Source organism: Lactuca virosa, chromosome 4 (genome assembly GCF_052849685.1).
Source record: "Lactuca virosa cultivar CGN04683 chromosome 4, Lactuca_virosa_CGN04683_v6, whole genome shotgun sequence".
NCBI classification, from domain to species: Eukaryota; Viridiplantae; Streptophyta; class Magnoliopsida; order Asterales; family Asteraceae; genus Lactuca; species Lactuca virosa.
In genome coordinates this window covers 102273209-102345297 of record NC_136429.1, presented here as the reverse complement: position 1 = coordinate 102345297, position 72089 = coordinate 102273209, and the positions used below count along the sequence as shown (strand labels likewise).

At 38.3% G+C, this 72089-nt stretch overlaps 1 protein-coding gene and 1 long non-coding RNA gene across 2 annotated transcripts; both read left to right on the top strand.

The window, feature by feature from the left end:
• Nucleotides 1-35395: 35395 nt before the first annotated feature.
• Nucleotides 35396-38658, top strand: RLP4 (receptor like protein 4). Its single transcript, XM_079043743.1, has 9 exons — nt 35396-35642; nt 36075-37133; nt 37224-37371; nt 37471-37542; nt 37622-37693; nt 37812-37883; nt 37975-38052; nt 38136-38317; nt 38395-38658. Exons 1-9 carry the CDS (start codon nt 35576-35578, stop codon nt 38526-38528), a joined length of 1884 nt encoding a protein of 627 aa, XP_078899869.1. The 5' UTR covers nt 35396-35575; the 3' UTR covers nt 38529-38658.
• A 29300-nt stretch (nt 38659-67958) lies between these two features.
• On the top strand, nt 67959-68700 carry LOC145109956 (uncharacterized). Its single transcript, XR_013709357.1, has 2 exons — nt 67959-68344; nt 68435-68700. It is a non-coding gene; the product is annotated as an uncharacterized LOC145109956 (long non-coding RNA).
• The last annotated feature ends 3389 nt before the right edge of the window (nt 68701-72089 follow it).

Below are 72089 nucleotides of genomic sequence, written 5' to 3'. Positions count from 1 at the left end.
CAGCGAAGGGGAAGGAGCCGGCGCGGTAGCGGCACATCACACGCACACTGGATTCCGCACTATGATATTCTTGGGAATGTACTCTGATTTTATTACTTTTGGTGATTTGGTTTTGAGACACGATATCATGGTTATTATGAATTGATGTAACAATGGTAATGTTTTGGTTAATTATTACTTAATTAAAATGAAATTTTTGGCCTAGAAAATTGGGATGTTACAAGTTAGTATCAGAGCCTTAGTTTGAGGGATTCGGATACACTCTCGGGTGCGTCTGAACTCAAACTGAGGACTTGGTATAAAAATTTTCAAAAGAAAAAAAAATCATTTTTATAAAGGAAGTTTGAAAAGACAAAAGAGCTTTGAAAAAGAACAAGATGTGTGATGTGAGCGACCGGCTGAGCTCAAGTAAGTTTTCCCCAAAATACTCATACATGTTATGTTATGATATGATATGATTATAAGAATTGCATGCTAGATTAGGGCTAAGGATCTAGGAAGAATGCCTTTTATGCCTTCTGTATATGTATGAGAACTGCATGCTAGATTAAGGCTAAGGATCTAGGAAGATGCCTGATATGCCTGCTATATGTGCTTATTGAACTGCAAGATAATACTGATTAGTCAGTTATATGATAGCTTGGATAGAGTATGATAGATTGGGACACTTAACGCCCGAATGCTGCTTGCTTTGTGCTAATAGGAATTCTAGTTATCTTTAGCTAACTAATAAACAAATACATTACATCACATATCGCAAGGATTAAATAATTTCAGAAGGTTAGGTTTAGGCCTATTTCGCAGCTCTTGTCTGAGTCCAACCGTTGTAGGGCAGGACCTCTCATTCGAAGAATTATCTGGTTTTAGTGATATGTGATGGTATTCGCAAGTTGGTTAGGTGAAGGTAACAGGAACTTCTTATGCAGCTGATGGCGGAAGGTGGGTTGGAGAGTCGCCCTAGGGTAAGCCTAGGATGGGATTAGAAAAGAGAGCAGTAGTAGTAGAAGGGACTTGGTGAAGTCGAAGCAATCCTTGAGGAAAGTACGGATAGATGTGGAAGGTAGTATGGGCCCGTACTACTGAAAGCAGAGGATCCGTACTCGAGTCAAGGAGGGCTAAGATGTAATCAGGGAACTATAGAGTGTATGAGAGTTCCCGAGATTTATGTATGATTCTGACGATTATGTGTTCTGTTTCAGAATGGTGATGATCACACGTCATGGAGGGGGAGGTTCATGGTCAGGATCCGGTTCCGGATCAGGTTTGGGTGCAGGTTCCGAGCTAGTGGATGAGGGACTTCGCGAGTTTATCGCGTCCGAGATCACTAGAGGTATCCTTGAGTCGACCCCTATCATCTTCGGGTCGATTAAGGAGGGGATCATAGAGCTGATGGAGGATCGCCTCAGGGCGTTCAGGAGTGACATGGCACACAACCAGTCAGGGTCACACACACTGTCCTTCAAGGACTTTAGGGGCAGTGGTGCGCCGGATTTCCATGGGGCTAAGGACCCCATTGCAGGCAGGAGATGGATTGCATACATTGAGTCTGCACAGTTGATGAGCTTCTGCCCTGAGGGGTCGAAGGTGCGATATGCCGCAGGTTGTTTGAGAGACCGGGCTAGGGATTGGTGTGAGTCAGTTGGTGACTCGTCAGGCGCCTCGGCTATTGAGGCTATGACTTGGTCGGACTTTGTGACCAGGTTCAGGGATGAGTTTGCACCGGCTGTAAAGCTTCAGCAGTTGGCAAGGAATTCTTGGATATGAGGCAGACAACAGAGACAGTGGCGGAGATTACCGCCAAGTTCCGGGAGAGGGCTTTACTGGTGCCCCAGTATGCAGGAGATGAGGAGATGCGGAGGACCAGCTATCATGACATGTTGAGAGCTGATATCCTGGAGCATGTCAGCTTCTCGGCTTTCCTGACCCTGGATTCCATGATTTCCAGGGCGAGGGAGAGGGAGATTGATTTGGAGCACATCCGGAAGAGGAAGGCAGAGGAGGGACAGATGACTGGGGCTTCGGGGAAGAAGCCCAAGGGAGCAGACACTAGGCCGAAGGGCCAATTCGGGACAGGGTCGTTGCAGGAAATGCGGCAGGGCACATGAGGGAGCTTATAGATTGGGAGCGTCTGGTTGCTACAAGTGCGGAAAGATGGGGCACTTTAGCAGGGATTGTACCGCCCCTGCGCCCACTTTCCAGACATCAGAGTTGCTGTGTTTTCACTGCAACCAGCGAGGCCATAAAAAGGCCAATTGCCCTCAGTTGACAGCAGCCGCGCCAGTGAAGGCGCCAGCTCCAGAGACCCTGCGGATTACGGATGGCCGGCAGGGCAAGACAGAGGCTCCAGTGGTGAGGATCCGAGCCTTCCAGTTGACTACCAAGGAGACACGTGCCGCACCCGATGTGGTGACGGGTATGATTTCTTCTCCCTAGTTTTTTTTTATGTGTTGCTTATGATATTGATATGTCATGTCCTATGTTCGTTTAGGATCGTTCCATGTGAACGGTATCCTAGTCCAGGTGTTGTTCGACTCAGGTGCCACTTGATCATTTGTTTCTCTTGCACTTAGCTAGAGGTTTCCCGAGTCTTCGGGCATGTTGGATTGCCCTCTAGAGGTTGAGATTTCCGATGATCGATCGGTGCGAGCGTCAGTGGTTTTTAGAGATTGTGTTCTGAGACTATTCGAGGAGCGCTGCCTGGTAGACTTGGTTACCATTCCGTTGCGTGGGAACAAGGTAATTATAGGCATGGATTGGTTGAGCCCCAATGGGGCAGTGATCGACTGCGCATAGTAGTTGGTTCGGATCAGGACCCCGAGTGGGGGAGAACTGGTGATTTAGGGCGAGAGGCCACAGCACGGACCAGCCTTATGTTCGGCAGCGAGGGCTAGGCGCTACCTACAGCAGGGTTGCACTGGGTATGTCGCCTATGTTATAAATACCCGAGAGGCGGGTAGGGCGATGGTGAGCGACGTTCCGGTGGTGGGAGATTACGCGGATGTATTCCCAGAGGAGCTGCCTGGGATACCTCCGGAGTGACAGGTGGAGTTCAGGATCGACCTAGTCCCTGGTGAGGCTCCGATAGCCAAGGAACCGTATCGGTTGGCTCCTCCCGAGATGCAGGAGTTGTCTACGCAGCTGCAGGAGCTGCTGGACAAGGGATTTATCAGGCCGAGTAGTTCGCCTTGGGGAGCTCCGATCCTGTTTGTCAAGAAGAATGATGGGTCGCATCGTATGTGCATAGATTACCGGGAGCTGAACAAGGTAACGGTGAAGAACCGTTATCCACTCCCGAGGATAGATGACTTGTTCGACCAGCTTCAGGGAGCATCTTAGTTTTCCAAGATAGACTTGCGGTCAGGCTACCATCAGATGAGGGTCAGGGATGAGGATATATAGAAGACTGCTTTCCGGACTCGCTATGGCCACTACGAGTTCGTGGTGATGCCCTTCGGGCTCACCAAGGCTCCTGTCGCGTTCATGGACCTCATGAACCGCGTGTGCAGACCGATGCTGGATCGGTCTGTGATAGTTTTCAATGATGATATCTTGGTCTACTCCAAGACGCAGGAGCAACATGAGGAGCATCTGCGAGAGGTTTTGGATACCTTGAGGAGGGAGAGCTTGTACGCCAAGTTCTCCAAGTGTGAGTTCTTGTTGCGCAAGGTGCAGTTTCTTGGACACCTTGTCAACCAGAACGGTATTCTGGTCGACCCGGCCAAAGTGGAGGCCGTGATGAGATGGGAGGTTCCGAAGTCTCCATCTGAGATTCGGAATTTCCTGGGGTTAGCAGGCTATTACCGGAGGTTCATTAAGGACTTCTCCAATATAGTCGTACCCTTGACCCGGTTGACGAAGAAGGTCGTGGTCTTTCGTTGGGGGCCTGAGCAGCAGGCATCATTCGAGACGCTGAGACAGAGATTATACAAGGCTCCAATCCTCGCCCTGCCAGAGGGCGTGGAGGATTTTGTAGTATATTGCGATGCGTCCATTTCAGGTTTGGGCGCAGTGTTGATGCAGAGAGGGCATGTCATCGCCTACGCCTCAAGGCAGCTAAAGCCTCACGAGGCGAACTACCCGACGCATGATTTGGAGTTGGGGGCGGTCGTCTTCGCCCTCAAGATTTGGCGACACTACCTCTATGGGGTCCATTGTACTAACTGCACGGACCACAAGAGTTTGAGGTACCTCATGGATTAGCCGAATCTGAACATGAGGCAGCGTCGGTGGTTAGACGTGGTGAAGGATTACGATTGTGAGATCCTTTACCACCCGGGGAAGGCCAATGTCGTGGCCGATGCGCTTAGCCGCAAGGCAGTGCTGATCAGGTACATCTGCATGAGGATGACCGTGGTGACTCCGCTTTTGGAGCAGATCCGAGAGGCCCAGCTGGAGGCCATGAAGGAGGAACATCGGAAGAGCGAGCGTATTATGGGTCAGGTTTCCTCCTTCGACTACGACATCCGAGGGTTATTAACTATACATCGTAGGGTATGGGTTCCCTATCATGGGGGTGTGCGCCAGGTTCTGATGGAGGAAGCACACAAATCCCGATTTTCGATTCATTCCAGGGCGACGAAGATGTACAGGGATCTTCGGCCTGATTACTGGTGGCCCTGCATGAAGCAGGACATCGCCTGGTAGGTAGAGCGGTGCTTGACCTGCAGGAAGGTCAAGGTCGAGCACCAAAGGCCACATAGCAAGATGCAGCCGTTAGACATTCCCATGTTGAAATGGGAAGATATTACTATGGATTTCATCACCAAGCTCCCCAGTACTGCACGGGGAGTGGATTCGATTTGGATCATCGTGGATCGGTTGACCAAGAGTGCCCACTTCATACCTATCCAGGAGAGCAACTCGGCCGAGAAGTTGGCCGATATTTACATCCGAGAGGTAGTAGCTCGGCACGGAGTACCGGTTTCGGTGATTTCAGACCGAAACGTGCGGTTTACTTCCAGGTTCTGGAAGAAGTTTCACGACGAGTTGGGTACTCGTCTTCACTTCAGCACAACATTCCACCCGCAGACGGATGGTCAGAGTGAGCGGACTATCCAGACTTTGGAGGATATGCTGCGGGCATACGTTCTAGACTTCGGGGGTAGCTGGGATACCTACCTTCCATTACCTGAGTTCTCCTACAACAATAGCTATCACGCGAGTATCGATCATCCTCCCTTCGAGATGTTGTACGGGAGGAAGTGCAGGACCCCAATATGATGGGGCCAAGTCAGACAGAGGGTCATGGGGAGCACTGAGGTAGTGCTGAAGACGACAGAGAGGATTCAACAGGTTAGGAGTAGGCTTCAGACTGCTCAGCCGACAAGCGCCAATCAGACCTGGAGTTCCAGGTCGGGGATATGGTCCTCCTGAAGGTGTCGCCTTGGAAAGGCGTCATCCGATTCAGGAAGTGGGGCAAGTTGGGCCCCAGGTACATTGGACCTTTCGAGGTTGTAGCCCGGGTTGGAAAGGTGGCGTATAGGTTGGACCTGCCAGCCGAACTCAGTCAGATTCACAGTACATTTCACGTCTCCCAGTTACGAAAGTGCCTGGTGGACAACTCAGCAGTGGTACCCTTGGAGGATATTCAGGTGGATGACATCCTGAATTACATCGAGCGGCCAGTAACGATCCTCGATAGCAAGTCGAAGGATCTGAGGAACAAGAGGGTGGAGCTGGTGAAGGTGCAATGGAAGCACCGCAAGGGATCGGAATGGACTTGGGAGCCGGAGGAAGAGATGAGGGAGCACTACCCCGAGCTTTTTCCAGATTCAACAGCAGACTTCGAGGACAAAGTCTAAAATAAGTGGGGGAGATTTGTAGCACCCGATTCTAGGTACGTATTTAATTTCAAGAAATATTGCAATTTACTCTGGGATTCGGCGAGTTGGTGGCCCAACTCGTCGAGTGGACTCGACTTATGATCGCGGGTTTAAGTGCCCTACTCGACGAGTCGGAAGATCGACTCGACGAGTAGGAGCTGTCTGGACAAAACCCTAATATTTAGGGTTTGCACCCTATTTAAACACTTTATCCCGTCCCAACCCAGCCTCCATCACCCTCCCAACTCAGAGAAACCCTAGAATGAAACCCTATACCATTTTTGAGTGAATTGAGCTCTTTTGGTGCCTTTTTGTGTGTGTTTGAAGTTGGAGGAGAAGAAGAGAGCTTAGGAGATCAAGAGGAAGCTAGTAGATCCCAAGGTTTTGCTTCATTCTCAGTCCATTCAAGGTAAAAAGCTTGAACCTTGACCATCTATTTCCTAGATCTTGTTTTGGGGCTATTTCTCTACCTTTTCTAAGCTTTTGAGAGGCTATGCTCAGATTTGCTTATATATGCGGGTTTGTGCTTCAGATCTGGAACCATTGAGGGTTCCCACGGCATAAAGGTGCCAACTTTATGGCCATGGGAGATCCATGCATCATATAAACCCCATTTTATAGCATTTTGAGCCAAAAACCCCCCATACATGGACATCAAGTTCGTAGCTTTACGTATAAAAGGGACCCTAGGAGGTCAGATCTATGATTGGGATGCATTAAGTCCCACTGAAATCGACTGTATAGTTTTGGACAAAGAGGGACTCGGCGAGTCACATGGGTGACTCGGCGAGTCGGGAGGCTTTTTCCCCCAAAACGTCTTCTGGAAATGGTTTTGGCTGAGTGGAAGGAACACTCAGCCTGCTAGGGATTTGTTTTGGACCTAGAAATCATAGGACTCGACAAGTGTATGAACAGACTCGGCAAGTCCAAGGCAATCTCCCAACTTATGAAGACAGACCCGGCGAGTTCAAGAGGAACTCGGCGAGTCATAGACTGAACATCTTCTTATTAATGAAGATGAACTGGGCGAGTTCAAGAACGAACTCAGTTGGTCGTTTGAAGATTGTCCGATGTGTTGTTGAAGGCGAACTCGTCGAGCTCTTGCTAGACTCGACGGGTAGGGGCGGGTTTATGACATTTTGTGGTTATGGGGACTCGACGAGTTGGCGGGCCAACTCGGCGAGTCGAGTCAACCAAATGTTGACTTTGACTAAGTTGACTTTGACTATGGATTTGACTTGGACATTGATTGGATTTGGGTTGACCCTTGTAAGGGTTGCGAGTATGAGTATGAGTTGATAACTTGGAAGAGTTGTCGTGTAGGGATTGAGGAGTCGGGGAGAGTTGATTTCCACATCGAGATCAGTGTAGACACTACGCGACATCGATGTGAGTTACCTTCCAGTTGCGGTGGGTCTATAGCCATAATGCCGGCCCACCAGTAGGAGTTGTATGATAGATGGTTGTCTTTGTGATATTCATCTAGGTTTGCTACTACCTGATATGTTTATGTGCTAGCATGATATGTTATATGTGATAGTGGTAGTAGGGGGAGAATAGTCCCCAGGTTCGGTCGTTAGGACCGAAGAGTAGGTCGGGCACCCCAAAATTGCCTGACAGTATGTTTATGCTATGATATTATGTGGTAGTAGTAGGAGGTGAAATATTCCTCGTATGTCGGTCATATGGACCGACGGGTACGTCAAGCACCCCAAAATGGTTTGACCTGGGTAAGTCAAGCACCCTAGAACGGCTTGACCTGGGTAGTCAGGCACCCCATAATTGCCTGGAAGTATATGTGTGTTATATTATTACATGGTAGCAGTAGGGGTGAAATAGTCCCCGGTAGTCGGGTGAAATAGACAGACGGGTAAGTCAAGCACCCCAGAATGGCTTGACCTGGGTATGTCAAGCACCCCAGAATGGCTTGACCTGGGTAGTGAGGCACCCCAGAATTGCCTGGCAGTATGTTATGGTATGGTATGTGGTATGATGGGGGAACTCACTAAGCTTTGTGCTTACAGTTTACAGTTTGGTTTTAGGCACCTCTTCCGCGAAGGGGAAGGAGCCGGCGCGGTAGCGGCACATCACACGCACACTGGATTCCGCACTATGATATTCTTGGGAATGTACTCTGATTTTATTACTTTTGGTGATTTGGTTTTGAGACACGATATCATGGTTATTATGAATTGATGTAACAATGGTAATGTTTTGGTTAATTATTACTTAATTAAAATGAAATTTTTGGCCTAGAAAATTAGGATGCTACAATAAGCGGTCACGTGCCCCCTCTGGATCAAAACTGCACCCATACCCAGTATCAATTCGTCGCGGTACACCACAAAATCCACAACTCCTTCAGGGAAGATAAGTAACCGCGCCTCACAAAGCTTCTGTCGTAGGGTCGCGAATGCCACCTGTTTTGCTCAGACCCCCAACAAAAAGTGAAGTCCTTCATTGTCAACCTAGTGATAGGAACCGCAATCTTGGAGAAGTCGCGAATGAATCTCTGGTAATAACCTGGCAGCCCAAGGAAACTCTGAATCTCAGATGGAGTCTTCAGAACTTCCCACCACATAACCGCCTTAATCTTGGCCGTGTTGACCAAAATATTGTCCTGGTTGACGAGGTGCCCCAGAAACTGGACCTCGCATAACCAGAACTCACATTTAGAGAACTTGGCGTACAACATCTTCACCCTAAGAACTCCAAGAATATCACGTATGTGCTCCTCATTCTGCTCCTTGGTCTTAAAATAGACCAATATATCATCGATAAAAACACTCACTGATCGATCCAAGATAGGCCTATACACCCGGTTCATGAGATCCATGAACGTTTCCGGTGTGATGGTGAGCTCGAAAGGCATCACCACGAATTCATAGTTCCCATAGCGAGTTCGGAAGGCTGTCTTCGAAATGTCCTCCTCACGAACCCTCATCTGATGGTAACCAGACCTTAAGTCGGTCTTGCAAAACCAAGATGCTCCCTGCAACTGATCAAAAGTATCATCAATCCACGACAATAGATAACGGTTTTTCACCGTCAATATGTTCAACATTCGGTAATCAATGCACATCCTGAGTGAGCCATCATTCTTCCTGAAAAAAAAAGAATCGGTGCTCCCCACGGTGAACTATTCGTTGAATGAACTCTTTTCCCAATAGTTCCTAGAGCTGAGAGGACAACTCCTGCATCTTGGGTGGCGCAAGGCGATATGGCACCGTGGCAATCGGGGCAACACCAGGGATCAGATCGATCCAGAACTCCACCCGCCTCTCGGGAGGAACACTAGGAAAATCCTCAGGGAAAACATCAGGGAATTCCCTCACAATCGAAACATTAGAAAACTGATTGCTTTTCCTCAACCCACAAATCAACCACATACACTAGATACCCCATACACCTATGATGAAGACATTGTCTCGCCCTGGCGGTGGAATAGAAAGCAGAACCAACCATGGTGCCTTCAGCGTAAATAGTCAACACTCCCCTACATTGGTCACGAACCGTTACTAACTGCTTTTCGTAGTCAATCAATGCTCCGAATCGGCTCAACCAATCTATAACTGCAGTCACACAGACATCTCCCGTCACAATAGGGATAAGATCAACTGGGAATCCGACACCGAAAATCTCTAATACACGATCTCGGTATATCTCAGAAGCCGAAATTGTGCGATCATCAGCTATAGCGACCCTCAAGGGTCGATCCAGGGTCTCACGAGCAATACTGAAATCTCTACAAAAAAGGATGTCGACACAAAAGACCGACTCGCACCCGATTTAAACAACACCAAAGCATGTACATAATTCACAAGGAAAAGTACCTAACAGAATCACAACATAAGCATATACGAAAAATAATTCAATAGAAATGGAAATAAACACATAGCAACAATGGCATATGCTGCTTCTCCGGCCTCCTCTGTTGTCAATTGAAAAGCTCGACCACGGACCTTCGAGGCCTCAACCTTCCCCTGACACCCATCAGTGATGTACATGGTCATAGGAGCAAGAGTCTGAACTGGCCTCGATGCAAGTAGTGGACACTCGACCTTCATATGGTCCGCCTAGCTGCAGCTGAAACAGACTCGTAAACCCTTCGGGAACTCTTTCACAAAGTGCCCCTCCTTACCATACAAGTAGCATACCATCCCCGCCTGACAGGGACCCTCATGACCCTTACCGCACTTGCTGCAAGTACGGCTCCTCTGACCTCCTGATCTCGAATCAACGGTTTTTACCTGCTTAGCCGCCGGCTACGACTGGTCTGGTCTCATATCCCTCCTCTGCGTATCCACATCGGCCTCTCTTACTTGCAGCTCCAATTCAATTTCCTTCCTCTTAGCATTGGACTGCAGCTCATCCATTGTCTAGTACTGAGAGTTCGTCACGAACTCTCTGATATCCTTCTTGAGCATACTCAAGTATTGGGTCATCTGTGTCTGCTCAGTGGATGCATACTCAGAGCAGAACGGGGCTCTCTCGTGGAACATCCTGATGATCTTAGTCATCGTCTCTGTCGTCTGTCGGAGCGACAGGTACACCTGACCAGCGGCTCCCTCTTCAGCAAGGGAACGTGCCCATCACGAAACATCTCAACAAATCGATCACATGTCACTGCGACCCACTCCGCGGGTGAATAACCAATAGTCACAAACTTCCACCAGTCCTTCACCCCGAAGCGAAGAAGGTTGTAGGTTTATCGCAAAGCAAACCTTTAGATCATTCGAACAAGAGCAAATGTAAAAGACAAGATTTGATAAAAGATAAAGCATGTAAGAATGTTTTCTTAAATAGTATTTGAAATAGTTTTTGAATTATAAATTTTTTTATTGAAATTAAAAGTTTTATCTAGTCTTCGGGACAAAACTTTTTTCCTTCAACCAAAAGTCTTCTAGCCCAACTAAATTAGATGTTGTTAATCCTTCCTTTGGGTCGATGGTTCAAATCTCGTCTCCAACATAAATTGAATTAAGAGTAGTTTGAGAGTATAATAGATTTGTTCTTCTAAAAAGATTCTCTTTCACTTTAATTTTTTATAACACAAAACCAAAAATAAAAACTCCCAAAAAAATGTCCAAAACTTTTTTGATGTACTATTATATATTTTTATAAAAATATGAGTATAGTAAACTTGGCTACCTTTCTTCTTTAGTTGACCGTAATCACACTTGGAAAGTTGTCGATGATGGCGCAACAACTTACGCAAATAGCAAAGATCAGTGTGTCATTGTCAACTATCGACTATTTTAAGAGCAAATTATGTTAACTCTTTGACTTTTATTGTCATTTAGCCAACTCAAATCATAATCACGTCAAAACTTTCCTAATTTTGATAAGAGTATACATTTGCGATGAAAAGTGAAAACACGGCATTTTGTTTGGTTTTGTAATTTAACGGCCAGTATTATTCAATGTTTTAAAACCCGGGTTGACCCGGCCGGTTCAACCGGTTGGACCGTGACCCGGGGTAGAAGGCGGGTCAATTGAGAACGGTTTTTTGTAAAAATATGGACCGGATCGAACCGGCCGGGTTTCCCCTGAACCGCGGTTCAACCGCTTATGTTGAACCGGTTAAAACTGGGTTGACCCGTTTTAATAGGGTTTGGATAGTTGGATACAAGTAGCGAACACCAAAACAACGAGTCATTTCCGGTTTCTTCAATGTTTTTCAATATTTAAACTTTGTAGACATCAAATTATTGGTTTTATATGTTTATGCATTATGCAGGAAAGTAAAATACATAAAATAGAAAAAGACCATACACCGGGTTGACCCGTGAACCGGTCATCACACCGGGTCAACTAAAAACTCAGGTTTTAAAACATTGGTATTATTTCTTTTTGTTCTGCTTTATCACTTTTACTACTTATTACAGTTTTTTTTCTTACATTTTTTAGTTAAAAAGAAAATAATATTTTGATTATTATTATTATTATTATTATTATTATTATTATTATTATTATTATTATCTCAATGCCGATCTTAATGTCTTATGATCGTATTTTCATACATATAAAAAATGATCCAAATCATAAAAACGAAGAAATTATCATAACCAAGATCACAAGATTTTATGTTGATCTCATTCTATATCGTTGGTCTTTGTTCTATCGAGAAATATTTAGTTTTGTAAACCTTAAAAAATTTATTGTTTCCGCTAAAAAATCTTATTCGGATCTTAAAAATAGACCGTTCAAATTAAAATAAATGCCAAAATGCAGAAAAAAAAAACAACCATTTATATATCAGCATTCAGAAAAACTATTACATTTTGTTTATATACAAAAAAAATTTCTTATATTTTTAGTTATCTTTCACATTAACCTAGATATTTGATTTTTTAAAGAAATTATCGGTTGTTTTGTGACATGAAAATTATCTTTTTCGTTTTAAGGTTATCATGGAAACAAAAGTAAATGGTGTTATCTTTTATCTAAGGTAAAACGTAAGAAATAAATCATTTAATCAACGACTATTACTCAAGCAAAAATAAGTGACATCGTTTATTTTTTCCATGTCAACCTAAAAACGAACAAGTTAAATGTCATGTCATAAAACAACCGGTAAAATCTTTAAAAAAATGAATATTTAGGTAAATCTGAAAAGTAACTAGAAATATAAAGAATTTTTTTGAACGTTGGTAGATAAATGGTTGTATTTTTTTTTATTGCATTAAAAATAAAACCCAAGAAAATTGTCTTGTTTAACTTACGTGTTGTTTGTTTTTTTATAAAAAACTCTTCAAACCACTTATTGCTGCGCGGCGCAGCACACGCGCAACACTTTCCCTCTCGCAGCAGTTTGTTTTTTGGAAGACTTCAGATTACAAAACCTTTGCGCGTGTGCTGCGTGGCGCAGCACTTGATTTGTCTCTTCTAACCTCTTCTGCTTTCATTTTTTCCAAATGTTTTTTTAAGAATTTTTGTATAACTTATTTTTTTTAACTTATTTTTTTTTAAACTTTGATTTTCTTAAATTTTTATTTACGGATGTGATACAATTTATTTTTATAGTTTCCACGATTTTTTTTTAACTTGATTTTTTTTTTTTTTACCGTTTCTATTAATAATATTTTCAATTTCAGTTGAATCTTTTTTAACATGTGTAATTTTTTACGAACTTTGTAGACATCGTTTGCAATACTTTCTTAATTTTTTTATTATTTTCTTTTTTAATGTTTTTTAAAATTAGTTTTTTTTTCTAGAATAAAACTATTAGCTTCTTTTACATTTTTTTAAGTTTTTTTTTTTTAAAAAAAAATTGTATTTTTGTTTTTTTACATGTTCCTTTTATTATTATTTCAATGTTTTAATACTAGAATTATTAAATTTCGGTGTTGAGAACTGTTTTCAGTTTATAAAATTAGTTTATTTAAATTTCAGTTTACTGCAGCAGTCTGCAGATGTTAAAAAACAAACATTCTTTTTATTATAGGCTGCAGCCGTTTGTTCCACCTATTCTGCTACAGAAGATTGCAGAGGTGGTCCGCAGACTTCATGAATTTTCGTTTCGAAAAAACAAACAGCACCTTAAACTCTTAAAGTCAAACATTGTAAATTATAACAAGCCTCGTAGTTGGAAGGGCTATATCTCAATTGGTCAAATTCGAAGCACATATCTCCTTTCGATGAATGCCCAGAAAAATTGAAATAATGAATAATATTATTCAGATTTTGAGACGAAAGAACTCCTTTTCTATCATTATATAAAAATCTCTAATATTTCGAAAAAATTGAACTTACTATGAGTAGTCAGGGATAGAATAATTGAGGGAAATTTCTGAAGAATATTGTGAAAAATGAGTGGCAAAAAACGACATAAATTTGCTAATTATCATTATAAGAGATTCAATTTTTTGGTCATTAAGGAGCACAAAAAGTATAAAAATAAGCTTCGAAATATGTTACAGATGATTAATCCATTTTTTTTTATACAGTTGTGACTTTCTCCTTGTTAGTGCTGTCTATAATGATATATCAATCAAAACCTTTCAATTGGACTTATTCTTTCAATTGGTATTTTTTTTATCTCCTATTTTGCAAAAAAGGAAACTCAGGTAAGTGCTTTTTTATAAACATATGTATAAAAAGAACATATTTCATTTAGCTCCTTCATGCTTACCATAACTAGTTATTTCGGTTTTCTACTGACGGCTTTAACTATAACCTCAGCTCTATTTATTGGTCTGAGCAAGATACGACTGATTTGAAATTCATTGCACAATTCATAAAAGGAAATCTTTCCACGAACTTCTGTGTATTTATAGTTACTTACCGTGTCCATTGCCAATTCTTGGTCATTGAGATTCATGGTAATTCAGATTAATATTTAGGTATAGATATTACCTCTTTTTTCTCCTTTCAAACAAATTGAAATGATTGAAGTTTTCCTATTTGGAATCGTGTTAGGTCTAATTCCTATTACTTTGGCTGGATTATTTGTAACTGCATATTTACAATACAGGCGTGGCGATCAGTTGGACCTTTGATTAGATTAATTAACATCTCTTTTTTTGATTGACCTCCTCCTTTCTTTAATATCCAGGAGGTCAAATTCAGATTGCCGTTCCAGTTAGTGCTTCAACCGAATTCGATCGAAGAAGATTCGGAAGTGTAAAAAAAAAATTGCCTAATAATTACTAGCAAAAATAATTTGTTTTGTCGGAAATGATTGTCACCAACAAAACTCACCCTAACATTGTGAGAACTCGTCAGCCAAGGACGACATGAAGACTTTTTTTTTTTTTTTTTTTTTTTATAAATCTTTGTTGGGAGGAGGACTTATAGCTTTTATTTTAAACAAAAATTTTAAATTCAAAATTATTTCATGTAGTTTTTTAGTATTGCCTTTACATTTTAATTAATTTTATACATTTAAAAGTTAAAAACTATTTTTACCGAACACTTCTATATAAATAAAAGTTTACAACTATCATCTACTAGCTACCAAGTTTTGCCAAAACATGTCCATAGTTTAACATTTTTTAAAAGCAAATATTTCTTCAAAAATCCGTGATGGATGCTCAATCGATAATAAGAAAACATAAGTATATGCATAAATGTACTAAATCCATAAGCATATGCTCAATACAATTGTAAGCATATAAATCTTTTATATATATATATATATATATATATATATATATATATATATATATATATATATATATATATATATATCCTTATTGTCTTTAATCTTAAGTTACTTTGCTTATTGTTATCCTAGACACATATCAAAATAGTATGTTAGGCTAAAAGCTTTGTAAGATACACAATATTAGACCCATAATAATATATAATCATCACCGAAAACAAAACATTTCAAGCAAATTTTTAACAATAAGTCACCCTCTCAAACCGACACTCCACATGATCGCTTAACAGCTCAACAAAATTCACCGAAGCATTCCCTAGGTTTTCTACCTCCCACTACCATCAGCTGCTGGAGAACTCTCCATAACGCCAGTCACCTACTTCATGAATACAATCATATGAAATAAAGCTCAGATAATCCTTCGAGTAAAAGACTCATCACTACAATGGTTAGACTCAAACGAGAGCTGCACAATAGGGTCAAATTCATTACTCTGAGATTATCCAACCCCTGTCACATGTGACTTGACATATTCACTTAGTAGCTAACTCTCATCACTTAATAGTTCCATAAAGCACAAAGCAAGCAACATTCAAGCAGTGAAGTCGATTGGGACTAAGACACAATAAAATTAGACGAATCCTCATACGAAATCCTCAATCTCTATCTCCCAGAATCTCGGATGCACCTTCGTCATGCCCTCACGCTGGCCCACCATGAACTACACCCACTCATGAAACTTCCACCAACCCTTTAGCACTCATGTATGTTAATCATACATAACACTGGATCCTATAGACAGTCGAATACTCGATTCTACCCTAAGCCCTTCATCAAATAAGAACAAGAAATAAGGCTAAACCAAATATTCTTAGGCTATAGAATCTTAGTTATGTACAACTATGATGCATACACTAAGCAACTACAATAATGATGTCAATTTCATATAAGGAAGACCCTAGGCTATCAAGCATCATATAATCAGGAAATTCTATCATGCAATTCCTGAAGATCACTAGCCTATCACTAGCATGCTGTTCTAACATGTCATAACATAATCTCAAATAACTATGTGGTAATTTGGGGTCAACCTACTGGCTTTGGCTGACCGTACACATCGCATCCTCCTTTATTATTTTGAAAACCATTTCAAAATTGTTTTAAAACCCTTTTTCCTTAGTTTGAGACTGGATTCACACGAGTGTTCCTCTAATTCACTCAAACCAAGGCTCTGATACCAACTTGTAACATCCCAAAAAATTTCAACAAATTTTGGTTTTTCAAAACAACCCATTTACTAAAGAGGTGTTTACAAAAACCATTGTTTTCAAAACATTATTTAAAATAAGAATCGTTTACAGCATAGTTTTCAAAACATTTCCATTATCAGAGTTTTCCCAGAAGTCATAAGTTCCAAAAGCACGAGGATGTGTATGGTCACGCCTTCACCTTGCCCACGGTCCACTAAAGTACCTGAAACCATAAACCAAAACTATAAGCACGAAGCTTAGTAAGTTCCCCCAAAGTACCAACACCCAAACAAATAGCACATATATAATAACAACATGTGATGGGTCCACAGCTAAAAGACTGGATTACCCATGAGCCCACAGTATGAGTCTGGCTTGCCTATCGGGCCCACAGTATGAGTCTGGCTTGCCTATCGAGCCCACATCTCATATCTGGATTGCACTTCAGCCTACAACATAAGTCTGGCTTGTCCCCGGGGCCCACAGCTTATGTCTGGCTTGCTCCCTAGCCCAATCAATCACTATACTTGCATACAAATGTTTAGCCCTCAGTATGAGTCTGACATACCAACCGGTCCTCAGCTCGTATCTGGAATGCTACAGAGCCCTCAGTATGAGTATGGCATGCCCTACCTGACCCTCAGTTCATATATGGAATGCTAATGAGCCATCGGTATCATTCTGGTATGCCCTCCCCGACCCTCGGATCATATATGGATTGCTCTAGGGTTTGTTGGCTACCGTACGGAGCAGTACAACCTCAACCCACCCTAATACACTGACATATACAGATAATAACATATACTGATAATCATACAAACAATGTCACAGGTAATCCTACAGATCTACCGAACCATCATATCAAACTAGGATGAATATCTATTCCATACTCAGCATATCAACGAATATCAGGTCATCAAACCAATGGGCCGCCCTTGGTGCCTTCGACCCGAAAGTACAGTGAAGAAAACTCACCTCTCGATCTGATCCACAACTGATGAGGTCCCGACTCCGAATCTCAGCCCCAACCAATACATATCCATCCTAGTGACCAATATCCATCATAATCCCGAAATACCAAATACCCAAAATACCCTTAAGGTCAAACTTGGTCAAAGTCTTGTTGGGTTATGAGCATTCTAACACTCCTAAGTGTACATGCAACCCTAAATACCTTGGATCTATGTTTTCTCTATTATACATACAATTATGAACATCCAAGGTATTATCCTAATCTAGCATACAAAATAATAAATATAACAAGATAGAATACATACCTCTTTGATGTAGAATGTCTTCATGAAGCTTGAGTGACTAGTGCCCCAAGTGTGACACCTCAAATGGTTCACACAACACCAAATACACTTGGAATAACTTGAGAGAAACTTGAACACTCCTTGAAATCGTCTAGCCCTCACACTCACACATTAGTGCACGATTTCTTGAGCCATGGGATTCTTTTATATGGTGGCTATTAGGGTTACACCATGTAACTCATAACTTTACCCATTCCTTATGCTCCATGGATTTTAACCTCCATGGAGTATCCATGGGTCACCCCATGGACTTAGTCCAACATAAGGAATCTTGGATTACAAGCCCACATATATAAGAATGAATGATTTACACAATCAACCCATATATTTAATTAGTCTCCTTTTGATCACTTAATTAATTCCAAATTAATTCTTGATCAATACTAATTAAATAACCTTATTAATATATTAGAACTTATAATATATTAACCAACCTTAAGTGTTATTTCTCTCATTATAGTATATCCAAATGCATGATGCCATGCAACCCAAATGGACCATGCCGGGTCGGGTCAAGTCTTACCAATTATAGTTATGGACTTAGACATTAATCCAACAAGTCTGTCACACCCCAAAACCGGAACGGCGGAAACGTTCTGGGGCGGAGGATATCATGTACAGTATCATAACAATGCATAATAGTAAACAAGCAACAACATCCATTGCATTAATATAATAGTTAATTACATGTGTGTTCTATTGCAAGTTCAATTGACACCAAAAATGTACAATCAAAATGAAGACGAGTCTTGAATCCACTTCGTCCTTCAAAAGCTGCATGGGTATACCTGTCTTACCGGTTCCCTGAGAATACAAGTTATTTTGAAAGAGAGTATCAGCATAAAATGCTGGTGAGTTCATAGGTATTTAGTGTCATTGTTTGAATGAAAATGTTTGTGACAATGTAGTATAAGTATTCACAGCTATTTGTAAATATTTGAACTCCCTAGAAAATCCTATATTTTATACTGAAATGTAGTCTTCTATCAAGACCCAACTATTTGTAAGTTTGTTCTTTTTGTAAATGTGAGAGTTTTTCCCAGTGAAACTATCATTATAAAAATATAGTTTAAGTCATCATTTATGAGAGATGATTACAAATAAATGTAATAGGGGAAAATAATGTTTTACCTCAGCAGTGTCACTGCTGGCTATAAAGTGTTAAAAATGCAGACTCCAAGTAGTATTAAATGTACAATACACCTCGGGGAGTCTGTGTTCCTTTAATTTCTTAGTCAGTTAACTAAAGGTTTAAATGTGAACTCGTATGTAACCATGCTGATCGACGACTGAATAACTGATGACCCTCCAGTGTCATATGTAGTGAGGTAACATTTTGTCACTCCTTGGCCTTGTCGGTTGGGACTGTAGCTAGCAGTCGGGGTGTGGGAGTGTCTGTCCCGTATAGATCTATACACACAATGTCCGCTCTCCCTCCAGGAGACTCTGGTTACAAGGTGATACAACAATGTAGTGTCATATCGAGAAGTAGTATGTCACATTCTGATTATCGTATTCAAATGTTTGTATAGTATGTCATAGTGTAGAAATGTTTTCTCTGCACTAGTGTATAGTATGTTCTCTTATATAGTGTATATTATGTATTGTTTCTCATTATAGTATGTGTGTAGTGACTCGTAACTGTACTGACTCTTGTATGTGTCGTTGTGATAGTAATAGTGGGTAGTGATCTCTTAACTATACCTATTATAGTTAACTAGTATTGTTGTAGGTATGCCTTTGCTACCCAAAGGTACTGAACTGAAGTGAAAGCTTTTATATCCTAACACATATACACAATATATAATTAAGGTTTCAACGACAGGTGGACAAATAACAAGATACCCTAAGTCCACAACCAAACAAGGAACAGGAAATAAAGTGAGCTATCAGTCCTAAGTCCTTCAAACCTTACTTATATAAATATATCTGTATGGATATGAGTTTGACAATAATGTAAGCTTAAAAGAGTTTGATAAAGATTTAGCATTTAAAAGAGTTTAAATAAAGTTTTGAAGTGTTTGAAATCCATAAGTTTGATAACAATTTGAAAGTAATAGAAAATCTTCCTGTTTGTTCTGGTTATTAATCAGATATGATTAATGCAATAACTAGGATGCTTTAACTTGTATCCCCCCCCCCCCATAAAAACATTTAAAATCATTTCAAAGGTTGATTAAGGGGTATGAACTCACCTGTAGTGAGTGGTTTGGATGGAAGATCGATATAGGATTGTTGGGTGTCAAATGGAGTCTCGAGCACAAACGAATCCTATTTAACATATAATTACACATATATGAATACATTAATGCATATAACCACTAATGGTGATAGGGGCATGCTTTAAGGATATAAAAACACTTAGAATTAAGTGTTTCCAACTCATATGGTTGCACATAAGGGGGTGTATGGCCCTATATTGGAGTGTAAGGCCACCAACTCATGGGTTTTGTGTGTGTGCGGCCAGAGTATAAGGCCAAGCCTGTGTGCGGCCGTACACTCACTATGAAGTGTGTCAAAAACGTGTTTCCAAGCCTTAGGAATGTTCTAGTGAAGGTGTTTTGACCATTTCTTAGTCGGAATGGGAGTTTGTTGCTATTTCGGACCCTTAAAAGTATGTGTGCGGTTGCACATGGTGTGTGCGGCCAGGCCTGTGTGCGGCCGTACACACCCATACAAATGTGTCCAAATCGATTTTCCAAGGCTTTGTGATGATCCTAAGAAGGTGTTTTGGCCGATGCTATGCTTAGATGAGTGTTTAAGTCCATTTTAGGACCAAAAGATGTGTGTTCGGTCACACATGATGTGTGTGCGGCTGTACACACATGAAGATCATCTAGAATGATGATTTCATGGATCAAACTCGAGGAAAAGGCTTTCTAATGTGTTGTAGTAATGATCTAAGGATGTTTACTTACTTGTATTGTCGATTGGAGAAGAAAACTTGAAGGACTCTTGAGAGAAAATGTTCCAGCTTTGAAGGAGTGGGAAAGGGTGTAAGGTTGACTTAGGGTCCTTTATATAGGCTGGAGTATGAGGCTAGGAGGGTGTGCGGTTGGTTGTGTGCGGCTGGCTAGCCGCACACTCGGGTGTGTGGCCGCACACACCTTGCTTGGTGTGTTTGGCCCGTTTTTGCGATGCTACACACATTCTAACCCTTCCTAAGACTCATATCTTGATTATACTAAGCCTAGTGCACTTATATAGACCCAAAATTTCCTTACAAAATAGCAACCACGAGGCTAACTTTGATAAAAATGAAGAATGTATAAGTTAGAAATTTCGGGTTGTCACAAAGTCAAAAGTCAAAGTCAACAATCCATGTTGATCCCAACACGTCGTGTTGACTTGCAAACACGTCGTGTTCCTCCCGCATCCAACCATTCGAGAAAACCCCAGCCAACATGTTGTTTTGTCTTGCAAACACGCCGTGTTTTCTAGAGTTCTAGTAGCTTAATCCATTAAGCTGCTTCCTTCGATTCCCATAGCTCCAAAGCTCAGATCTGGACCAAAATGATACTAAGAAGGATAAAGTTTCCAACTTTATCCTCTGGGACTACTCCAAAGGGTCCAAAACCCATCTACAAGGCTAGAAGATGTAAGGACTTAACCAATAAGCTCTTAATCCATAAATTTGAAGCCCAATACTTTCCAGAAGAGGTTCTAGGACTAAAACCATCCCACATATATAAGAATGAATGATTTACACAATCAACCCATATATTTAATTAGTCTCCTTTTGATCACTTAATTAATTCCAAATTAATTCTTGATCAATACTAATTAAATAACCTTATTAATATATTAGAACTTATAATATATTAACCAACCTTAAGTGTTATTTCTCTCATTATAGTCTATCCAAATGCATGATGCCATGCAACCCAAATGGACCATGCCGGGTCGGGTCAAGTCTTACCAATTATAGTTATGGACTTAGACATTAATCCAACAGTCTCCCACTTGGATAAGTCTAAAACTATTATTGCGTATGACTTCACGAACCGATCAGCAATCGTAGCTCTCAAAAGCTTCTGTCGAACTCTGACCTTGTCGATGAACTCTGACCTTTGTCAATGACTTGTCCATTAGATAAGGGATCATATATTCCTCCGTTCTAGATATCATATGGACTGAGACATGGATTATCAATCATTCTCTCTGTCCATTTGTTGTTTCCCGATTTCTGATTCATGATGATTGACTGATTGAACAAATCAAATCAGTCCTGGCTTGGCCAAGCACTCACATGTATCATCTTTAAATCATCGAGGGGCCCACAGATATCGCTTTTATCCCGAAGGTAAAAGGAATGGATAAACTTCGACTCATATGGCTTGTTCTACTACTTGTTGAATCATACACAAAGGCACGTTTTATAACATCGAGCTACCAATGCGTTTTCGTGCAATCAATGTATAACCAACTCATAGTAACAACTCATATCTCTAGGTTTGAAGAATATAAGATATTATCGTCTCATGATCACTCGTGATAAAATCCATGAAGTGATTCAAATGAGCGCGGGTTGAATCCAATACTCAGAACTTATGAGCACTCATGAGTGTTGTAGCACCACTTTTGTCCACCAACTTGGACCTCTACAAACCAACCCATGACAGTCTTGATTCATATCTACTTCCAACATATGACCGACTATGGATGGTTTGAATAACTTAATAATTCAGGAAGAGCGACTTAGTTATTCTGGAAGTCAAAACATGCAAAGTGAAACACAAGAATAAATGAATCAAATATGGTATCAAACCCTATGAATATAAATAAACACTTTTATTTATCACCATACTGATTACTCATTATTCATTGTTTCGGTTTTATCAACTTTATACTTGAATTTAAAACAATAGTTGTCCCATGCTCCAAGCATGTACACTATGTTTTCTAAACACTAGTCATGCCATACACCAAGTATGCATACTATGTTTGTCTATGATCTTTACTTTGTAAAATAGATCAATTGAACATCACTCCAATGATCCTCTTTTCACAGTCCCAAATCCTTACTGCAAATGCAAGAATTCCAAATTCATGCCATTTACTGAAATCTGTTAGATTCTAAACTTATATGCATTGATCCTCTTAATGATTATGCACGAAGTCAGAAAGACTTGACAACAATCATTACAGAGCATTCCAAAGGAGATCAGCTCCTTGGAAACATCCTTCTTTCATTAAGTTTCCTAATCTTACACAGATTGAATAATTTCTAACTTTGAAACATTTCCATATTCCATTTTGACTATCACTTCTGAACAAGAGTTGCCTCCTTACAGATTATGTCAATATGGTCCTTCCAGAATTAACATTATACTTCCAACTGTCCTTGAGCAACAAATCTTTGGTAAACCTTAGATTGCCCTCGACAATTGCTTAATCATTTTAGTCATATCTAATTCTAGACCTTTTCCCTTCATAATGCCCCAGGCATTTGGAAAATTTTAGAAAGGATGAATATAGCACATGTAATCGATCCTATATCCGAAGCATATGGGACACAATTCATGATGTCTCACATAAAGACTAAACCAGTCTTTTGCTATAATATTTCCATTTCAATTTGCCAAGTTCTCAAAATTCAGATTATGAAAAGGGATGCCGTAATCATAATCGAATTTTAGAACGCAAATAATGGACCCATATATAGAATTTCCTTATGTTGAGCCATTCCAACATGAAATTCATATATATATCCTTGATTAAATATGATTAAAATCTCAATCTAAGCTTTTAGAATTGAAAATCTCAATCTAAGCTTTTAGAATTGAAATGAAGTATAATTTTCTCTCCCTTAATTATAGCAAAACAACTTTTTCAACCCCTGCAACCTCACGGATTGAAACTTTTGTTTTCTATAATTAACATTGCTAACTTGCAACCTTTGTCATAATTATCATGCTCCCACTAACATGATGATTATTAGCATAACACTTATGCTCCCACTAGCTTTGACATGTACTCAGAAATCAGCTGACTTTCTTACCAAAGTTCAGATTTCTGATACTAGATTGTTTTGATAAAACTTTATCAAAATCATACACCTCTCTTAGATAGCTCACATGTGTGTCTAAACAATTTTAGAACTATGAAAAGGGATGCCGTAATCATAGTCTCAATTGTTTAGACCTTTGCCACTTCTCACAAGTCCATGTTAGTGTGCCGGTAAACCACACACGCTCCACTAACGACTTTGAGAATGCAAATATCACAATTGCTATCTAGCTAAAATCTACTTAGTGAAAGTGTTTCCTCACCATCATTTTCATGAATCGGAGAGAAACCTTATGACACTTAGATTTAATAGTGTATGTGTTCTTATCCATGTGATTTTGTCAAAACCATAATCACAAGACAAGGTTAGTGACAAATCCAAACTCATATTGATTAAACTTGTGCAATCTTAAATTCTTGCCATTTGGCAGCTCAGGTGCCTGCCATTGCTTCCAAGTAGTTGTGCAACCAATTGAGAACTCTCAGAACTCCTATGCAAAGCCAACTTGAATAGGCACAAAAATTTCAACACGATAGGTTATAAACCTCAAGTCGTGTGCTAGTGAAGGACTTTAGGTTTTATTCTTGATTAAGTCTTGAAACTTTCAAGAGCTTTAAGACTCCCACTGTCCTCATGACATATAAGACTCCCTTGTCAAATATTCAAGAGATATTGCGGATTCTTTATCAAGACTAACACTTTACACAATTGGCCTAAGTTGGTCTCTGTTTTATCCAAAACATCACAACTTACCAATTTCAAATGTACAAGAGTAGATAACCTTTTACTCTTACATTTGACTAGTGTTAACAAACCCTCTTTAAGATATGTCACTCAAGTTACAATCTTGGAGTATGACTCTAAGAATTGTTTTGGAACGAAGTATGACTCATCTTTTTGATTTAACCATTTCAACAATTCATGACTCCTCTTCTTAGTAATTAGAATGCACTAAGATGACTTTAGAGGACCAATTGTGATATGGTATCTTAATCATTAAGATGATCATAAACATGATACTAAAGTACTCTCCCATCTTTTCAGATTTGAGAAACTTTTATCTTTCTGCCATACTTTGATTCTTCTTATTCGTTCTGTCTCACATTGAAACTTCTCCAATGCTACAGACTTATACTTAAACTTATAAGTATAACCATATTTACTGAACTTAAGTAAATCATGAAGAATAGTCTTCTTGATCTTTTGTGGTGGACTTGACCAGTGCACAAGAATGTGTACTCGATCCCTTAGTCCTTTCCTTATTCACATAAGGAATTAGTCTTAATTTTCCAAGCTGAAAGTTCTCATTCATCATACTATACAACTTGCATGATTCCAAGTTTCGGTCCAATTGAACCTTGGGTGATGAGAATCTTTCCTTATTTGGTAATATTAGACACTACCACAACCGAAAGAATCAAATCCATTTTTCCAATATTGCTATCAATGGAATCTTATAAGCAACAACTTTTCACAAATGCCATTGTAAGGATACTTAAAATAAATAAAATCAAAACCTTTTTCTTTTATTTTAAAACTTTGCGGAAAAAACTTATCCTTACAATCCATATGAAAACCTTGTTGTTATCTATTCCTAAGCAATATAAATATCATAACTCTTAAGTAATAGCCCAAAATTCTGATCACCGAACCATGCGATTGAAATCCATCTTCGCGATCAGAATCAACATGTACTTAATAGAGTTAGACAATGGACTTTACCTGAAGTAGAGCCAAACTTATTGACTTTAACATCCTTAGGTAAATTTGGCAGCTTCGTAACCAATGCCCCTTCCTTTGGCAATAGTTACCTATGGACCCTTGATAATGGGACTATCTCAGACTTCGCCTCTCTCTTTACCATTGGGTCAACCGAGTTGACTATGGCCGATCCCTTTCCATTGGGAAGAGAGAGCTTTACTGGATATCCAATGTCATCATTGTCAATGTCCATAGCGTTTTAGGAAGTTGATCTTAGCAAATAGATAAGATCATTAAGGGTCTTGTCTTAGTCTGTTTCATAGGATTCCCAAAAGAACTCACTATGTGACTTAGAAAGTAGTTGAGCCACCAACTTTCTCAAGACTTTGACACCCAACTCTCCCGGCTTGTCAATATGTGACTACATCTCCAAGATGTGATCACACCTAGACCTTGCCTTGCCAATAGGGCTTGAGTGACCTTAAACTTTTTAGGAACTTGTGGGTTAGGGAGAATAATTGGAGGAGGTGAAAGAAGTATGATATCCATGGGACATCATCTTCATTTAGGAAAGCTTGTTTCAAGAGATTTGGGAAGATCATAAATGTCTAGACCAGACATCTTTTTGGGAGATATTCAAGATAGTTGATTTAAAGTCCTTAATATGACACCCAATATGAAATATTAAGGCTAGGACCCAACAAACTATTTTATAACTTAGAAGAGGGATGCCGTAATCCAAGCTATAAAATATTTGAAGGTAGGTGAATGACGATTCACCAATTTCCACCATGAAAAACGAAATAATTTATTAGGTTTTAATTGGATTTGAAAGTCCTAGATCTTTGACATTCATTAAACTGTTCAAAGGCATGTTTCAATCTCGAGTGTGCCCTTCAGGTTTTGTGACTGGGATGCCGAGGATCAAAAAACAAGGTGTGAATAACCATGCAAATATACTTGGTACCCTTAATATTTACCCCTTAATCAGTGTGCCGGTTAACCACACACGCTCCACCGATACTATGATAAATATTAAGTTACCCTTTGCCTACCTTGTTAAGTCCAGGTTAGTGTGCCGGTTAACCACACACGCTCCACTAACGACTTAAACAAAGTGCAAAGTGTAATTTCATGGGTTAGCACCAAATTCATATTTTCTAAGTAACTAAGATTGGGTATTAATAAGAGTTTAGTTACTTAGTATTTATCATTAATACTTTTAATGAAAGGAGAATTATAGTCCTTGTCCTACCCGTTCGGCTAACGACCCTCCACCAGTCAAGGAAGCGGTGGGTGAGAGTGGACATCCATTAAACTGTCATTTTATAGGCAGTAACCTTATACCCCCCTTATAGACCGGCTTCGTGAATGAGGCCTACTAACGGTAAGACTGACTTTAATCTTATACATATATATAAATATTATTAACTTATAATATTATAAAGTATAAGGGTTGAATTTTAACTTTTAAAATTCTAAGGGCTAACTTGGAATTAAAGTATTCATAAGTGAAAACTTTTCAAATTCCAAAACTTGAGGGCAAGTTTTGAAACTATTCAAAACTAATTAATTCCATAACTTATGAGTTTAAAGTAGTTTTAATTAAAAAAAAAACTCTTCAAGTTCCATAACTTGAGGACAAGTTATGGAAGACTTTAAACTAATTAATAAAAAAAATAACTTTTTTTTTATTGTAACTTATGGAACTAATTAAGGTTACACTTTTTTTTTAATTTAATGAAGAGACTCTTGAACCTCCATAACTTGAGGACAAGTTATGGAGTCATAAAACCATTTAATTAGAACTAGACTCTTCATTTTGTAACCTTTACCAACTTTTATGAGTTTTATGATTCTTAAATGTGACTTTTCATATAACTTGAGGACAAGTTACAAAAACACACTTTGGAATCAACTCTTAGATTAAAATGGATTGAAAACAACTATTTCACACAACTTTTCTATTAATCTAAGAACCTCATAAGAACAAGATAATTCAAATCATCAATCTTCAAGAAATTAGCATGAACATACAAACTAATACAAATCTTGAAATTATGACAATTATCTTAGAAATTGGATTAGCATGAACATTACCACATAAAAAACAAGTTTATAAGTCCAAAAACATCTTAGGGTAATGTTCCTAGTCCAATTCCAGCCAAAACAATCGAATATATGCATCCAACTCGATTTTTTAGCTACTTTTGCAAGTATAACAAGAAAACAAGCCTAGGCTCTGATACCACTGTTGGGTTATGAGCATTCTAACACTCCTAAGTGTACATGCAACCCTAAATACCTTGGATCTATGTTTTCTCTATTATACATACAATTATGAACATCCAAGGTATTATCCTAATCTAGCATACAAAATAATAAATATAACAAGATAGAATACATACCTCTTTGATGTAGAATGTCTTCATGAAGCTTGAGTGCCTAGTGCCCCAAGTGTGACACCTCAAATGGTTCACACAACACCAAATACACTTGGAATAACTTGAGAGAAACTTGAACACTCCTTGAAATCGTCTAGCCCTCACACTCACACATTAGTGCACGATTTCTTGAGCCATGGGATTCTTTTATATGGTGGCTATTAGGGTTACACCATGTAACTCATAACTTTACCCATTCCTTATGCTCCATGGATTTTAACCTCCATGGAGTATCCATGGGTCACCCCATGGACTTAGTCCAACATAAGGAATCTTGGATTACAAGCCCACATATATAAGAATGAATGATTTACACAATCAACCCATATATTTAATTAGTCTCCTTTTGATCACTTAATTAATTCTAAATTAATTCTTGATCAATACTAATTAAATAACCTTATTAATATATTAGAACTTATAATATATTAACCAACCTTAAGTGTTATTTCTCTCATTATAGTCTATCCAAATGCATGATGCCATGCAACCCAAATGGACCATGCCGGGTCGGGTCAAGTCTTACCAATTATAGTTATGGACTTAGACATTAATCCAACAAGTCTGTCACACCCCAAAACCGGAACGGCGGAAACGTTCTGGGGCGGAGGATATCATGTACAGTATCATAACAATGCATAATAGTAAACAAGCAACAACATCCATTGCATTAATATAATAGTTAATTACATGTGTGTTCTATTGTAAGTTCAATTGACACCAAAAATGTACAATCAAAATGAAGACGAGTCTTGAATCCACTTCGTCCTTCAAAAGCTGCATGGGTATACCTGTCTTACCGGTTCCCTGAGAATACAAGTTATTTTGAAAGAGAGTATCAGCATAAAATGCTGGTGAGTTCATAGGTATTTAGTGTCATTGTTTGAATGAAAATGTTTGTGACAATGTAGTATAAGTATTCACAGCTATTTGTAAATATTTGAACTCCCTAGAAAATCCTATATTTTATACTGAAATGTAGTCTTCTATCAAGACCCAACTATTTGTAAGTTTGTTCTTTTTGTAAATGTGAGAGTTTTTCCCAGTGAAACTATCATTATAAAAATATAGTTTAAGTCATCATTTATGAGAGATGATTACAAATAAATGTAATAGGGGAAAATAATGTTTTACCTCAGCAGTGTCACTGCTGGCTATAAAGTGTTAAAAATGCAGACTCCAAGTAGTATTAAATGTACAATACACCTCGGGGAGTCTGTGTTCCTTTAATTTCTTAGTCAGTTAACTAAAGGTTTAAATGTGAACTCGTATGTAACCATGCTGATCGACGACTGAATAACTGATGACCCTCCAGTGTCATATGTAGTGAGGTAACATTTTGTCACTCCTTGGCCTTGTCGGTTGGGACTGTAGCTAGCAGTCGGGGTGTGGGAGTGTCTGTCCCGTATAGATCTATACACACAATGCCCGCTCTCCCTCCAGGAGACTCTGGTTACAAGGTGATACAACAATGTAGTGTCGTATCGAGAAGTAGTATGTCACATTCTGATTATCGTATTCAAATGTTTGTATAGTATGTCATAGTGTAGAAATGTTTTCTCTGCACTAGTGTATAGTATGTTCTCTTATATAGTGTATATTATGTATTGTTTCTCATTATAGTATGTGTGTAGTGACTCGTAACTGTACTGACTCTTGTATGTGTCGTTGTGATAGTAATAGTGGGTAGTGATCTCTTAACTATACCTATTATAGTTAACTAGTATTGTTGTAGGTATGCCTTTGCTACCCAAAGGTACTGAACTGAAGTGAAAGCTTTTATATCCTAACACATATACACAATATATAATTAAGGTTTCAACGACAGGTGGACAAATAACAAGATACCCTAAGTCCACAACCAAACAAGGAACAGGAAATAAAGTGAGCTATCAGTCCTAAGTCCTTCAAACCTTACTTATATAAATATATCTGTATGGATATGAGTTTGACAATAATGTAAGCTTAAAAGAGTTTGATAAAGATTTAGCATTTAAAAGAGTTTAAATAAAGTTTTGAAGTGTTTGAAATCCATAAGTTTGATAACAATTTGAAAGTAATAGAAAATCTTCCTGTTTGTTCTGGTTATTAATCAGATATGATTAATGCAATAACTAGGATGCTTTAACTTGTATCCCCCCCCCCATAAAAACATTTAAAATCATTTCAAAGGTTGATTAAGGGGTATGAACTCACCTGTAGTGAGTGGTTTGGATGGAAGATCGATATAGGATTGTTGGGTGTCAAATGGAGTCTCGAGCACAAACGAATCCTATTTAACATATAATTACACATATATGAATACATTAATGCATATAACCACTAATGGTGATAGGGGCATGCTTTAAGGATATAAAAACACTTAGAATTAAGTGTTTCCAACTCATATGGTTGCACATAAGGGGGTGTATGGCCCTATATTGGAGTGTAAGGCCACCAACTCATGGGTTTTGTGTGTGTGCGGCCAGAGTATAAGGCCAAGCCTGTGTGCGGCCGTACACTCACTATGAAGTGTGTCAAAAACGTGTTTCCAAGCCTTAGGAATGTTCTAGTGAAGGTGTTTTGACCATTTCTTAGTCGGAATGGGAGTTTGTTGCTATTTCGGACCCTTAAAAGTATGTGTGCGGTTGCACATGGTGTGTGCGGCCAGGCCTGTGTGCGGCCGTACACACCCATACAAATGTGTCCAAATCGATTTTCCAAGGCTTTGTGATGATCCTAAGAAGGTGTTTTGGCCGATGCTATGCTTAGATGAGTGTTTAAGTCCATTTTAGGACCAAAAGATGTGTGTTCGGTCACACATGATGTGTGTGCGGCTGTACACACATGAAGATCATCTAGAATGATGATTTCATGGATCAAACTCGAGGAAAAGGCTTTCTAATGTGTTGTAGTAATGATCTAAGGATGTTTACTTACTTGTATTGTCGATTGGAGAAGAAAACTTGAAGGACTCTTGAGAGAAAATGTTCCAGCTTTGAAGGAGTGAGAAAGGGTGTAAGGTTGACTTAGGGTCCTTTATATAGGCTGGAGTATGAGGCTAGGAGGGTGTGCGGTTGGTTGTGTGCGGCTGGCTGGCCGCACACTCGGGTGTGTGGCCGCACACACCTTGCTTGGTGTGTTTGGCCCGTTTTTGCGATGCTACACACATTCTAACCCTTCCTAAGACTCATATCTTGATTATACTAAGCCTAGTGCACTTATATAGACCCAAAATTTCCTTACAAAATAGCAACCACGAGGCTAACTTTGATAAAAATGAAGAATGTATAAGTTAGAAATTTCGGGTTGTCACAAAGTCAAAAGTCAAAGTCAACAATCCATGTTGATCCCAACACGTCGTGTTGACTTGCAAACACGTCGTGTTCCTCCCGCATCCAACCATTCGAGAAAACCCCAGCCAACATGTTGTTTTGTCTTGCAAACACGCCGTGTTTTCTAGAGTTCTAGTAGCTTAATCCATTAAGCTGCTTCCTTCGATTCCCATAGCTCCAAAGCTCAGATCTGGACCAAAATGATACTAAGAAGGATAAAGTTTCCAACTTTATCCTCTGGGACTACTCCAAAGGGTCCAAAACCCATCTACAAGGCTAGAAGATGTAAGGACTTAACCAATAAGCTCTTAATCCATAAATTTGAAGCCCAATACTTTCCAGAAGAGGTTCTAGGACTAAAACCATCCCAAAGGTCGGTGCTTTATAGACATGCATATCCAATGCATGTATTGAACCCAAATTAGGTCAACAAAGGGGATTATGAACTAATCTTTATGCATGGCATCAAAACTCAACTATAAGCCAGATCCAACACTCTACAAGGTCACCTTGACCTGGAGATTCATAAAGTTGCAAACTTTATGAGATCTAACCATTCCAACTTTCAAGAACAAGAAGCAAAAGGGATAAAACTCAATATCTAGCAACATGGAATGATAAAAATCGGATCTTGGACACTTACAAAGGTCCAGAAGAAAGCCAAGCTAAAGGATGAGGGACTTGCTTACCGGATCTTTCTTTTTCTTCCAACTTCTTCCTTCTTTGGCTCCAAAAACACCACACTAACTCACCAATGAGATGGAAAGATGATTAGGGTTCCCTCAGGACTTGGGGGCTGATGGGGGCTGAGGGTGAACAAACCCTAGCCTCCACTTTCCTTTAAATAGGGAGCAAACCCCGAAAATTAGATTTTCATATCCAGCGACCAACATGCCGTGTTCCAGGAGGCAACACGCCGTGTTGCTCTTAATGAGACCCGCGCCTTTTCTTATCTCGACACGCCGTGTTGGTGCCTCCAACACGCCGTGTCCAATTCCAAAAAGGAGAGTTATACCCAAAGTTGATCCTCAAATTCCGGATGTTACAACGGGAGGAAGTGACGGACCCCTATTTGTTGGGGTGAGGTCGGACATCGAGTTATGGGGAGTACTGAGGTAGTACTCAAGACTACTGAGTTGATACAACAAATGCGTGATTGGTTGCAGACCGTGTAAATCGCCAGAAGATTTATGTTGATCGAAGACGTTCGGAGCTCGAGTTTCAGGTTGGATATTTTATGCTTTTGAATGTTTCACCTTGGAAGGATGTCATCCAGTTCAGGAAGTGGGCCAAGTTGGGCCTCAGATTCATTGGTCCTTTCAGGGTTATCCCCTGGGAGGGAAAAGCTGTGTACGGATTGGATTTACCTTTCGAACTTAGCCAGATACACAACAATTTTCATGTCTCTTAGTTGCAGAAGTGTTTTGCAGATGATATCGTAGTGGTGCCCTTAGTCGACATTCAGGTTGATGAGCGCTTGAATTCAGGTTGATGTGTCGTGATTGTCGGTTGTGCTTGTCGTGGCTTCTGTCGTGTGGGGTGGTGGCTTGTCCGTCTAAGGCAGATGGCTTTGTGCCATCGAGTGACCACATTGATTTGAGTGGGCTCGTTCCCCCCCCCCCCCCTCCCGAACGATGCAGGTGCCTTTCCCGTCATTGCCGCTGTCTAGGGTCGTTTTGAGGTTGTGTAACTCTGAGTACACACCCAGATGGCGCCAAATGGAAATTTAAAACTTAAAAAAGATTATTATAATCCTAAGATGATAATTAAAAAAAAACTTAGTTATTCAAATAAGGTATGTAAACATGTTCAATGTGATCAACAAGATCTGATCGAAGTTGGTGGTGGGTTTCTAAGCCGTGCAATTATAGAATCATATATGCATGTACTTCTTCCTCATTGGGGAGATCGATATCATGTACCAACCATATAACAACATATTCATCTATCAGTATCATATTGTGTAATATAGGGCAAGCGTACATTATATATTTACACATGTCTTAATTCATAGAATGTGCATGGAGCCTTGTTATGCCCCAAAGACTTTTTTGTACACCAAAATCATATTCCACGTCCTTCCTTGTTACTCATTATACAGCCTTGAACTAGTTCTTTTTGTTGGTAGTTATATGTACAAATGATTTTAGAAAAGTTATACAACGTAGATATATTCCATTTGTAAGTTAATACTCATGCTTGCATTCTTCTTCATTTAAAATGGAATGAATGTTTTAGTGATTTTCCAAACACTTACTCATTGAATACTAGTGATCGGTAGAGAACAATTAGGTCAGTGTTGCAATATCTTGAAGATCGCTAGTGCAACTCACTGGCGCTGCAACTTTTTAGTTATTTGATGATTCTAATTAAGATGAGTAGAGAAAGGGATTAATTTCATCAACATATTTGTTGCACACATATGAATGAGAATTTTCAGAAGAAACTATTTGGGTAAAAAGAAAAAGGGAGTTGGAATGAAATTGGAGATAATGTAGAATGTTTGTATGGTTTTGGAAGTGGTTAATCGTGGTTTATATAGGTAATAAAATAGAAATTAAATAAAAAAAAACTAGTCGTTGAACGGATAGTAGAGAGGATTGAGAACCTGGTCACCCCTTGTATTGTTGAAGTCGGGCGGTACCGCCACCATCTTTCGCCAAATAGTGCATAACTATGTGCACCCTTATTAGGGGTGGTTCTACTGTGTGTCCCACAGTGGCACTGACAACGTCTGACTTCCGTGTACGCAGTGTAAAAACTTTTGAATTTTTTCCTATTATTATGCAACTACTATTTTTTTGTCCGTGCCACACCCGGTATGAAATCTTGCGTCTGATCCTAACCTTTATAAATATACTAGTATATTTATTATTATAGATTATTTTACTATCTCTTATATCTTATAATATGAATATTCATTATAATTTATAAGTTTTGTGGGACTCAAAACCAAAAAAAAAAATACAAAGAATGTTAGATCGTAAGGAATCAAACTGATGAATCGATTGGGGATGTTAAATAGACAATAACGAATTTAGGTTAATTTTATACATGCCCCATAATTGCTTTGTGTATCCTATGAGTGAGCAATGGCGTCCAAGATTTACATATATTGGGGACACAAATTATTTATCAAATAATTTTTCAGGTCGGTCAAACCGATTATAGTTTTTCAGGTTTGGTCAAACCGTTTATTTTACATTTAAAATATTTAAGGGGAGTTAAATGTTATAAAAAACTTAAATTAAGTTTTAGAATGTTTAAATGGGTCACGTATAATTGGGAAAATTCAAGGTTTACTGTGCTATTTTTCAAGGTATGTGAAAATAATGGAATTTAAAAAGTGATATATTGTGAAATATAGAGCATAAATAAGGGATTAAAATATAAATGGGTCAAGTATAGTTGGGAAAATTCAAGGGTTTAATGTGTTATTTTTCGAGAAGATAAAAGAATTTAAAATGAGATTATATTATAAGAGACTGAAGGTTTGACTTTTATTTATACCCATATTTTTTTTTTCTGTTAAGTGAAATCATGTGTTAAGAAAGAGAAAAAGACAGTTTTTCCCTTCCTCTTCTCCTCTTTAGAATTGCCCAACTTCCTTCTTCTTCTTTAGCTTTGTGCAGTTGTGCTATTTCCTTTTCATTATTTTCTCTCTGCGTATGTTTTAGTAGCAAGCCAAGAAATGCTGCATTTTTTCTCAATCTTCTCATTATGGAGGCCACATCTATTTTGTGGTTGAGGGCACCATATGAATTAGTAAGAAAAGTGGATACAATTTTTAGCTCATCTCATGTAAAAAAAATAAAAAAATTCAGTCATTGGGGGCATATGCCCCCACTCTCTCCTTACTACATTTACCCCTATGTATGAGCAGATGAATGTATACACCATGATTTAATAATTTATATGAATGGGTAAGGATAAACATAATTGCACCCCAAATTTAAGATGCTTGCCGATCTTGTCATTAAGATTCAATTATATATGTTTTACTTATTAATCAAATACATTATTTTGAGATTAAAAAGGAGAAAATTATATACCCAATAGGCAAAAACCGATGTCACAAGAATCTATTAGATGGGAAAATAAATAACTTTTAAGAAAAAAAATGTTTCATATTTCATTAGTGGTTCTAAGCAATGAGTATATGACCCGATCTAACTAACATTTTCCAAGACACTTATTTATATATATAGCCTTGTATTTTGTGCATAATTATTTTATTAAATATGTTTTTATACTTTCAAAATTACGATTAAAATGAAGTGTATTTTAAGTTTTAACTTTTGCACCATGAATAATATGGTATTTTATTACTTTAACTATATCAATCGCATTACATCTTGTAATATAAAAATAATTAAAATTTTATGTTATAGGGGGGAATATTAATTAAATCCGTGTCTTCATTTGCAGTCACGTCTACAAGACTTTCCCTCTCTCTCTCTCTCTCTCTCTCTCTCTCTCTCTACAGAGGCTACCCATATTCTCCCTAGATGCTTAAGGTTCTGAAAGTGGAAAGGATTTAGATTACAGAGTGAGTTTGAGAGAGAGAGAACGTTCAAAGTGCAAGATTGGAAAAGGATTAGAGACGACGATTATGAGGCCAGTGTCACTGCTCATCTTCCTCCTTGTTTGCCTAGCAGCTTTCAAACCTTCTTACCAAGGTTTCCTTCATTACATTCTTCTACTTTGGAGTTCTATGTCATAAATCACTAACTTCTTGCTACTTGTTTGTATGCTAATTTTGCTAGGTTTAGTCTAATTCGTTCCAATTTTGAGCTTTTGGATCGATTCGTTTTGGCCTTTTATGCCTAAATTTGGTCGTATCCGATGCGAATCAACAAATTAGGAACTTATCAGTAATCGTTAGATTGTGAGAGTGAGATCAGATGAGAGATTTGAATCATTGTAAAGTTTGGGTAGTTTCAACTTCCAACTAAACATTTAATTGGCCAGCAAACAAATTCGCTGAAAAAATAGAGTCAAAGATTTGGGTTTGCTTTGTGTTAAACAGCAAAAGAAACATAAATTTCTTCTGTATTGCATTACATTGGCTTTGATTCTAATCTCTACTATTTGACTTTCCATGAATGCAGCACCATATGCTCTGAGAATAAGCTGCGGAGCTCGCAACGACGTCCACACACCACCAACAAATACATTTTGGTACAGAGATTTCGGATACAGTGGAGGGATACTTGCTAATGCAACTCGTCCAAGCTACATCACTCCTCCTCTCACCACACTTCGCTATTTCCCCTTATCTTTGGGTCCTGAAAATTGCTACCACATAGAGAGAGTCCCTCATGGCCATTATTCAGTTAGAGTCTTCTTCGGATTGGTCAAAGATCCCACTTTTGACAACGAACCTTTGTTTGATGTATCTGTAGAAGGAACCCTAGTTTACTCCCTATCATCAGGTTGGAGTAATCATGATGATGAACAAGCTTTCGTTGAGGCTCTAGTATTCCTTGAAGATGGAACTGCTTCAATTTGCTTCCACAGCACTGGTCATGGAGATCCAGCTGTACTTTCAATCGAAGTTCTTCAAGTTGGCAACAATGCATATAACTTTGGTTCGGATTGGGGCAGAGGAACAATCTTAAGAACACATAAAAGACTCAGTTGTGGTGCTAAAAATCCAAAATTTGATGTGGATTACAGTGGGAACCATTGGGGTGGAGACAGATTCTGGAATTCAATCACTACTTTTGGTCAAAACTCTGATAAACCTTTAACCACAAAAAATAGCATCAAGTTATCCCCAAATCTACCAAACTATTATCCAGAAGCTCTTTATCAAACAGCACTTGTTAGCACTGATAATCAGCCTGATTTGACATACACAATGGATGTGGATCCAAACAGGAATTACTCAGTTTGGTTGCATTTTGCAGAGATTGATCCTTCAGTCACAGGAGAAGGACAACGAGTTTTTGACATCATTATAAATGGTGATAACATATTTCAAGAAATTGATATTGTGAAAATGAGTGGAGATATTAATAGTGCTATTGTGATAAATACAACAGTCCCTGTTAGTGGGAGGAGTTTGACAATAACTTTGCAGCTTGTAAAAGGAAGTCACACCATAATCAGTGCTATAGAGATCTTTGAAATTGTCAGAGCTGAAGCCAAAACTTCAATTGATGAAGGTACTTTTAAGTTTTAAACCATTTGTTGGAATTTAAAGCTTTGAAAAAGGGTTTTTCTTATGAAGTGAAAGTTCTTTCTTTATGTTGTAGTAAAAGCTTTGCAGAAATTGAAGAGTGCATTAGGTCTTCCTCTTCGTTTCAGTTGGAATGGTGATCCTTGTGTTCCACAGCAGCATCCATGGAGTGGAGTAGATTGTCAATTTGATAATGCTAAAATTAAATGGTTCATTGATGGATTGTAAGTTTTTCTTATCCAATCTTTCTAATTGTATTCTGATTTCTGAATATATTATGTAGAATTGTAACAGTGTATTTTGATTTTTGATTGTGATATCAGAGGTCTTGATAACCAAGGTTTAAGAGGATTCTTACCTGATGACATATCCAAGCTCACTCATCTACAAAATATGTCAGTTTAAAGATTAATCTGCTGTGAAATAAATGAAAATTATTAATCAGTAATTTTAATTTTTGTTGTGAATTTGAAGGAACCTGAGTGGAAATAGCATCCAGGGGGAGATTCCTTCTTCACTTGGAAAAATTACTAGTCTTGAAGTATTGTGAGTATAATTTATTCTCATTTGAATGAAAAATGAAAAATGAGTATTTGATTTGTTTGATAATATATATATTTAAGTTATGAAATGCTTAAATAAAAGATATTTTGTTGTACAACAGGGATCTTTCATACAATTTGTTTAATGGATCCATTCCTGAAAGCCTTGGAGGTTTAACATCAGTTCGAATATTGTAAGAATTAAGATTCTTTTCTCTAACAATAAATATATAATTATATAAAACATAGTATTAATTATACTTTTAACAAATTTGCTTTAATTAGGAATCTGAATGGCAACTCCCTATCAGGAAGAGTCCCAGCTGCACTAGGAGGAAGGCTTTTACACCGAGCAAGTTTCAAGTATGTTTACTTTTCATAAATAACTTAAATAAATAAAATTTAATTATTTATTTATTAATTGTGGGTTATATGGTATTTTACAGTTTTACTGATAACAAAGGTCTTTGTGGGATACCTGGATTACAAACATGTGGGCCCCACCTTTCTGGTGGAGCAAAGATTGGAATCGCATTAGGGGCATGCGCAGGGCTTCTTTTGATCGCTACTTGTTTGACTTGTTGGTGGAAAAGGCGTCAGAACATTCTTCGGACTCAACAAATTGCAGGTAATTAATTATTTACTGAGGTAAGTTTTATAAAATATAAATTTGATTTATGTTTTTTTTTATTAAAAAAAAAACAGCAAGAGGAGCCCCTTATGCAAAAGCAAGGACTCATTTCTCACGGGATGTGCAATTAGCAAGACATAATAACAGTAATGGTGGTCATGAACATGCGAGGGCTGCAGCCGAAAATGGGCCAATCCTGCTTTCTTGATAGTTTAATTACGTTACAATTTACATGGGGGTTAACTGTTAAGTAACACAAAATCAATTACTTTGATAGATTGATTGTATATTATTTTTATTTCTCAAGTTAGTGGAAATTTTAATTGGTTTTTTTAAAATGTAGAGTGATGTGAAAAGTGAAATTATCACCACTTTATTTTGTCCACATTTATGGAAGGGAAGGGAAGGGAAGGGAAGCCCACAACCTTTCTTGCGAAACTGATAAAATGCTCATATTTAGTAGTTTTTGCTTTTTACTACAACGAACAGTTTCGGATTCTAGAATTTTCAATTTTGTTTTGAATTTTATTATTTTTTGTTCCTGCTTTAAAGAATAGTCATGCATGTCATAGCTAAGTGAACTTATTTTTCAAGCTTTTTTAAATTATTATGTTTCGTAAACCAACAAAATAGCTTATAGCTTTTTAATTTTTTTTCCAAATATATAATTTAATTAATTATAGAAACATATTCTTTTAAATGTCACTTTATATCATTTTATATATTTAAGTTAATTTTTCAGCTAGTTTACCAAACATTAATTTTTACCAGTTAGTTTTTCAGCTAACTGTTAGCTTTTTATTTAACAACTTGTTTTTCAGTTAACAACTAATTTTTCAGTTAGTTTGCTAAATATAGCCTAACATTGTATTTTTACACGGGGCAAGACTAATCAAACGCTATTTTCCATGATGAGGACACAAAGGACAGTCATGATGTAAACGGTATGATATTTGTTTATCCTAATATTTAAGATTATTCGTTTAAAAAGTAACAATAAAACCTTTTAAAGTTGAATAAAAAAAAGTAAAGCACATAAACGAATGATTTAAACGAAAAACACATAAAAAAAGAACATTAAATAATTATATTTGATGTTTGATAGTTATCCGGAGTTCTATTTTAATTTGTTTATTCAAACAAAATATTAAAAAGAAAAAGTGTTATATAATGTGAACGAACAAAATGTAAAAAATTAAAAAAAACATATTAAATCATATTTTCGAATAATTCGAATAAGACGTCAAAAATATTAAAAGATTTTTAAACCACAAAAACAACGATAAATAAATAAAGCTAATAATTAATAATATGATATATATATATATATATATATATATATATATATATATAATTTAAAAAAATAAAATTATCTTTATAAGAAATCTATAAAAATTCTATTAAAATAAAGAACAAATAAAATTGTTATATTATAATAATAATAATAATAAATTGTTAAATGAAAATGAAAAAGAAAAAGAAATGATAAGGGACCAAAACTACAATATTCATAGACCATAGGGATGAAATCTAATAATTTTTAAACTTAAGCAGCAAATCTACGAATTTAACCAAACAACAGAGACCATTTCTGTAAGTTACTCTTTTCACTTTTGTAAAGTCTAAACCCAACTCCAAAAGGACCTGTAAATTTGTGTTTTGCAGGCCCATATTCTTCCAATGGACCTGTGTACTCTGCCAGTCATTTTAGCGTAGTGCTAGCCCTAGGGGAGCAAATTTATGTACGAACTATTCATCACCAATATTAAATATATTCATTTTTATCTCTTTTTTAATAATGGATGCTGCTAATAAGACACCTCTTAGACACTCTCTCATCATTTTTATAAAAAGTCAACTTATAATAAACTACTTGTAATCAGTTTTTTCGAAAAACAATACAATTTCAACCAATAAAAATACTTCAAAATTAATTAGGGTTGTCTAAATGGTAAAAAGGGGTGTCTTTTTAGCGACACCCCTTAGACACCCTCTCATCATTTTTATAAAAAGTCAACCTATAATAAACTACTTGTAATCAGTTTTTTCGGAAAACAATACAATTTCAACCAAATAAATTTCTCAGTGATCAACGCCTCCAGAAACCAACACAAAAACACCCCACAATCTCCTTTGTTGTCAATTTGTTGTGGTACGTCTGGGGCCTTTTCCAGAGTCATCTTGAAGCTCTCAAGTGGGATTGAATAAGTTGGTTCGGTACCCCAGTAATTGACTCCCACTAGCAGTTTGTGGATGCAGGTTGTCATACATATAATCCAATCCTCATGTTCCGAACAGTAACCGCCCTTCCATTGACTATCGTATATAGTCATTTTGAATGTCTTCAAATCCAAAGAACCCAAAAACCAATAAGCTTGTGGTATGTTGATTGGGATGTAAAGCTACAAAAAAAAGGTTAGAAATAATTAATTAGTATATAAATACTCAGGTAAAATAAGCCAAACAAAATTATACCGTATCACACTCTGCCCAAGTTAAATAAACGGATCAGTCAGCCATGCCATTCCAGTCATATGTATCAGTGTTGAAAGCTGATGGCACAACCGTCCACCGAGCATCATCCGCTCTACGCTCTAGCAGCAATGATATCCACATCATAATGTGCTGCCAATTAATTTTTTTTGTAGTAAAGTAAGTATTATTTTTAAAAGCGTAGTATGTAATAAGCAAATAATTATATTACTTACATCACATGACAACCATCCTCTATGACTATCCGCATATAACCGTGTCCAAAACTCAAGCATAGCAAAACCGATCAAATAATTGTGAGCAAACAACAACGAACCATCTCGTTCTTTATATACAATGTGTACGGTAGGATCTACAAGATTGTCCAACGGTGCTGGTTGTTGTCGTGTGACACATTTCCTCTTCAATTGTATCCATGGCGACTTATACCATATGGACATAACTTTTTGGCGTTTAGAACGCCTAAGAGGTGCTTGCGCAGGTGTTTTGTATTCATCCCGCAGAATCTCGATTACATCTGACGAGCGAATAAACGGAGACGGCTGCTCAGGACCGACATTCAACGGTTGTTCAGGGCCGTCATTCAGCGGCTGTTCAGGGTCGACATTCAGCGGCTTTTTGGGAGTGCTTAAGATATAATCATGCTCCCATAACTCATTGTCATTGAAGTATCCCTGTACGTTTCAATAATGTATACTTGTAAACAATGAAATAATTAAAAATGTATCTTCATCCCCTTCGAGGTACCAACATCGTGTTCGGAAGTCTTATTGATAAGTTTCAGAACCATGGCTAAAGTAGTCTCATGCTCTGCTAAACGCTCCTCCTGAGACCACAACTGCTCGTGACATCCACGGGCCTCATTTTTCAATTGACCGACCTCGTTCTGCAAGTCACTAATAATTTGGTCCTTGTCAATTGATGGGTCAGCGTTTGACGGTGGTGGTGGTGGCGGGTGAGATGGATCATCTATATGTGCCTTCTATTCTCGATGCTCATGGGTAGAGAAGTTTTTGGGTGATGGTGTTAGGGAATGTGCCCTGTGAGCTTCAGTGTCGGGAAAATCAGGGCGATCAATCCACGTCGAGCTAACAATCCACCATTCAGCACGCATCTCGTCTTCCGTCGGCTCCAACTTCGGTACGATTCTATTACCCTGTTAACAAAATTATAGAATTATAAATATCATAAATTATAAAATAAATTAATATTTAAATAATAAAGTAACCATGCGTCGTCTATTTGTAAAAACTAATTGCAGAGAGTCTTTGTAACTCCCTCAGTTTTGACCATGCAACAGCCCGAGGGATCACATTCTGTTGTCGGGTACCAAACAAACTGCTCATCGGAAAAGTCTCAAGAATCTATATCTGAATGTTAGCAAAAAAAAAAAAATAATAGTTAGAATGTTAGCATACAAAAAAAATCATCATATACTTACCTTAAAAGCGTATAAAAACCCCTGTAGGCCGTAGGTCCATTTTTGAGGTTTGTTCGCTTTAAGTTCGTCTGGATGTATAAGCTTGTCAACCTTATTGAATACAGTAAAAATCTGTTTGTACAATTGATCCCAAATTATCATCCCCATGGATATCTGTCACATAAAAAATTAGTTAACAATTATATTTCTAAAAGATATTAGTAGAGATAAGTATTTATAATCAATAATTATAAAATATACGACATTATACATGTTGAATTCATCAAGGTTGGATAGCAAAGCGAAATACTCTTCTATAACAGGTTGTTTATCCAACCGCCCATTGAAACTCTTCTCTAACAGGTATAGAAGACATACACGGACTGCATCCTCGTCTGATAACTCATTAAGTCATTGTTTAAACACATCCATAAAATGTTGTAATTTGACCGAGACATTCGTCGGGACCATAGGAAAGTCACGGGAACGAAAGGTGGCGTCGGATGCAGAAGCAGGAAAATAGTCACCAAACCGAAATCCGATGATGAGACAAAATTCTTTTTTTCCAAAAGACATCTCGTAACCCCCAATCTCAAAAACCATTTCCTTTACTTGGCTTCGGAGGTCGGTGACAACTTCGTGGCAAAAGACGTAATGTGGAAGCAAAGGATCCTCATCTACATTAGGAATGTATAATCACCTCCCGAAACATGTATTCCGTAATATGGTCTCGCATTCGGGTTTGTTTCTGAATGCCGCGAGAATTTCCCCGCCGATTTTCAGTTTACACGAGAGTGTAATTGATGCATCAAAAACCATGTTGTGTTGCACAAATAAAAACGTGTTATCACTTCATTCTAAAATGGAAATGAAAAAATTTTCGAACCTGTTCCGGAGCAGTTACGGACCTGTTCTTCATGTTCCGAACGAGTTCATCGTGTTCCAGAACAGTTCTACACGTTTCGGAGGTTTCCAAAATGAAATTTTAAGATCCAGAATACGACTTTTCGATGTAAATTGTAACGCCCGCAGATCTGGGCTAGTCAATTTAGAGACAATAAGCATCAAAAATGAGTTTTTGATGTAAGATTATTTAGAAGGATTAATCTTTTCCAAGTGGTAGTATATGTTACAAGGGTTCCGTACATATAAAGAACGCCTAAATCCGAGTTATAACGAATAAGTTATGACCCGTCGAAGTTTTTCGGCAAAACCGACACGGCACTAGGAGACGTAAATAGTGAATTTACGATGGAATACTTTTTAGCCTTAGAAATCTAAACAAAAGTTGTAGTATACGTTAAACCGATAACATAAAAAAAATGCCCAAATCTGACTTCGTATGAGGAATTTATGAATTTTCTAAGATTTGGCATAGCTGTACACGACCCGAAACTCGAATTTTAGTTCGAGCGGTTTTTGGCTTACGCGACTTAAATGAGAGTTGAAGATCTCATTAATAGGAACTCAACGATAAAAAGACAGACAAAAACGGAGTCTGTATGAAGAAGTTACGAATTTTACGCGGACATTTAACAGTGTAATCTTCTCATACTATTAAATTTAAAATCGGTCGAGAATTAGCAGATGGAGTCAAAAGGAAAGTTGTAGATCTTGTCTTTATCTACGTGTGGATATAAAGAACGTCAAAAACGAAGTTCGTATGCGAAAGTTATGAACTTTTAAAGATTGGTTGTTTTACCTGCGTCCGGCGCCACGTTTCAGCACCAGACTTCGCCTTGGAGCCTACGCAAGGCTCACGACGTGAGCACCTTTCTCACGACGTGAATCGGCCCAGACAGCCTATAAATAGAGGCGTAAATCACCCACAAAACTCACGCCTTTCATACTTTTTCTCTCCCATTACCCTCAAACCCTCTTCCCCCTTCCCTAGCACCTCCTAGGTGTTAGAGGCGAGTCCCGGAGCGCCGACAGGCTCCAAGAAGAATAGCTTTCGGCTCGGAAGTTCTGCCCCTGCAGAGCCCGGCTCCTAGCCAAACCCCTGGTAAGTGAGATATGCTTACCCTACCTTAAGTATAGCTTATGTTTAAATATAGTAATGTTATTAGGACCTTATAATAAATATTTGGGCTATTATTATGAGTTATATAAGTGTCATTATAATATCTTTTTTGACCACTCGCGGTACGGGGAATCTGGTTTAAAGGGCCGCATAGGGTTGTTGGATTTCAGAAGTGCTATATGCCAAAATGGTCCTACCCTCCGGTGTTTTATGTCTGGCCCCTGTCTGTACATAGTGGTTGGAAAATATTGTTTAAACACTTATATAATAGTAATAATAGCTAGACTATTAATTAGTCGTGGTTAACGTCGGACTAAACTCTAGTGGTATTGATACTAGGTTTTGTCAAGTGAAAATTGTTTTGAGATAGCGAAGTGTTGTCCGAGTACCGAGTCACCACCTTACCAGGTGAGTGCATAGTTGCTTTCATCTTACACATAGATATGAAGTATTTTATATAAATTACGTGTTATATGTGCATATTATCTGTTTATTTGAGATCTATGTTGGATGAACAATTTTATACATGTTTTAAGTGATTTAAACTGTATATGTATTTTATATCTACGAATATGTTGGGTAAAACATGGGTAGATGAATGATGAGAGATGAAAGATGATATGAGTGAACATTGGCATCTATAGACTTAGTGCCTAATAATAAACATTGGTAGCTATGGACATAGTACCTATTGAATAAACGTTGGTAGCTATGGAGTTAGTACCTGATGGATAAACATTGGTAGCTATGGACTTAGTACCTATTGAATAAACGCTGGTAGCCATGAACTTAGTACCTAAAGGATAAACGTTGGTAGCTATGGACTTAGTACCTGATAGATAAACGTGCGTAGCTATGGACTTAGTACCTATTAGATGAACACTGGTAGCTATGGATTTAGTACCTGATGAATGAACTTTAGCAGCTATGGATTTAGTGCTTTACGAATGAGCATTGATAGCTATGGACTTAGTGCCTGTCTTATAAACCCTGGAATCAAGGGACTTCGGAATGAATGAATGCAGGATAGATGACTCTTAGGGTAGACCCTTAAGAGTGAGGAAGATAATGGGGATGGGTAATTGGGTTGATTGTTTGACGTTTAAACATAATAATTATAATATTGTGGGTTGAAAACCCTATGTACTCACCAGGTTTTCCAACCTGACCCACTCAAGTTTATTTGTATCACAGGTGTCGATATGAAGTTACTTTACACTGAGGGATTTAAAAGAGATGTAGATCACTAGTGTAAATGAATGTAAGTTCTGTTTATGCTAATGTTTCTGTATTGACAATGACATCCCAAATGTTTTAAAATGGATAAAAATACATTTCTTCATAAATGCTTTGATAACGTATTTATCATGTTTTTCTAGGAACAAATTCCGCAACATTTTTATTTAAAGAGGTACTCTGATTTTTATAAAGCATAAACAAAATCGGTCTTTTCTGGCTGTGAAAATAGGTCATTACAACACGACCCATCAGTCTATCGTGGAAATCAAATAAACTTAACTTAAGTTTGTTAAGAAGAAGAAGGAATCTCTAATAAATAGCGAGGTTGTGACATGAAGGTCATGATTGAAAGTCTAACAAGACATAGAGAACGGGTGCAAGATCAAGCACCGCTTGCAGTCAAGAAGATCAGGAGTTAAATACGCATTCGAAGAAACATAGAAGTTACGAGTACTACCTAGGATGAAGAGATAATGTAGGGAGTCATTATACAACCATGTTTCGTTGATGATTCCGGGACGTAATCATCCTAAGGGGGAGATAATTGTAACGCCCGCAGATCCGAGCTAGTTAATTTAGAGACAATAAGCATCAAAAATGAGTTTTTGATGGAAGATTATTTAGAAGGATTAATCTTTTCCAAGTGGTAGTATATGTTACAAGGGTTCCGCACATATAAAGAACGCCGAAATCCGAGTTATAACGAAGAAGTTATGACCCGTCGAAGTTTTTCGGCAAAACCGGCACGGCACCGGGAGACGTAAATAGTGAATTTACGATGGAGGACTTTTTAGCCTTAGAAATCTAAACAAAAGTTGTAGTATACGTTAAACCGAGAACATAAAAAAAAAGAACGTCCAAATCTGACTTCGTATGAGGAAGTTATGAATTTTCTAAGATTTGGCATAGCTGTGCACGACCCGAAACTCGAATTTTAGTTCGAGCGGTTTTTGGCTTATGTGACATCCCCATTTTCACGGCCAGAAAAGACCGATTTTGTTTATGCTTGTTTGAAAATCAGAGTAACATTTTAAATAAAAGTGTTGCGGAATTTGTCCCAAAACAAAATATGATAAAGATTTATCAAAAGCATTTCCAAGGAAATGTATTTCATTAAAAGACTCGGGATGTCATGTTCGATACAGATCAAAAGCATAAACAGCACAACATAAGCCTTACTACATTATTTCATATCTACAGGCCTATATCCGTAATCCCTCATCCAAAACATCACATCTATGCTCGAGCGCCACTACCTGTAATACATGAAACTGAGTGGGTCAGGCTTGGGAGCCTGGTGAGCACATAGGGTTTTCAACCTACAATAAATAAGTTTATTAATTTCATCAATCAACAATAACCCGATTACCCGTTCCCGTTATCCTCACTTTACGTCCCTAAACACCTATCATAAGGGACCTAGCCTAAGGATCATCATCGGGATGGACACTACTGCCAAGGGGGTTCCTCAGCAATAAATGTCCTAAAGGCAACCATGAGGGGGATGAAGTACACCGGTAAACACATCGTTCACAAACACCTACAGGTTGCGAGCCTGCTAGCGTTCCACTGGACTGTCTAGAAGAGTCCGTGGTCGTCATCTATACTCCGCTAGATGACTGGATCACCAACAACATCGAGGCCTCTCATCATTTTATCACACATCGTCTTATTACATCTACCTATGTTTTACCCCAATATTCTTGTAGATATAAAATACATATACAGTTTAAATCATGAAAAATGTGTATAAAAATCATTCATCCAACATAGACAGCAAGTATTCAGATAATATGCACACATAGCACGTAATTTATATAAAATACTTCATATCTATGTGTAAGATGAAAGTAACTATGCACTCACCTGATTAGGTGGTGACTCGGTACTTGAACAACACTTCGTTATCTCAAAACAATTTTTCCTTGACCAAAACCTAGTATTAATACCACTAGAGTTTAGTTTTAACGTTAACCGTGACTAATTAATAGTGTAACTATTATTATTATTATATAAGCGTTAAATAACACTCAATATAACTCATAATAATAGCCCAAATAACTATTTTAAGGACCTAATAACATTACTATAATTATTTAAAAGTTATATTAAAAATTGCGTAGGCGTAGCTCACTTACAGCGGATTTTAAAGAAAACCGGGCTTTGCTAGGAGCAGCGTTTCCGAACCGAAAGACCCTTTTTCTCGGGACTCCGGGAGCCTCGGGGCTTCCTTCGGGTGCTAGGGGTTCACCTAGGCTTAAGGGAGGGTTAAAACCCTTAGAGAGAGAAGGAGAATGGTGTGAAAAATCCGGAAACCCTCGCCCCCCTTTTATAGCCTGCGAGGCCTCAGACTACGTTGGGCGTAATCCTTGGCTAGGCGGGGCGTAGTCTTCGGATAAGGCCTCCAGCTGGCTTCGCACGCGCCTACTCTCGGAAGTGGATAAGGCTGAGTATGTCGGGCGTACCCAGCTTCGGACGCCGGGCGTAGAGCGAGGCTTCGTGGCAATCATCGGATGCGAGGCCGTGCTCCGCAAGCAACGGCTGAGATTTGGCCACGTCACCACCTCCTTCCAGATTTCACAATTTTCCTTCCCGACTTCTAAAAATCATAACTTTCGCATACGAGCTCCGTTTTCGACGTTCTTTATATCCACGCGTAGGCGGGAACGTACTCTATAACTTTCGTTTAGACTCCGTCGGCTAATTTTGACTTTATTTTAAAAGTTATATTTTTAACAGGCCGGGACATGATTGGTTCGTTAAAAATTCATAACTTCTTCATCTGACGTCCGTTTTCGTTTGTCTTTTTATCGTTATGCTACTATTAACGAGATCTTCGATTCTCGTTTAGGTTGTGTCGGCCAAAAACCGCTCGATCTAATATTCGAACTTCGGGTTGTACACTGCTAAGCCGAAACTTCGAAAAATCATAACTTCCTCATACGAAGTCAGATTTGGGCGTTCTTTTTATAGACGCTCTCGTTTTAACGTTTTCTACGACTTTCGTTTAGATTTCTAAGGCTAAAACTCGCTTTATCGTAAATTCACTATTTACGCTTCCCGGTGCCGTGCCGGTTCCGTCGCGAAACTTCGACGGGTCATAACTTTTTCGTTATAACTCGGATTTCGGCGTTCTTTATATCTCCGGAATCCTTGTTTCTGTTGGATATAGTGTCTAAGTCCATAACTTTATTTGGTATGTACTTGACCCGACCCGGCATGGTCCATTTGGGTTGCATGGCATTGCAATACTTGGATAGACTAAATGAGAGAATAAGGCACTTATGATTATTAATATATTATAAGTTCTAATATATTAATAATAGTATTATTTAATTAGTATTGATCAAGTATTAATCTAGGATTAATTTGGTGATCAAAGTGAGACTAATTAAATATATAGGGTTGATTATGACAATCATCAATTCTTTTATGGTGGATTAATGATCCATAGTTTATGGGTTATGGATGTAACCAAATGGAGCTCCATGGATGGTCCATGGGAGTTACAAATCCATGGGTCATGGGAAATCAAGAGTCATGACAATTAAGGGCATTCATGTGTAAACCCTAATTGTGACAACACTATAAAAGGAACCCTATAGCTAGCAAAAAGTGGACCTAGTAGACATAGTGTTACTAGAGAGGGCATAACCAAATTTGAGTGCTAGAAGTATTCTCTCAAGTTATTCCAAGTCTTGTGGTGTTGTGTGAAGCATTTGAGGCACAACATTTGGGGTGCTAGGCTCACAAAGTCTTGAAGGAATCCAAGCAACAACAAGGTATGTATTTCTACTAGTTTTATGTTTTATGTAATCCCCATGCCATGCTAGTTAGGAAATAACCTTGAAAAAGAAATTTGCATGTATATAGAGAAAACATAGATTCAAGGTTATTAGGGTTGCATGTACACTTAGGAAGTGTTAGAATGCTTAAAACCCATCAGTGGTATCAGAGCCTAAGACTGTTTTCTGTATACTTGATGCAAAACTGCTTAAAAATCGAAAATTCTGCATTCTGACGACTAGACTCGCCGAGTCCATGGGGAGGACTCGCCGAGTCCATGAACAAATTCATCCTACTCGGCGAGTAGAATAATGCACTCGGCGAGTAGGAGCGTGCTGGGCAGTTTTTTCGAGTTTTGTTGCTGGAAATGGATTAAGATCATTATCCCAATCTGTTTTGGACTTGTAAAATCTGTTTTTCAAAATGATAATGATTATGTTAACCCATTTTACATGGCTTTTATCAATTTTCAAGTATTGTATATAGTTATATGATTTCTTGAAATTGCTTAATATGAATTTGTGTTCTTATGAGTTTTTAGAAGATCATAGGAATTATGTGTAACCACCATGTGTGTTTAATTCATGATCTTAATGGCTATGATGGTGTCCATAACTTGTCCTCAAGTTATGGATAACCAAAAGTCACTTCTTTTAATTATGATTAAAGAACTAAAAAGGTTTCATAAAATGAAGAGTCTTCATTTTTATGAACCATTAAAACTCATAAGTTACAAATTGAAGAGACTTGGAATAGTTTCAAATCTTGCCCTCAAGTTTTGGAATTTGAAAAGTCTTATACTTTAATACTTTAATTCCAAATTAAACCTTAGATTTTTAAAAAGGTTTAAAAATCAACACTTATACTATTATTATAATTTTATTATATAGATATGTATAAGAATATGTCATTCTTACCGTTAGTAGGCCTCATTCACGAAGCCGGTCTATAAGGGGGGTATAAGGTTGTTGCCTATAAAATGGTGACTTAATGGGTGTCCACTCTCACCCACCGCTTCCTTGATCGGTGGAGGGTCGTTAGCCGAACGGGTAGGATACGACTTTAAATACTTGTTAAAAGTATAATGAATTATAAAGTAACTATACATTATAAATTCCCAATCTTAGTTACTTTAGGAAAATGTGAAATTGGTGCTAGCCCATAAAATTACACTTTGTACCTTACCAAGTCGTTAGTGGAGCGTGTGTGGTTAACCAGCACACTAACATGGACTAGTAAGAGTGGCAAAGGGTAACTTGACTTTATTATAGATCGGTGGAGCGTGTGTGGTTAACCGGCACATCGATTAGGTAATATTGTTGAGGGTACCAAGTCAATTTGTATGGTTATTCACACCTTGTTTGTGATCCTCGGCATCCCAGTCACAAACTTGAGAGGGCACAATCGAGATTCAAACATGCCATTGAAAAGTTCAATGTATCTCAAAAGATCTAGGAGTTTCAAAACCAATAAAACCTAATAATAAAATATTTCGTTCTTATGGTGGAAATTGGTAAATCGTCATTTACCTACCTTCAAATATTTTATAGTATGGATTACGGCATCCCTCTTCCAACTATAAATAGTTTGTTGGATCCTAGCCTTAATATTTCATTTGGGTGAATTATTAAGGATTCCTAATCTAATGAAACTTGTCTTTCTTTCCTTTCAGATGTCTTCCAACAATGCTTCTGGCTCAAACCCAACAGGCTCCTTTTCCCTTATGAACTTGTGTGGTAAGGTCATCTTTGATGGATCCAATTTCAATGAGTGGATCAGAAACATCAGAATGATTACCCGCTACGAGGACAAAGAATATGTCCTCGATAGGGAGCTTAAGGTTGTGAATGAAGCCACTGCTACTCCTGAAGAGTTTGCGGAGTTTGTTGCACATGAAAAGGATGCTACTAAAGTAGCATGCATCATGATGGCCACCATGACTCCTGAACTTCAAAAATCCTATGAAGATTTCTACCCCTATGAGATGCACCTGGATCTGATGGAAAGGTACCATCAGAGCGCGCATCAGGAGAGGTATGAAATCATCTCCTCCATGATAACCGCAAGGATGAAGGATGGTGAACCCATCACCGGTCACTTGCAGAAGATGCAAAGGTTCGTTGACCGGTTGCTGAAGCTAAATGTTGACTTTCCTGAGGAAATGGCGATTGACATCATTCTCCATTCCTTACCTCCAAGTTATGATCAGTTTCGTATGACTTATCATATGAACAAGGAGGAAGTCACACTTAGCAAACTTCAAGGACTCTTAAGGACAGCTGAAAATGGCCTTAAGGGTAAAGCGATTGCTACTTCTACTCCTTCAACAGCCCCTGTTCTGGCTATTGGGCAGGGAAAGGGTAAGAAAAGGAAAAACCCTTCGAAGGGTACCAAGGGTAAGACTCTTGATGGTTCCTCTTCAAGTGGGACAAAGAAAGGTCCCATTACTCCTTCTTCAAACCCAAAGGAAGCACAATGCTTCTATTGCCAGGATAAGGGACACTTCAAGCGAAGCTGCCCCAAATATCTGCAAGATCTAAAGGATGGGAAGGTTAAACCCACCCATGCAGGTATTTACACAATATTGTCTAACAACTCATCTAATGCTAATTCTTGGGTGCTTGATACAGGGTGTGGTATTCACATTTGTACTGATTTGCAGGCACTAAGAAGAAGTGAGCAAGTGGAGCACAGGAAGATAAACTTAGTCATGGGCAACAGGAAAGCATCACCTGTTACCAAGATAGGAGTTTATTCTTTATTGCTTAATAATGGGTTAATGTTAGATTTGAATAAGTGTTGTTACTCGCCCGAAATGGCGAGAAATATTATTTCTTTCATGGCTTGTACAAACAAGGTTTTACATTTTCATTTGATAATAAAAATGGTGCTATTAATGTTTATTACAATGATGTATTTTACTTTAAAGCATTACCTTGTGATGGTGTATATGAAGCCGTGAATGTTGTAGACAATCTAGGAAATAATGTGTTGTATATTGATTCTTCAGATAGCTTGGATAAAGCATCCTTGTGGCATTGTCGTCTTGGACATGTTAACAAGAAGCGCATAGGCCAACTCCAAAAGGTTGGAGTCTTGGAATCATTTGACCTCAAGTCAGATGATAGTTGCGAGTCTTGTTTACTTGGAAAAATGACAAAGTCACCCTTCACAGGTACTTGTGATAGGGGTGAAGGTTTGTTGGACCTTGTACACACGGATGTGTGTGGGCCCTTTAGAGTTGCTACAAGGGATGCTAATCGCTATTATGTGACTTTTACTGATGATTACAGTAGATATGGATATATTTACTTAATCAAGCATAAGTCAGAAACCTTTGAAAAGTTCAAAGAGTTTAAGCAAGAAGTTGAGAATCAATTGGGCAGGAACATCAAGATGCTCCGATCCGATCGAGGAAGAGAGTATCTTAGCATTGAGTTCCTTGACTATCTTAAGGAATGTGGGATTGTCTCACAATTGACACCTCCTAGAACACCACAGTTGAATGGTGTAGCTGAGAGGCGCAATCGAACCTTGTTGGATATGGTTCGTTCCATGATGAGTCGAGCTTCATTACCAATCTCTTTCTGGGGGTATGCCTTAGAGACTGCCGCCCATATCCTTAATCTAGTCCCTACTAAAAAGGTTGCCAAAACACCTCACGAGATGTGGACTGGGAAAGTTCCCAATTTGGACCACATCAAGATTTGGGGTTGTGAAGCTTTCGTGAGGCGTGAGACTCATGATAAGCTTGAACCTCGAAGTGAGAGGTGTTTTTTCATCGGCTACCCACAGAGATCCTTTGGTTACCTCTTCTACAGACCCAGTGATAATGTGGTTTTTGTAGCAAGAAGAGGAGTCTTTAGTGAGAGAGAATTCATAAGCCAAGGGGACAGTGGGAGGCAAATTGACCTTGAAGAGCTTCAAGAGTCAAGTGGTGAAGGAACCTCAAATGCTATCGACCAACCTGAGGAGGAAACTCCTGTTGATCCGATAGATGAGTCTGTACCTCCAAGACGTTCCACTAGGGTGAGGAACACACCTGATTTTTATTATGGTTATCACATCACCACTGAAGGTGATACATTTATTAGTGATAGTACACTAATAGATTTGGATGAACCTAATAACTACAGGGAAGCCATGGCAGGCCCTGAGTCTGCTAAATGGAAGGAGGCTATGGACAGCGAGATTCAGTCCATGTATGACAATCAAGTTTGGAACTTGGTTAACAATGTACCAGGTCGTAAGACAGTTGGGTGCAAATGGATCTTCAAGAAGAAGACCGACATGGATGGGAAGGTACACACTTATAAAGCGCGACTGGTTGCGAAGGGCTTTACTCAAACTCCGGGAGTTGACTATGATGAGACCTTCTCACCAGTAGCTAAAATTAAGTCTATTAGAGTATTGTTAGCCATAGCTGCATTTCATGATTATGAAATATGGCAAATGGATGTCAAAACCGCTTTCCTTAATGGAAAGTTGGCTGAGGATGTTTACATGGCTCAACCAGAGGGTTTTGTCGATACAAGATACCCTAATAGAGTGTGTAAGCTTGATAAATCCATTTATGGATTGAAACAAGCATCTCGCAGATGGAATCTTTGCTTTGATGAGAAAGTCAAAGAGTTTGGCTTTTCTAGGAGTGAGGATGAGTCTTGTGTGTATGTCAGGGCTAGTGGGAGCATAGTTAGCTTCTTGGTGTTGTATGTGGATGACATACTTCTCATAGGAAACGACGTCCCAACCTTGCAGGAGGTTAAGTCCTGGCTTGGGAAGTGTTTCGCTATGAAGGACCTTGGGGAAGCTGCCTATATCCTAGGGATAAGGATATTGAGAGATAGGAGTAAGAGACTAATTGGACTTAGTCAAAGTACTTATGTGGATAAGGTACTGAAGAGGTTCAGTATGCAAGATTCCAAGAAAGGAGAATTACCAATCCAGAGTAATGCCAAGCTGAGTAAGACTCAGAGTCCGAGTACAGAGGCTGAGATAGCTGAAATGAGTCATATACCATATGCTTCCGCTGTGGGCTCGATCATGTATGCTATGACTTGTACTCGCCCTGATGTGGCCTTTGCTTTGAGCATGGTCAGTAGATATCAAGGGAACCCTGGCAAGGCACACTGGACAGCGGTAAAGAACATTCTCAAGTATCTGCGGAGGACTAAGGATTGGGTCCTTACCCTCGGGGGCAGTGATGACTTGAGAGTGGAAGGATATAGGGATGCTAGCTTTCAGACTGATAGGGATAATTTCCGCTCTCAGTCAGGCTGGGTCTTTATCCTAAATGGAGGGGCAATTACTTGGAAAAGTTCCAAGCAGGAGACAGTAGCTGATTCTACTTGTGAATCAGAGTACATAGCAGCAAGTGAAGCAGCTAAGGAGGCGATATGGCTAAAGAACTTCATCGGAGACCTTGGAGTTGTACCAGCTATAAAAGAGCCAATGGAAATTTTCTGTGACAATGAAAGTGCGGTTGCTTTGGCTAAGGAACCGAGAGATCACGGGAGATCTAGACACATTGACAGAAAATACCATTTCATCAGACATCGAATAGAAGAAGGACTCCTCATGGCTAAGAGGGTATCATCAGATGAGAACCCGGCAGATCCCCTCACGAAGGGACTGAGCAGGGTTAAGCATTTACAGCATGCGAGGCGCATTGGGCTGAGGGATGATATTAGTTTCAATAATTAGATTCCTGAAACTTGTAAAATGTAATTGACATTTGATGATAAATAAAAGTTGTTATTTATTTATGAGTAAGGTGTTACTATCTTGTGTTGATTGTTTACTATGTTTCAATTTTGCATGTTTTTACTTCCAGAATAATTATGTTATTATTCAAACCATCCACAGTCAGTCAAACTTTGGAAGTAAGTATTGATTTAAGACTGTCATGAATTTGGCTTGTATGATTTGTCTAAAAGTGCTTTGGACAATGCAATGGTTGCTACAACATTCATGAGTACTCATAAGGGCTGAGTATTGGATCCAACCCACGCTCACTTGCATCACTTCATGGAATTTATCTCGAGTGATCGTGAGACGGTAATATCATATAAATCTTCAAACCTAGAGATATGAGTTGTTGACTATGAGTTGGTTATTCATTGATTGTACGAAAACGCATTGGTAACTCGATGTTATAAAACGTGCCTTTGTGAATAATTCAACAAGTAGTTAGTACAAGCATATCAGTCGAAGTTTATCTGTTCCTTCTAGAAATAGAAGCGATATCTGGGCCCCTCGATGATTTGGTTTTGACCTATGTACCGGGCCCGGTCAGAACCTAATTGATGTGTTCAATTTAGTTCTATGTCGAAACAAATCAGAGATCGAGAAACAAATGCTGGACAATAAGTAAGACCATGTTCCATGTGTTTGTCCGGCTGATATCATGAGAACAGAGGATTATATGATCACTTATCTTAAATGGCGTATCATCATCATCTCAGTTCCGAGAGACTTTGAAAGAGCTACGATTGCTAGTCGGATTTTGAAGTCATATTCGCAAATATAGTTATTAGACTTATCCAAGTGGGAGACTGTTGGATATAGTGTCTAAGTCCATAACTTTATTTGGTATGTACTTGACCCGACCCGGCATGGTCCATTTGGGTTGCATGGCATTGCAATACTTGGATAGACTAAATGAGAGAATAAGGCACTTATGATTATTAATATATTATAAGTTCTAATATATTAATAATAGTATTATTTAATTAGTATTGATCAAGTATTAATCTAGGATTAATTTGGTGATCAAAGTGAGACTAATTAAATATATAGGGTTGATTATGACAATCATCAATTCTTTTATGGTGGATTAATGATCCATAGTTTATGGGTTATGGATGTAACCAAATGGAGCTCCATGGATGGTCCATGGGAGTTACAAATCCATGGGTCATGGGAAATCAAGAGTCATGACAATTAAGGGCATTCATGTGTAAACCCTAATTGTGACAACACTATAAAAGGAACCCTATAGCTAGCAAAAAGTGGACCTAGTAGACATAGTGTTACTAGAGAGGGCATAACCAAATTTGAGTGCTAGAAGTATTCTCTCAAGTTATTCCAAGTCTTGTGGTGTTGTGTGAAGCATTTGAGGCACAACATTTGGGGTGCTAGGCTCACAAAGTCTTGAAGGAATCCAAGCAACAACAAGGTATGTATTTCTACTAGTTTTATGTTTTATGTAATCCCCATGCCATGCTAGTTAGGAAATAACCTTGAAAAAGAAATTTGCATGTATATAGAGAAAACATAGATTCAAGGTTATTAGGGTTGCATGTACACTTAGGAAGTGTTAGAATGCTTAAAACCCATCAGTTTCGACCACTACAACTTTATGTAAGGATATCGGGCTTATCTCATACTTTAATTTTGACGCTTATTTTTATTCTTTATTAATTATATACTTATAATTAAAAAATAAGCATATAAATTCACATAATTCACAAAATACTCAAATATTTCATCTTTATTACATCAAAAGAGTTACAATAGTTGACCTAGACTATTACATCGTCTAAAATGCTTAGCCCCGAAACCCGGACGTTACAATTCTCTCCCCCTTAGGATGATTCCGTCCCGGAATCATGCGTTAGCAAACAGATACGGATAGCGATTCATCATGTCATCCTCTGTTTCCCAAGTGAGATTCGGCCCATTCGAATGTTTCCACTGGACTAGCACTAAGTCGACCATCTTGCGTCGTAACTTCTTAGTCTTACGGTCAACAATTGCCTCGGGCTCTTCAATCAGCCTCTTGTTTTCATCCATTCTTAATTCTGAGATCGGAATTATGTCGGGAACTTCTCTCGCGAATTTCCTCAGATAACACACATGGAAGGTGTTATGAATACCATCGAGCTCTTCGGGCAATTCCAGCTTGTAAGTTTGGTTCCCAATCTTCTTAAGAACTTTGAACGGTCCAATAAACCTTGGACTTAGCTTTCCTCGTTTTCCGAATCTTATAAGTCCCTTCCACGGTGAGACCTTAAGCAACCGAATCCCCAACTTCGAAGATCATCGGTCGTCTTTTCTTGTCAGCATAGCTATTCTGACGATCCTGAGCTACTAACATTCTTTCCCTAATCACCTTTAGTTTCTCAGCAGTCTCATGGACTATCTCGGGGCCCATAAACTGCTTTTCTCTAGCCTTAAGCCAACAAGACGGCGTACGACACTTCTGTCCGTACAAGGCTTGATAAAGTGCCATCTTGACGCTCGAGTGGAAACTATTGTTGTAGGAAAATTCTACCAAAGGTAAGTGCTCATCCCAGTTACCTTGGAACTCGAGGGTACATGCTCTCAACATATCTTCAAGCGTTTGAATCGTTCTTTCGCTCTGACCATCAGTCTGCGGATGGTAAGTCGTACTTAAACACAACTTCATACCCAATTCCTCTTGTAGACTTCTCCAGAATCGTGACGTGAAACGACTATCACGATCCGATACAATCGTTAGAGGAACACCGTGAAGTCTTACTATCTCCTTCACGTAAGCATTTGCGAGCTTATCCATAGGCCACCTTTCGTTGGCTGCTATGAAGTGTGCACACTTAGTGAAACGATCCACGACCACCCAAATCATGTCGTGACCGTTCTTCGTCCTGGGCAGTTTAGTCACAAAATCCATGGTGATGTCTTCCCATTTACCCATGGGTACAGGTAAAGGTTCTAAACTCCCATACGGTTTCTGATGTTGTGCCTTAACTCTCGCACATGTCACACACTCGGCCACATACTTCGCAACGTCGAGTTTCATCATCCGCCACCAGTAGTAGGGTTTTAGGTCCCTATACATTTTTGTGCTACCGGGATGAATCGAGTACATGGTCTTATGAGCTTCTTCCATCAGAAGATCTCTTATTCCTCCCGTTTTAGGTACCCAAATTCGATCTTGGAATACCTTTAGTCCATGACTGTTTGTACCGAACACAGACGTTTTTCCCAAACGTTCCTCCTTTCGGTCATTCTTCTCTGTAGCTTCTTCTTGAGCTTTCTTGATGCTTTCCACAATTGTCGAGACAACTTCAATTCTCAACGCTCTTGGCCTTTTTCTTTCAAGATTGACTTTCCGACTGAGAGCGTCAGCGACAACATTTGCTTTACCAGGGTGGTAAAGTATCTCATAGTCGTAGTCCTTGAGTAATTCCAGCCAACGTCGTTGCCTCATATTCAACTCCTTAGGATTAAAGAGATACTAGAGACTCTTATGATCAGTGAAAAGTTTGCACTTCGTGCCATAGAGGTAATGCCTCCATATTTTCAAGGCAAATACTATCGCTGCCAACTCCAAATAATGAGTGGGGTAGTTCTTTTCGTGCTCCTTCAATTGTCGAGATGCGTATGCTATCACCTTTTCTCTTTGGGTCAGAACACAACCCAACCCGACTCCAGATGCGTCACTATAGACCGCGAAGTCTTCAACTCCATCGGGTAGAGAAAGAATCGGTGCTTCACATAACTTCTTCTTTAGCTTCTCGAATGCTTCTTCGTGTTTCTCATCCCACGTATATGTAGCTCCTTTATGGGTCAAAGCAGTCAATGGAGCAGCTATCGAAGAAAAGCCTTGGATAAATTGTCGGTAATATCCGGCTAATCCTAAAAAGCTTCGAATCTCCGTGGGACTCTTCGGACGTTCCCACTTCATCACAGCTTCGATTTTTGTTGGGTCAACCATTATTCCCTCCTGGTTAACCACATGACCCAAGAATTGGACTTCTCGGATCCAAAAATCACACTTGGAGAACTTTGCATACAACTTCTCCTTCTTCAAGACTTCCAACACTTCTCGTAGATGCTGGCGATGCTCCTCCTGGCTTTTCGAGTAGATGAGAATGTCATCTATGAACACTATCACGGACTTATCGAGGAATGGTTTACAAACCCTGTTCATCAAATCCATGAATGCTGCTGGTGCATTGGTTAGTCCAAACGACATAACCAAGAACTCGTAGTGTCCATATCTCATTCTGAACGCAGTCTTCTCAATATCCTGCTCTCTCACCTTCAGCTGATGATATCCTGACCTAAGATCTATCTTTGAGAAATAGCTCGAACCTTGCAGCTGATCGAATAGGTCATCAATCCTTGGCAATGGATACTTGTTCTTCACTGTTGCCTTGTTCAGCTCTCGGTAGTCTATACACATTCTCATGCTTCCGTCTTTCTTCTTCACGAATAGCACCGGAGCTCCCCAGGGTGATGAACTAGGTCGAATGAAACCGTTGTCCAACAACTCCTGAAGTTGCGTCATAAGCTCCTTCATCTCCGTCGGTGCTAATCGGTAAGGTGCTTTCGCTATCGGTGTTGTTCCTGGTAACAATTCTATCCGAAATTCCACTTGTCTATCAGGTGGTAATCCAGGAAGATCTTTGGGAAAGACTTCCGGATAATCACACACAACCGGTATATTCTGCACCTCTTTTTTTTCCTTCTTAGCATCGATTACGAATGCCAAGTATGATGCACTCGTTGGCATAGTGCCCAGGTTTTCCACATTTGAAACAAGTGACTCCTCCAGACTTCTGCGTACCAGACCTTGAGAACTTGCTTTTCTTTCTGAATTTCGACGACCCATCAAATTTTCTTTTCTCTCCCACCTCCGCTCTCTCCAGACCCTTCTCTCGTATCTGGGTCTCCACATTCTTAGCAGCCCAAATGACGGCTTTCAGAGTGGTTGTTTGCTTGACCATTGGACCGAAGTCCGCTGGTAATCCGAGGGCAAACTTGTTAACCTTGGAGAGTTCAGTTGGGACGAGGTGAGGAACAAGCTTCATTTTCTCTGTAAAGCTTGCAGCGTATTCAGTAACGCTCATTCTTCTCTTCTTCAGATTCTGGAATTCGTTGTTGATCTCCAGAAGATCCTGCTCGGAGCAGTATTGCATCTTTAACTACACCAGAAAATCCTCCCACGACATCTTGCTCGCTTCTCCTTTGGGCATTGAATCAGCTAGTAGCTTCCACCAGCTTAATACTCCAGATTTCAACAAAGGAACCGCGAGAGCGGTCTTCTGCCTGTTGCTACACTCGCAACTCTCAAACATCGTTTCCATCTCGAAGATCCAGTTCATGACTTCCACCGGCGTCGGGCTTCCAGATAGACACGGTGGTTTAGATGCCATGAAATCCTTGTATTTGCATCCACGTCCGTCATTTCCTCCATCCTTGTGGTTTTGCCTAACTATTGGTGGGTTGGCTTGACCAACAGTCCCACTATAGTTTCCTCCTTCAGATGGCCCATCATTCAGCTCGGGCTCTACGATTGGTATGGTAGCTTCCCCGCGATTTTGTTAGAGCAAACGCCTGGTTTCCTCCATTTGACGATCCAACATCATATGGATCATCGCTTGCACTCCGGCCATCGTGATTGGCTCAGGAACATCTGCTACAACAGGTATTTGCTGAATCACTGGGGGTTGATTCCTATTCCCATTTGCATTCCCAGCTCCACTGCGGGTTCTTGCCATTTTGATCTATACACCGAATGAGGTGAATTTAGATCTTTATTCAGGATAGACGTTTAAATCATCCTTATCTCTCCGAAACGTTTACATGCTAGTTCTAATATCGTAGTCGTACGTTTAGAATCCTAAACACATAAGGTTTCCAGATCTGGTCGGCAACAGACCATAGATCCGAACAAATAACAGCATATTAGGCACAAAGCATTTAGCACATAAAAGCATTTTAGGCATAATTCCTAAAATAAGCTAGTGCTCACACCTCACAATCATCGCTTAGCATTCTAAGTTTAAGTCTAGAAATCCTACAAATTCCTAGTTCGCTTAAACTAATGCTCTGATACCAACTGTGACATCCCCATTTTCACGGCCAGAAAAGACTGATTTTGTTTATGCTTGTTTGAAAATCAGAGTAACATTTTAAATAAAAGTGTTGCGGAATTTGTCCCAAAACAAAATATGATAAAGATTTATCAAAAGCATTTCCAAGGAAATGTATTTCATTAAAAGACTCGGGATGTCATGTTCGATACAGATCAAAAGCATAAACAACACAACATAAGCCTTACTACATTATTTCATATCTACAGGCCTATATCCCTAATCCCGCATCCAAAACATCACATCTATGCTCGAGCGCCACTACCTGTAATACATGAAACTGAGTGGGTCAGGCTTGGGAGCCTGGTGAGTACATAGGGTTTTCAACCCACAATAAATAAGTTTATTAATTTCATCAATCAACAATAACCCGATTACCCGTTCCCGTTATCCTCACTTTACGTCCCTAAACACCTATCATAAGGGACCTAGCCTAAGGATCATCATCGGGATGGACACTACTGCCAAGGGGGTTCCTCAGCAATAAATGTCCTAAAGGCAACCATGAGGGGGATGGAGTACACCGGTGAACACATCGTTCACAAACACCTACATGTTGCGAGCCTGCTAGCGTTCCACTGGACTGTCTAGAAGAGTTCGTGGTCGTCATCTATACTCCGCTAGATGACTGGATCACCAACAACATCGAGGCCTCTCATCATTTTATCACACATCGTCTTATTACACCTACCCATGTTTTACCCCAACATTCTTGTAGATATAAAGTACATATACAGTTTAAATCATGAAAAACGTGTATAAAATCATTCATCCAACATAGACAGCAAGTATTCAGATAATATGCACACATAGCACGTTATTTATATAAAATATTTCATATCAATTTGTAAGATGAAAGTAACTATGCACTCACCTGATTAGGTGGTGACTCGGTACTTGAACAACACTTCGTTATCTCAAAACAATTTTTCCTTGACCAAAACCTAGTATTAATACCACTAGAGTTTAGTTTTAACGTTAAGCGTGACTAATTAATAGTCTAGCTATTATTATTATTATATAAGCGTTAAATAACACTCAATATAACTCATAATAATAGCCCAAATAACTATTTTAAGGACCTAATAACATTACTATAATTATTTAAAAGTTATATTAAAATTTGCGTAGGTGTAGCTCACTTACAGCGGATTTTAAAGAAAACCGGGCTTTGCTCGGAGCAGCGTTTCCGAACCGAAAGACCCTTTTTCTCGGGACTCCGGGAGCCTCGGGGCTTCCTTCGGGTGCTAGGGGTTCACCTAGGCTTAGGGGAGGGTTAAAACCCTTAGAGAGAGAAAGTATTTTAGAGAGAGAAGGAGAATGGTGTGAAAAATCCGGAAACCCTCGCCCCCCTTTTATAGCCTGCGAGGCCTCGGACTACGCTGGGCGTAATCCTTGGCTACGCGGGGCGTAGTCTTCGGATAAGGCCTCCAGCTGGCTTCGCACGCGCCTACTCTCGGAAGTGGATAAGGCTGAGTACGTCCGGCGTACCCAGCTTCGGACGCGGGGCGTAGAGCGAGGCTTTGTGGCGATCATCGGATGCGAGGCCGTGCTCCGCAAGCAACGACTGAGATTTGGCCACGTCACCACCTCCTTGCAGATTTCGCAATTTTCCTTCCCGACTTCTAAAAATCATAACTTTCGCATACGAGCTCCGTTTTCGACGTTCTTTATATCCACGCGTAGGCGGGAACGTACTCTACAACTTTTGTTTAGACTCCGTCGGATAATTTTGACTTTATTTTAAAAGTTATATTTTTAACAGGCCGGGACAGGATTGGTCCGTTAAAAATTCATAACTTCTTCATCTGACGTCCGTTTTCGTTCGTCTTTTTATCGTTATGCTACTATTAACGAGATCTTCGATTCTCGTTTAGGTTGTGTCGGCTAAAAACCTCTCGATCTAATATTCGAACTTCGGGTTGTACACTGCTAAGCCGAAACTTCGAAAAATTATAACTTTCTCATACGAAGTCAGATTTGGGCGTTCTTTTTATGGACGCTCTCGATTTAACGTTTTCTACGACTTTCATTTAGATTGCTAAGGCTAAAACTCACTTTATCGTAAATTCACTATTTACGCTTCCCGGTGCCGTGCCGGTTCCGTCGCGAAACTTCGACGGGTCATAACTTCTTCGTTATAACTCGGATTTCGGCGTTCTTTATATCTCCGGAATCCTTGTTTCGACCACTAAAACTTTATGTAAGGATATCGGGCTTATCTCATACTTTAATTTTGAAGCTTATTTTTATTCTTTATTAATTATATATTTATAATTAAACAATAATCATATAAATTCACATAATTCACAAAATACTCAAATATTTCATCTTTATTACATCAAAAGAGTTACAATAGTTGACCTAGACTATTACATCGTCTAAAATGCTTAGCCTTGAAACCTGGGCGTTACAGCTTACACGACCTAAATGAGAGTTGAAGATCTCATTAATAGGAACTCAACGATAAAAAGACAGACAAAAACGGAGTCTGTATGGATAAGTTACGAATTTTACACGGACATTTAACAGTGTAATCTTCTCATACTATTAAATTTAAAATCGGTCGAGAATTAGCCGATGGAGTCAAAAGGAAAGTTGTAGATCTTGTCTTTATCTACGCGTGGATATAAAGAACGTCAAAAACAGAGTTCGTATGCGAAAGTTATGAATTTTTAAAGATTGGTTGTTTTACCTGCGTCCGTCGCCACGTGTCAGCACCAGACTTCGCCTTGGAGCCTATGCAAGGCTCACGACGTGAGCACCTTTCTCACGACGTGAATCGGCCCAGACATCCTATAAATAGAGGCGTAAATCACCCTCAAAACTTACGCCTTTCATACTCTTTCTCTCCCATTACCCCCAAACCCTCTTCCCCCTTCCCTAGCACCTCCTAGGTGTTAGAGGCGAGTCCCGGAGCGCCGGAAGACTCCGAGAAGAAGAGCTTTCGGCTCAGAAGTTCTGCCCCTGCAGAGCCCGGCTCCTAGCCAAACCCCTGGTAAGTGAGATATGCTTACCCTACCTTAAGTATAGCTTATGTTTAAATATAGTAATGTTATTAGGACGTTATAATAAATATTTGGGCTATTATTATGAGTTATATAAGTGTCATTATAATATCTTTTTTGACCACTCGTGGTACGGAAATCTGGTTTAAAGGGCCGCATATGGTTGTTGGATTTCAGAAGTGCTATATGCCAAAAGGGTCCTGCCCTCCGGTGTTTTATGTCTGACCCCTGTCTGTACATAGTGGTTGGAAAATATTGTTTAAACGTTTATATAATAGTAATAATAGCTAGACTATTAATTAGTCGCGGGTAACGTCGGACTAAACTCTAGTGGTATTGATACTAGGTTTTATCAAGGGAAAATTGTTTTGAGATAACGAAGTGCTGTCCAAGTACCGAGTCACCACCTTACCAGGTGAGTGCATAGTTACTTTCATCTTACACATAGATATGAAGTATTTTATATAAATTACGTGCTATGTGTGCATATTATCTGTTTATTTGAGATCTATGTTGGATGAACAATTTTATACATGTTTTAAGTGATTTAAACTGTATATGTATTTTATATCTACGAATATGTTGGGTAAAACATGGGTAGATGAATGATGAGAGATGAAAGATGATATGAGTGAACATTGGTATCTATAGACTTAGTGCCTAATAATAAACATTGGTAGCTATGGACATAGTACCTATTGAATAAACGCTGGTAGCTATGGAGTTAGTACCTGATGGATAAACATTGGTAGCTATGGACTTAGTACCTATTGAATAAACGCTGGTAGCTATGAACTTAGTACCTAAAGGATAAACGTTGGTAGCTATGGACTTAGTACCTGATAGATAAACGTTGGTAGCTATGGACTTAGTACCTGATAGATAAACGTGCGTAGCTATGGACTTAGTACCTATTAGATGAACACTGGTAGCTATGGATTTAGTACCCGATGAATGAACTTTAGCAGCTATGGATTTAGTGCTTTACGAATGAGCATTGACAGCTATGGACTTAGTGCCTGTCTTATAAACCCTGGAAGCAAGGGACTTCGGAATGAATGAATGCATGATATATGACTCTTAGGGTAGACCCTTAAGAGTGAGGAAGATAATGGGGATGGGTAATTGGGTTGATTGTTTGACGTTCAAACATAATAATTATATTATTGTGGGTTGAAAACCCTATGTACTCACCAGGTTTCACAATCTGACCCACTCAAGCTTATTTGTATCACATGTGTCGATATTAAGTTACTTTACACTGATGGATTTAAAAGAGATGTAGATCACTAGTGTAAATGAATGTAAGTTCTGTTTATGCTTATGTTTCTGTATTGACGATGACATCCCAAATGTTTTAAAATAGATAAAAATACATTTCTTCAGAAATGATTTGATAACGTATTTATCATGTTTTTCTGGGAACAAATTCCGCAACATTTTTATTAAAAGAGGTACTCTGATTTTTATAAAGCATAAACAAAATCGGTCTTTTCTGGCCGTGAAAATGGGGATATCACATAAATCAACAATACCTAAACATCTAAACTACTTTTCAGTTGGTCCTACAACTATGACATCTTTAATTTATGCACCAGAACGTTTTCAGTTCATTCTGGAGGTGGCATACGAATTCCAAAACAGTAAATAACAGTAGAAAAATAGAAACCTTAAACAGGAAAAAGAGAAAACGAAGAACGTACTCATAAAATAACGGGATCGTAGTGCTCGTCTTCCATGTCGGAAATGGGTGTCGATGCGTGTCGGAGATGAGAATTGTGTGTCGGAATCGAGTCGGAATGTCGGAATCGGAATGCGCCTTTCCGGAATGAAATTGTTGCCTCAAATTATATTCCGGATTTTGAAATTCAATATCCCGATCCGGAGCATATAATGAAATGGGTTGAGTCATCCAAAAAATAATCACATTCCGGAATATGTGGTTATTTTGCCAAAAAAAACCCAAAAAAATGGTTAGATTACTTAATTTCCCATATATGTGGAAATACCTTAATTTGTGCTTAATTTTTTGAAAAAAAAAATTAGTGTTGTATGTTAGTTTTATCATTTTTTTATGTGATAATTTGGTGCAATTAATTTATAGATATATGAGTGATATTCAATTATGGGTTTGCTAAGTAGCTAAGTCAGGAGGTATATCCTTTTAAAAAATATATTATATCAATATTAATATTTTATTTATATAGAATTAAAAACCATAAATTTTAATATATTTTCTATAATTTTTTAATATATATAATTTAATTATATATTAAAAAACTAAAAAAAAAAGAAATAAAGTGGTGGTGGAGATCTATGTGGTGACTCATCGCTGCTTCACTACATCCCGGATGTGGTGTTCCTAGTACGGTGAAATTGCACAGGTCACCTTCATCCCAGTGTACAGTTCGATTAAGTCTTTGATTGAAATTTTTTAGATATTTTATTTTTTTAAAAGGTTAACCAATTCTAATTTATGCTGATTTATTTATTTTAAATCACATGATTGGTAATTTCGTACGGATTCAACTAAAGATGACTGACATCATACTAAAATAATATTAATTAATATTTTACAAATGAAAGAAATATTTTATAAATAAAATATACAAATAAACATAACCAAAAAAATAAAACAAAAAGATGAATCACAAAATAATTAAGATTCGACATGATTGAAATATCCCATCATTTAAATCACCAATCCGACTTTTACAATGGTTATAACCGTCCTTGAGAACCCGTGATGCAACAATAAAACGTTTGGATTAGCAATAAAAGTTCAAATTTTCCATTTTGTTGTTGTTTTTGGTCCAAAATATTTTAAAAATATCTAACATGATAGATTTGTCTTTGATATTTTCTTTTTCTATTTTTTTTATTAATTTCATATTTTTCCGAATAAAATTAAATAAAAAAGAAAATATATAACTCTCTCTCTCTCTCTCTCCATATGGAATTACCCTTGATAGAAAATATGAACTCGAATCTAAACAAAATCAAAGTTTTGGAAACATGGCCGGTCCTGAAAAAGTAATTATTCTCAAAGGCCCAGGACGAACAAGAAAAAAATGGCCTTTATCTTTATTATAATTTTTTATTTTTAAATAAAAATATATGATAAAAAAAATTGGGCCCTGTGCAGCTGCCCATTGTGTGGTGGTGGAGATTTATGCAGTGATTCATCGCGACTTCACCACGTCCAGGGTGTGGTCTTCCTCGTGCTGAAATGTGCAGGTCACCCTCACTCCAGTGTACAGTTCGATTAAGTCTTTGATTAAAAAATTTTCGATATTTTATTTTTTAAAAGGTCAACCAATTCTCATTTATGCTTTTATATTGATTTATTTATTTTAAATCACATAATTCGTAACTTCTTAGGATTCGACTAACATCATACTAAAATGATATTAATTAATATTTTACAAATGAAAAAATATTTTATAAATAAAAGCCAACAGAAAGATGGAAATAAAAAATATACAAATAAACAAAAGAAAAGAAATAAAACAAAACGACGAATTACAAAATAAGTAAGAGTCGGCATAACTGAAATATCTCATCATTTAAATCACCGATCTAAACTTTTACCATGGTTAACCATCCTTGAGAACTCCCGAGTGCAACAATAAAAGGTTTGGATCGGAACCAAATTATCAAACTTTTTATTTTGGTGCGAATTTGGTTAAAAATAGTTTAAAAATATCTAACATGATGGATTTGCCTTTGAAATATTTTCTTTTTTCATTTTATTTATTAATTTCATATTTTTCTGATTAAAGTTAAATAAAAAAGAAAAAAAAAATAACTCTACCTTACCCTCATCTCCCTCTCCCTCTCTCTCTATCTATCTATATCTCTCCCATTCTTTTTTTTCTTTATATGGAATTACCATTGTCGAATAAATGAACTCGAATCTGAACAAAATCAAAGTTTTGGAAGCACCCCAGTAGTCGAAGATCAAGAACATCCAATGGTGATGGTGGCGACGACTTCCTCTCCCACTTTATCTGACGACGGCGTCGAGCTACGAGTTTGTACACAGAAGGTGGCGACGACGCTCCTTTAGTTTTTCGGACTCTGGTGGTGCTGGAAACTCGAGCCACAGACTGAGGCAACAACCATATCCAAACCCTTCGTGTCGGTGATGAACAGATCTTGTATACACAAACCAAGTTTGAACATTGTCAGGTATAAATACACTAGATTTCCTTCTCCGACGAATTTTCAAAAACCCTAGCCCAGCCGCCCTTCTAATTTTTTGAAACCCAAACTTTTCAGATTTGTTGCCACCCTCGTTTTTTTCTCTGCCACAGACGTGAAGATCTGGAAACCCTTGGTTTTTTTTTCTTCGGACAACAGATGGCTTAAATGTGATGTTGCTCTGGTGTGATGTTGGTGGCCTAATGAGTATTGTATGTTGAATACGGTTTATGCACTGGGTCTTGTATATCAGATTTCTAGTCTTGTATGTCAGATCTTGAACAGATGTATGTGTTTGGACTCATATGTGTTTAATAATTTCTAGGTTCATCTATGTTTAATCATTTCTAGGTTCATATGTATTTAATCATTTCTAGGTTCATAAGAATATATGTGTACTATGAATCAGGTTCATGTTTGTGTTCTTGTATATAAAGATTTATGGGAGTTTAATGTGTTCTTGTATGTTAGATTTTTTATTTTGTCTGTGTGTTCATCTGGAGAGAGAGAGGGGGAGAGAGAGAGAGAGAGATAGATAGATAGAGAGAGAGAGTTGTGTATGTGTGTTGTGTTTGTTGGAGCTAGGTAAACTTTTCGACAACTGAAGTTTCCAGCGATTAAGCTTACAAAGGAAGCAGTAGTGTCGGCGGTGGTGGTGGCCAGTATTGGTGGTGGCAGTAATGTTGATCGATGGTGTTGGTATTTTGCATTGTAAGAGAAAGGGGGTGGGTAGGGGTAATATTTTCTTTTATTCATAAAAGTATTTAAATAAAAAAAAACTAAAAAATAAAAAAGTGAGGGCAAAATTATCATTATAAAATGGTTCAAAACAAATTACACCAAACCCACAACAAAATAAAACGTTTGGACCTCTAGTGCTAGTCCAAATTTTTTTGGACTAAAGTGACAATTTTGATCTAACCATAGGAACCATGTGTGCAGTTTGTCAAACTTCAACCATAAATAACAATATACTTATACTAATTATCAAAAAATGCTCCAAACTTGTATGGGATCCCACAAAATAGCAACGAACTATCAAAAAATGCTCCAAACTTGTATGGGATCCCACAAAATAGCAACGAACTTTCTGAAGGTAAAGTTGTAAAAGCATAAAAAGGCAACTACTATAATTTTGTTTTGTTTTTTATTTATACACTATCGTATAAATAAGTAATATATATATAAAAGATCAAATAAGAAGGAAAAATTTGGTAGAAAAGAAAGAAATTTTTTATATACATATATTTTTAGGACAAAACTGCAAAAATAGTTTCTGTGGTATGCATTTTTTCCGAGGTTTAGTCCAATCTTCGATTTTTTTGGATTCATGGTCCTTTTAACCATGTTTGTTTGTGATTTTGGTCCCTCAGAAAATTGAAAAGACTAAAATATCCTTCTAATACACTTTTTATATTTTGTTCTATCTAGTTTAAAGTTTTATTAATTAGAAAAAATAGAAAATTTGCGGGCTCACCTTTCTTTCTTTATCTCTCTCTCTCTCTCTCTCTCTCTCTCTCTCTCTCTCTCTCTCTCTCTCTCTTCAGTTTTGTGTTTGATAAACACCCAAACATATATTCATAAATTTAAGACACTCAAGAACATCGTCCGCCACCACCACCGTTCGACTACTGTCCACCACCATCACAGTCCGCCACCACGACCATCTTCCACTTCCATCTGCACCTAAACATTTTCTGCTACTTCATCTCTACCAAAAAATCATCCCAGAAACAAAAACCATACATAAAATCTTGGTTTGTTCTTAAGATTGCCCCTATCTGATGAATACACACACGAAATCAGATTTAATGAACACACACAGATACACACAAAATCAGATGAACACACACACAAAATCAACATACACACACGAAATCAGATTAACACACACACATACACAAAATCAAATGAACACACACACACGAAATCAGATCATCACTTCAGAAAAATCGTACCCCTCATTCTCTTGTAATAGATTGATTTCTCTTATTTCTTCTTTCTTAAAATCAATGTCTAAACAACCGAAATCAAACTCGCTGATAGCTGCAGATATGTGGGGTTGGGATTTCTTAGTTTGAACTCTTAAGAATAAACCCCAAAATCAAATAGGAAATCGAATATGTATGTTCTTGAGCTCTTTTCTCTCTCTTTAGATGAAAACGTAGTTATGTATGTGCGTGTGAATTCGAATTTGAAAACCAAACATGTGTGGGTGTATTTGTGTGTGAAGTCGATTTTGGAAAATAAACATATGGATGTGTATTTCAAGAACATGTTTATGTCAAGGTGTTCTTGGGTGAATCTTTCTTCTCTTTCCTCTCCTCAAGAACAAATTAAAATTGAACAGATGGGGTTGTGAACGAAGGGCTTGAATGGATGAACACCATCTTTGTGTTTATCAGATCTAGAAGTGTGTGTTCATCAGATCCGAATACAATGTTTGGTGAAGGGGGAAGAAGATGAAGAAGAAAAACTGATAATGGCGTTTGGTGGTAGCTTCAACTAAGAGTGTGGCTGGTAATCGAGATGTGTGTGTGAGAGAGGTGGTCCCTCTTTTATTTTTTAATTATTAAAATAAATAAATAAGTATTAGATTTTTAAAAAATGAAAGAAAAATAGAAAATAAATACCCAATGGTATTATAGTTGTTTCAAAATTCGGAGGGACCAAATACCCAATGAAACTAGCTTAAAAGGGTCATGAAGCCAAAAAATTCGAGGCTTGGACTAAACGTCGGAAAAAACGCATACCACAAGGACATTTTTGCAATTTTATCTATTTTTAGCGAACTAACAAAATAAATCATTAGATGAATCGAAAGTAAGATGATTCATAAGAAACAATTCCAAAAAATAAATAAATAAATAAAACACACCTTCATAATTCATTTGTAAGTAAATCAATAAACAAAAATTCAATTTTATAACAGTTTTAATAAATTACAACAAAATCATCGTAAAAATGAATTTTCAAGATGTTTTCGGGATTTTCTTTGTGAATCATGTTATTTTTGATTCATCTATTGATTCATTTGTTTTGTTCACCAAAAAAGTGTGCAGAAAAGAAAAACTTCTTACCTTACTGGATCTCTCTCTCTCTCTCTATATATATATATATATATATATATATATATATATATATATATATATATATTTGTTTTTGAACGGTTGATTAGTGGTTAAAAGATAAATTCACAAAGTCAATTAATTCGTTTACGTCCGGGTTTAAACCTGAGACCTTAATATATATATATATATATATATATATATATATATATATATATATATATATATATATATATATATATATATATATATATATATATATAGAGAGAGAGAGAGAGAGAGAGAGAGAGAGAACGAGAGGAGGGGAGAAAGATAAAGAGAATAGGATCGAGTAAGAACTCAAAAATTGATAAGAACCATGAAGACAAATCTTGGTTGTTTATTCCTAAAATAAAATGGTTTAGATTCAATTAGATGAAAATAACTAAATTTAAAAATCTAAGGGTTCATTGTGTATTAATAAGAAATGTGAGGGGGGAAACTGAATTTTAGAGGGGTAGTATGGTACTTCCAGTATGGAAGAGTTTGTTGCATTCTCGTAAACAAACGCAACGCATGTTTCGCGACTAGGGTTGGCTAATAAGACACCCCATATTGCATCACTCCGCCACCTGTGTGTGTGAAATTTTTATTATTATAAGTCATATAGTTTTTCGCGCCTATTT

Bases quoted from the DNA above. Each gene is read 5' to 3' on its own strand.
- RLP4 (XM_079043743.1), top strand. From the start codon at position 35,576: ATGAGGCCAGTGTCACTGCTCATCTTCCTCCTTGTTTGCCTAGCAGCT. The intron at 37,694-37,811 runs GTGAGTATAATT...GTTGTACAACAG, and splicing joins ATTACTAGTCTTGAAGTATT to GGATCTTTCATACAATTTGT. The intron at 38,318-38,394 runs GTAATTAATTAT...AAAAAAAAACAG, and splicing joins TCGGACTCAACAAATTGCAG to CAAGAGGAGCCCCTTATGCA.